Source organism: Rhodnius prolixus, unplaced genomic scaffold (genome assembly GCF_049639745.1).
Source record: "Rhodnius prolixus isolate KJV_2025 unplaced genomic scaffold, Rpr scaffold_24, whole genome shotgun sequence".
NCBI lineage: Eukaryota > Metazoa > Arthropoda > Insecta > Hemiptera > Reduviidae > Rhodnius > Rhodnius prolixus.
Genome location: NW_027411637.1, coordinates 2,600 through 74,688, shown reverse-complemented (window position 1 = coordinate 74,688; position 72,089 = coordinate 2,600). Strand labels below are relative to the sequence as shown.

General features: G+C 38.7%; 7 protein-coding genes and 1 pseudogene across 7 annotated transcripts in view; 4 read left to right on the top strand and 4 right to left on the bottom strand.

The window, feature by feature from the left end:
• Window positions 1–14,887: 14,887 nt before the first annotated feature.
• Window positions 14,888–18,189, bottom strand: LOC141462266 (uncharacterized). Its single transcript, XM_074143972.1, has one exon. The coding sequence runs from the start codon at window positions 18,187–18,189 to the stop codon at window positions 14,953–14,955; it is 3,237 nt and encodes a 1,078-aa protein (XP_074000073.1). The 3' UTR covers window positions 14,888–14,952.
• A 155-nt stretch (window positions 18,190–18,344) lies between these two features.
• Window positions 18,345–19,543, bottom strand: LOC141462265 (uncharacterized). Its single transcript, XM_074143971.1, has 2 exons — window positions 18,394–19,543; window positions 18,345–18,349 (listed from the first exon to the last, which is right to left on the bottom strand). Exons 1-2 carry the CDS (start codon window positions 19,541–19,543, stop codon window positions 18,345–18,347), a joined length of 1,155 nt encoding a protein of 384 aa, XP_074000072.1.
• A 6,136-nt stretch (window positions 19,544–25,679) lies between these two features.
• Window positions 25,680–26,302, bottom strand: LOC141462264 (uncharacterized; annotated as a pseudogene).
• LOC141462263 (uncharacterized) lies at window positions 26,088–28,728 on the top strand. Its single transcript, XM_074143970.1, has 2 exons — window positions 26,088–26,227; window positions 26,463–28,728. The coding sequence occupies exon 2, from the start codon at window positions 27,097–27,099 to the stop codon at window positions 28,726–28,728; it is 1,632 nt and encodes a 543-aa protein (XP_074000071.1). The 5' UTR covers window positions 26,088–26,227; window positions 26,463–27,096.
• Window positions 28,729–31,240: 2,512 nt separating this feature from the next.
• Window positions 31,241–32,921, top strand: LOC141462279 (uncharacterized). The gene is made up of 2 exons (XM_074143984.1): window positions 31,241–32,536; window positions 32,772–32,921. Exon 1 carries the CDS (start codon window positions 31,322–31,324, stop codon window positions 31,859–31,861), a length of 540 nt encoding a protein of 179 aa, XP_074000085.1. The 5' UTR covers window positions 31,241–31,321; the 3' UTR covers window positions 31,862–32,536; window positions 32,772–32,921.
• Window positions 32,922–45,082: 12,161 nt separating this feature from the next.
• Window positions 45,083–49,146, top strand: LOC141462262 (uncharacterized). Its single transcript, XM_074143968.1, has 2 exons — window positions 45,083–47,712; window positions 47,791–49,146. Exons 1-2 carry the CDS (start codon window positions 45,430–45,432, stop codon window positions 49,144–49,146), a joined length of 3,639 nt encoding a protein of 1,212 aa, XP_074000069.1. The 5' UTR covers window positions 45,083–45,429.
• Window positions 49,147–58,711: 9,565 nt separating this feature from the next.
• On the bottom strand, window positions 58,712–60,825 carry LOC141462261 (uncharacterized). Its single transcript, XM_074143967.1, has 2 exons — window positions 59,489–60,825; window positions 58,712–59,174 (listed from the first exon to the last, which is right to left on the bottom strand). The coding sequence occupies exons 1-2, from the start codon at window positions 60,823–60,825 to the stop codon at window positions 58,712–58,714; spliced, it is 1,800 nt and encodes a 599-aa protein (XP_074000068.1).
• Window positions 60,826–71,196: 10,371 nt separating this feature from the next.
• LOC141462260 (uncharacterized) overlaps window positions 71,197–72,089 on the top strand; it is a gene marked incomplete at its 3' end in the record, with an annotated part of 3,147 nt that continues 2,254 nt past the window's right edge. Inside the window, exon 1 of the mRNA XM_074143965.1 lies at window positions 71,197–72,089. This exon is cut by the window's right edge and continues 1,492 nt beyond it. Coding sequence (XP_074000066.1) covers window positions 71,299–72,089 — 791 coding nt within the window.

The following is a 72,089-nucleotide window of genomic DNA, read 5'->3' as shown; positions in this document are numbered from 1 at the left end:
TGTTCTGTTGTGGGAATTTTTGAACCTTGTAACGGTGAAGTGTGAGCGTGGGGCGGGAGTGAGCTAGCGCTCAGGGACCGCCTAATAATAATTAAAAAAAAAAAAAAAAATAGTATTAAAGTGAGTCAGTTGACTCCGAACAGCCAAATTGTGCGGAGGTACTTTTATTGCTCTGTACATTTTAATTTATTTTAGTGGTTTGTTATCCGTTTTTTGTCGTAAATTTTTGCTAATAGTTAGTTATTAGTGATTGCTGCTTATAGGTATTTATTTTGTTTCATTTTCTTAAATGGATTGTGTGAATTCAGGTATAAAAGAATATTATTAAATAACTATTGCAATCTTTTTTTTTTTTTTTTGGTGAGTTTCTTTTGTTTATTGTTTTTTGGATTATCAAACTATGCCAATTGATAAAGAAGCGATAGGCACTAGTAGCGTGGCTCTACAGTCACGCCCAACTAGGGGAAGTAGTGACGTAGATATTAACAGTTTGATTATTTCTAAACTAGATTTGTTGTCTAATGACATTGCTGCCTGCAGAAAGGAACAGACTTCTAAGTTAGCGGAAATGAAGGGACTGAAAACTGAATTTAACAAGCTAATTTCAAAACTCGAGAAAGAACTTAAAGTATGTAAAAAGAAAATATCAGCACTAATTACAGAAAATACCAAGTTGAGGGAACGAATTATGAGTTTGAGTAGGGAAACTGCATTTTGTACAGAGATTCCATTTCAAAGTAGCGTCAAAATTGACAATTTGCCAGTCACTGAAAATGAGGATCTTCAATATGGTTAAGGGGATTTCTGATGTGATTGGTTTAGAATTGAACGCTACCATGGTTGATTATATTTATGGTCGTCAATTTGGTCGGAATAACTCTCCTTCAATTATAATTAAATTTTTACATACGTCAGTGAAAAATAAGTTTATTATAAATTCCAAAAAAAATAAAGAAAAACTTTTTCCTGGTGATTCCAATAGGAATATTTACGTCAACGAATTATTTTCTTCATTTAATTACAAATTATTTCAATCGGCTAGAAATTTGAAGAAGCAGGGACTGTTAGATTCTGTTTGGCATAGAAATGGTTTGGTGTTGATAAAAAAGTATTATAACGAAGTTGACCTGGGCGGAGAAGAAAGGCCTAGATTATTCTAGAGGTTGAACGACCCAAGTCAGTAACAGGCCGCCACTGCATAAACAAAAGGGGCGGTATCTACTTGTGGCAGAAAAGAAAGGCCTAGATTGTTCTAGGGGTTAAGCGACTAAAGCCGGTAACAGGCCACCACTGTGTAGACAAAAGGGCCGGTCTATACCTGAACTAGAAAGGAAAGGGCTAGATTGTTCAAGGAGTTAGTGACCTGTGTAAAAGCCAGCTAAGAGAAAGGCCTCAGTTGGGGTGGTGGCATATGTGTTTCCCAGCCAGTGATTGACAGGTGAGAGTGAGACAGCCGGAGTTGGAGAGAGACAGAGAATGGGAGGAGGCGGCTCACAGCTGAGGTGGTGGCAGTATGTTTTCTCCAGCCAATGAACATCAGGAGGGCGTGGAAACTTATGCTCAGAGAGTTGGAGGAGGGCAGTCCCAGTTGGAGGGAGGCACGCAGTTAAAAGGAGGCCGACACAGCTGGAGAAGTCAGTTTTTAAGAGTTTTTAAGCAAGTTTTAAGAAGTTATTAGAGTTTATAGTTTTAATCAGTTAGTTTTGAGTGAGTCTTTGAGAGACAGTTTTGGGAGACACTTTGGAAGTGATAGTTTAGCTAGTTGGGCAGGTAGTCAGTTCGTGAGTAGAGCTTTGCTAGTGCGGTTGAGTCTAGCGCAATTCGGTGCAGTGTGGACCAGGGGTCAGTCGTGGAACAGTTTTGTGGCGTTACGTAGTGAATAAGTAACAGTAAACTGTTGTGACTATTGTAAATGGTGACTGTAATGAATAGCGTTACTTGCTAGTAAATGTTAATGTTAATGTGTTAATAAATCGGGTTATTACTTACAACTTTAGCGAGTTTTATTATTTAATCAAACCCACATATTTAATAACTAGTGGCAGTTTTACATTGCTAACTTAATCAACTGCGCATGCGTAAACCTTGGTCAATTGTACCAGCTGTTTTAAATAAGAAAATAATTTACACTGCTAACTTAATCAACTGCGCATGCGTAAACTACAGTCAATTGTACCAGCTGTTTTAAATAAGAAAATAAATTACACTGCTAACTTAATCAACTGCGCATGCGTAAACTACAGTCAATTGTACTAGATCGCAATACAGAAGGCAGTTGCAATATCGATTATCACATTGACTATATGTATTGATTAATATCGATTTATTTCTTAATTCAAGTAATATATATATAACCACTGCTGTTTAAATAGCAATATGTTTTACACTGCTAACTTAATCAACTGCGCATGCGTAAACTACAGTCAATTGTGTTAGATCGCAATACAGAAGGCAATTGCACCCAAATACATATGCGCTGCTTTTTTTTAATATTTTTGAATAAACATAGAAAAAAAATAAGAACTTATTATGACGCAACTTGTTGCAACCTTAACTAATTACCATGTCTTCCGTTTACATACAAACCTGTATGAGCATGTCCTTTTCCCCTGCTTTCTTGCCCTAATAGAATGATTCAAATTATTTCCAGTTATATTTAATAATTTATTTACCTTTACCCCATAAAACTTTCCTGTAATTTTAAGTGGAAAAAGGAAAAATACGAATGAACAAACATTAATTAAAACATTTTATTTTTATTTAAAGGAAGTATACATGTAAAATAATATTTATTTCACAGTATAAATATTATTTAAATTCTATGCCATATCTTCCATTATTAAAGCCTTTGTACATTATTAACAGTTTATTCTTTGAATGTTGGTAATCTTCCACCATTTCATCAGTTATCACTGCCGCAAATCTGCGTGGAAGGAAGATCCACGTTGGGTAGTCCATTGTCGGGCCAATATAATGTAAATGGGCAACGATGGCATCTCCAAATTTAGTGTTGATTCCTTCGAATTGCTTCACTTCGTATGAGTATCCGTTTCTTAGATCTGATAATTTGCCAATCCCCGCAGACTTTGTATTCACATCATTCAAAAAGCTTGCCAACTTAGACATCTAAAAGAAGAATATTACATGAAAGTATCACATCATGATCAAAATATTGTTTCTTTAAAAAAGTATGATTACTTACCTTTGAAGTATGAAGTTAACCTCTCGAGCTCTGGGCAACGAATGATGAATTACCTTACAAGCTTCACTGCTTTACCGTTACGGAGTCCCCCCCACTATTTGACGTCACTTATAGTTAGCCAATAGAATTGCGTGCTTGTCTTCCCTCTCTCTCTTGCAAGTGTCTCTCTCTCTAAGGTGAATCATACCTCCCACCTTTGATGCAGGACTCAACCTGTCCGTTAACTTCATATATGTTTCTTAGAAAAAAACAATATTTTTAAAACTGAACTTTGCCCTTATTAGCTTTTATTGCTTTATAAATAATAAAACTTTGAATGTTTGTAGACTTAAAAACTTATTTTTTAAGAAATGTTAACACGCTTGCACAACATGTTTGAACAGGCAAGTAAAAATAATGATGACTCACACCATTGTCATATCCTCAACGTGCACAAACTGCAGCTTAGTTTATTCTTTTTTTTAACTAAATAAATTTTGTATATGCGCCCCTCTTAGTTCGGCTTCCGCCTTAAGCATCCTCACCACGTCAAGGTGGAGGTCATCGAGGAAGATTGTTTTTTTATTTTATTTTTTTTGTTTTTTTGTTTTATTTTTTTTAATTTATTTTATTTACTTTATTTTTTTTAAATAATTTTATAATAATAAAAGGAATAATTGAAAAATAAAGCAATAATTTATCGATGGCATCTCCAAATTTAGTGTTGATTCAATAATTTAACTTAATACATTTATTGAAATAAAACTTAAAAAGATACATATCTACAGAAAAATATAAAAACTTAAAAATCATCTTCAAATACAAATAAAATATTTAATTTCTACTTAGTACATTAAAGTGAAATAAATAAGAAATGTTTTGCTATCGAATCAGTTTGTTTTAATGGTTGTTGGAATTTTAGCTGCCTTGCATCAATTGCATTCATACATTGTACAGAATTTGCAAAAATCCATTCATGGTTTACGGGGATTTTACACCCCGCCAGTGACCAACATTCAGGTTTGTGTGCAACTCAATGCATTCGCCAGTGACCACATTCGTTCTTCAAGGCAAAAATATTTCCGTCTCACTCCAACCAAACTTACTATTGAGCCAGCAATTGATGGCTTTAATTCGATATTGCGTACATTTCTCTTTACAAGTATTGTGTATAATACACTGATTTCCTGCTGTTTCTAATGAATCAAGTTTTGGACAGTCATAATCTTCTAAATTAATTACACAACAACTGTACAGATTTTGCAAAAGAAATCATTTCTTTTCATAACCCTTAACAAACACAAATTTATAATTACAATCAATAAACTTGAAAATATCTCTAATCATTTCATATTCAATATCCCCGTCATTCCATTTAATTTTATGATAATAATTTTCTAACCAATAATTGGTTCTTCTACTTTTTTCACATTGTTTATGTTGGGCAGGTGGCTTGATCCAATGTCTGACTGATTGAAAATTATAGTCTAACAGAGAAAGCTCTTTAACAATATAACCTCCTACACTGTCTACAAAGCACTGGAAGTCAGCTATCAGCACGCCTGTTTGAGCCATACTGAACACTGAACTAGCTCTTCAAGCACTCTTATACCATACGACGTACAATACCTGTTAAAGGATTATATTCTACCACTCTGTCGTGTATAATAAGACAATATGCAGTGGTGTTGGGCGGGAATATTTCTTTTGATTCAAATTCCAATCTAACATCTACCGGGCCACATTTGATAGATTCACACTGTTTAGAACAATCTATTACAATTAAGGGTTTTCTCTTTAAAATTTTGTAAAGAACTTAGAGGATACATTTGTTCTCCATAATATGACATTTGAAAGGAAGCGTACATATGATATAGAAAGGCAAAATGTTTAGAGGAAAAATCTACATTCAAATCGCCGTATGGGTAAGCTTTACAATTAAGATAAAGTTTTACATTTGAAATTGAACAGTGGTCAAAGTGACTAGCGTTGCTTTCCACATTATTAGCACGTCCTGTTTGAAAAGCTAGAATGATATATCGGGGCTTTTCCATTTGACTAGATGTCTTTACTGACCAGATTTGCCTCTAAATGGCCGGGAACAAAGGGTATCATAGAGTTCCCAACTTCTAAAACTTAGAGCAAATACCTTAGCAGATTTAAGATGACGCATAAGAGCCAATCTTTGATGTTCGTTGACTGTTACATAGGGCAGCATCCAGCAAAGCTTCACCATTTCAATTTTACACCTCTCCACCACTTGTTCTTCATTCAATCTGTTGAATTCATAGGCATTTCCATCTTGTCTGCTTCTAACAAGTATCAAGTCTTGTTTAACATTAATCACAATTTTCTGGTAATCTTCACAAAATCCCAGCAGCGATGATAGCGGAATGCATAAATTAATACATCCTTCTGCTGAATCTTTCTGGCAGCCTGCCTTAAGCGAAACCAACCCTTTAAGTGTACAAGCTATTCCTGGGTTTTTTACTCGATCTATTTCAACTCCACTTAGTTCGTATCTTATTTCATCAAATAGAAATGCAAAAGCATTATTGGACAATTTGGATGAAACACGAACTGCAGAGCCGTCTTCCTTTAAAAACTTGCCTTCCAAGTAGTGCAAACTTTGAGTGGGCAGCGTATATAGATCTTAATGTTGTACACTAATGCGTATTTCATCGCCTGCAGTAGTTTTGAAGAAGCATATGGGTGGTGGGAATGCAATTCTATGCACTCGATTGAATTGTCAAACTGACATTTCTCTTCCAAATCTAACATTCCATGATGATGATAGAACGTAGTAACCTGCAGCCTGAAGAAATCGAATACTGCTGTTGGTCAGCGATGTTCGCTCGGCAATTGTTCTCACTGGAATGATGCTCTTTTTCTCCGCAACTGTCCTTTTATCGCCTCTTCTAAAGTCTAAACCCATCTCAGTCTAGTGATCAAATGGCCAACTTCAGTTGTGAGCCTCTATTTTATAAGACATCCAGCAGGAAGAGTAGACAAAGCTGACCGCAGTTGTTAGTGCCAACTTTCTGATACTGCTTCCTGTTCCATGAAATTCGACTTCCCTTTACATATCGGACAAATTCAGAAGGGGGATTGGCACCACTGCTATCGAAGAATTGAACATATTCACCTCTCTACTTGTAACAAACCCAGTGAGTACCACTGCCATCCAAATTAAAATTGGCTCGTTCATTTTTCCATGGTTTCTTTGGAAATTCTACAATCATGAATACCCTTCTGAAATGAGGAATTTTATTTGATTTTGCCAACTTAATTGGATCGAAATTACTTAGCCGCAGGCGAGGCAGCGTATCCAGCATTCGTTTAGCTTTTCCACTCAATTTTGAAGATTTGCCACCCATCCGTTTAGGAGTGGGGATGATTCTCTTCTTTTTCTTCTAATCTTTAGCACGTCTCATGATAAACTGAATCGTTGTTAGTTGTTTCTAGCTTTATATATGAACATTTTTAACACTCTCCCAACTGTTGTGTGAATTATCTAAGCCCAACCATTTCACCAAAATTCTATCACCTTTCCGTTTAATAACCTTCTCCACTAGGTAACTGACGGAATATTTGGCTAGCTGCAGTTCCTCTTGATAGAAACCTCCAGCAATCATTTGCCCCTTATAATCTTTCAGATGATAGGTGACCGGTATGGTATTTTTCACTTCAGCAACTTTAAATATTTCTGTAGACCATGAAGGGCAGTAGCCTTTAGCAAATTGCGCTTTATATTTGGATATGCGTACATGATCTCCAGCTTTGAACTTGGGAATGCTGGCGTTTTTCAAAGTTTTCTTCGCATATACTTCACGTAACAGCTGTTCTTCAATTTCTTTTCCCCGTACTGAAGCCGGTGCCGTTTTGATAGTTCTGTGTTTAGTGTTATTATTTTTGTTCACTAGCGATTTAATACTGGTTAACCAGTCGTACGATCCTTGGAGACTAAATTTTTTCCACATTGCCGCTTTCAGAGTACGATTGAATCTCTCCACAATTGAAGCTTTTAAGTTACTATAGGTAGAATAGTGATTTATACCGTTCACGTTCATCAGCTTGCCAAATACCTTGTAAAACTCTTTTCCATTATCCGTTTGCAAATTGTTTGGCTTCCGTTCGGTCAATACTTTCTCGAATGCTTGACTCACTTCCAGGGCTGTCTTATTCTTCAGAGGGATCACCCATGCATATTTGGAGAAACAATCAATCACACTCAACAGATATTTGTGGCCTTTATTGAATCTAGCGTAGGGTATTAGTTCCACCAGCTCGGCTTGCCATAGGTCATCTAAGCCCTTCAGAAGGACTGCTCTTCTCTTGAACACTCTTCTTGCTGGTCTGTGCAACTCGTTTACAATCTGTTCCTTAACAGAGGCCATGATGAACTGAATCTTGCTCGTGTCCTAACTACGCTATTATACCTCCATCTCTCAGCTGGGCTTCAATACTTTATATTTCCGCGCTGGCATTGTTGGTGCTAAGTAAGCTTCTTAATCGATCTACAAGCATGTTAGGATCTACATATCCGGCACCTCTTTTTGTTGAAAACAATTTTGAAATCACATTCTTGTATTTCATGTTTGTGTTGAGAACTTTAATTGGTCCGGAAGGGCTGTGCCCTTCTCTATGAGCGTTCGCCTGTTGCAGTATGCTCTTATAATTGATATAATCCGTCTTCTTCACCCTAGACAAGTTTGGATTTGTTAAGAATAATAACTCGAAAAGACCTGGTCTGCCGAAATAGGTATTATCACCAACAGATAGAATATCTTTGCTGATGGAGACCACTGAGTCGCCAATACTAAATCTCCGGCCGTCATAAACTACACCATATATCATATCCAAGTCCTTGGTCTCATTTTTAATACATTTTTTGATATATTTTGAGGACATTTCTCCAACTTCCTTCAAATATTTTGCTGAAATTTCCTTCCCTTCGGGAGTTTGTGCTTGTTCTCGTATCTCTTGAAGCGGGCTGGTTGCTTCAGCAGAAGCAGAAGAAGATAACTTTAGAACTTCCAGTCGCTTTGGGGTTGAAAGTTCTTCATGCCATGTTCTTGTTAATCTTGACGGCGGTGTTGTAGCCGATTCCAGCCTCAGAAATTTTAGTCTCTTTGGAGGTGGAAGGGGTGTTTCAGAAGAAGCTATTTCCTGTTTAAGAGATTGTTTTAATTCAAGTGGTGGCTTTTCCTGCTTTTCCACCAATGCTTTCAATGGACTCAATAAAGATTGATATTTCATTTTCAAATATTCATCGGTCTCTTCTCTGTTTCTCTTCAACATATTACACTTTTCTTGAATCGCCTTTCTGGTTTCGATTATTTCACGCATAGCATGTGACGTAACGTCGAAAAATTGGCTAATCAGTCAAAAATGGTCACAATAATAATAAATTTAATAATAGTGTTAATAAGACTGTTTATAATATTAATATTAATAACAAAGAAGAGCAAGAAGAGCTTCAAACAAGTGCAGTGGTGGGAATGTGGTATGGCGAGAGGGGTAATGCAGTCGGAGAGGGGTGTGGAGCAGTCTGGAGTACGTCAGTGCTGGAGGGAGAGTGAGACAGAGAGCGTCTTAGCTGCGGAAAAGAGCAGAACGAATTGAGCTAATCGGCCGACCCGCTTCTTCTAAACGTTCCACTCTACACCGAAAGACAGAAACCGCTGGCTCGAGCCACGAATTACCAGGAACCATCGGTAGAACCAGGTGACCGTGCCGCCCCCAACAGGTACTGAGTGTGGTGTGGTTCCTCCCTCCTCGTCAAGCCACCAGGACTGGCAGGGCAAATTAATCGCCAAACCCGAACAATTATTAACCTAACCCCCCCCGTGCACTAGATTATTTTGTGTTTCGTTTATATTATATATAAAGAATAAATATTTTATTTCAGTTATTAACAAAACAGATCAATGTATATATTATAGGTAAATTAGGTGAAGGATCCTTTTATTTTTGTTTAATATTATTCTAATCTTTGTCTTGTCAAGTAAAAATAAGGTTGTACACATCCTAGACTTGTTATTTATTCCCCTCATTGTAATTGTTGTTATTGTGATTATTCGGTGTTCTCGGAAGTTCCTTGCCCTAATCTGACCACATCAGCGGAACCGCGTCTACTAGACGACCCTACCATTGGTAGTGTCACAAATTGGCGCCCAACGTGGGGCAGACACTGCTCTTCATTAAAACTTGAAACATTAATAAATAAACAAAAATCGGTTTCTTCCTCATAATGATGTCATGATGTCATGGTATTTAATGACTAATTTTAATGTAAATGAGGAATTGAAATCAGCAGAAGGTAAATGCAATGAGTTTGTAAGAGCAGTGTCGGTCCGAATAGTTAGTTACAACTTCATAGTATACGCTGGTTGATGTTGGTGGGATGTACTTTGGTCACATGAAACTCGGGCGTATTGAAACTCTAAATAAAGAAATATATAGGAACAATTATTATTGTTGTTGTCAATAACCGGACGATTGTTTATGTGGATATTTGTTTTGCTGTCCGTACTTATCCACAATACTTTATCCATTCCTTGTGAATGAAATAGATTATTTTATTCAGTGATTTACACTCAGCAATTTGTTTTTATTCATGACCTGTTGCTTAGTGCTAAGCTAGCTCTACTTGGCCTCGTAATTAAAAATAAGGAAATAAATAAGATAAAAAAATAAAATAAATAAATAAAAAAATAAAAAAAAAAATTCCCTTATACTTTAGTAAGTAAATTAGAGCAGGTATGGAGCTTGACGGTGGTGAAGCTGAGGCGGGAGACCAGGCAGGCACTAAAGGTAAGAATGTGGGATGGATCTACGAATTAAAAAAGGAATCCTTGCAAAGCGCGTGTCGTAAGTTTGGGATTAGTGCTAAAGATTAGAAGAAAAAGAAGAGAATCATCCCCACTCCTAAACGGATGGGTGGCAAATCTTCAAAATTGAGTGGAAAAGCTAAACGAATGCTGGATACGCTGCCTCGCCTGCGGCTAAGTAATTTCGATCCAATTAAGTTGGCAAAATCAAATAAAATTCCTCATTTCAGAAGGGTATTCATGATTGTAGAATTTCCAAAGAAACCATGGAAAAATGAACGAGCCAATTTTAATTTGGATGGCAGTGGTACTCACTGGGTTTGTTACAAGTAGAGAGGTGAATATGTTCAATTCTTCGATAGCAGTGGTGCCAATCCCCCTTCTGAATTTGTCCGATATGTAAAGGGAAGTCGAATTTCATGGAACAGGAAGCAGTATCAGAAAGTTGGCACTAACAACTGCGGTCAGCTTTGTCTACTCTTCCTGCTGGATGTCTTATAAAATAGAGGCTCACAACTGAAGTTGGCCATTTGATCACTAGACTGAGATGGGTTTAGACTTTAGAAGAGGCGATAAAAGGACAGTTGCGGAGAAAAAGAGCATCATTCCAGTGAGAACAATTGCCGAGCGAACATCGCTGACCAACAGCAGTATTCGATTTCTTCAGGCTGCAGGTTACTACGTTCTATCATCATCATGGAATGTTAGATTTGGAAGAGAAATGTCAGTTTGACAATTCAATCGAGTGCATAGAATTGCATTCCCACCACCCATATGCTTCTTCAAAACTACTGCAGGCGATGAAATACGCATTAGTGTACAACATTAAGATCTATATACGCTGCCCACTCAAAGTTTGCACTACTTGGAAGGCAAGTTTTTAAAGGAAGACGGCTCTGCAGTTCGTGTTTCATCCAAATTGTCCAATAATGCTTTTGCATTTCTATTTGATGAAATAAGATACGAACTAAGTGGAGTTGAAATAGATCGAGTAAAAAACCCAGGAATAGCTTGTACACTTAAAGGGTTGGTTTCGCTTAAGGCAGGCTGCCAGAAAGATTCAGCAGAAGGATGTATTAATTTATGCATTCCGCTATCATCGCTGCTGGGATTTTGTGAAGATTACCAGAAAATTGTGATTAATGTTAAACAAGACTTGATACTTGTTAGAAGCAGACAAGATGGAAATGCCTATGAATTCAACAGATTGAATGAAGAACAAGTGGTGGAGAGGTGTAAAATTGAAATGGTGAAGCTTTGCTGGATGCTGCCCTATGTAACAGTCAACGAACATCAAAGATTGGCTCTTATGCGTCATCTTAAATCTGCTAAGGTATTTGCTCTAAGTTTTAGAAGTTGGGAACTCTATGATACCCTTTGTTCCCGGCCATTTAGAGGCAAATCTGGTCAGTAAAGACATCTAGTCAAATGGAAAAGCCCCGATATATCATTCTAGCTTTTCAAACAGGACGTGCTAATAATGTGGAAAGCAACGCTAGTCACTTTGACCACTGTTCAATTTCAAATGTAAAACTTTATCTTAATTGTAAAGCTTACCCATACGGCGATTTGAATGTAGATTTTTCCTCTAAACATTTTGCCTTTCTATATCATATGTACGCTTCCTTTCAAATGTCATATTATGGAGAACAAATGTATCCTCTAAGTTCTTTACAAAATTTTAAAGAGAAAACCCTTAATTGTAATAGATTGTTCTAAACAGTGTGAATCTATCAAATGTGGCCCGGTAGATGTTAGATTGGAATTTGAATCAAAAGAAATATTCCCGCCCAACACCACTGCATATTGTCTTATTATACACGACAGAGTGGTAGAATATAATCCTTTAACAGGTATTGTACGTCGTATGGTATAAGAGTGCTTGAAGAGCTAGTTCAGTGTTCAGTATGGCTCAAACAGGCGTGCTGATAGCTGACTTCCAGTGCTTTGTAGACAGTGTAGGAGGTTATATTGTTAAAGAGCTTTCTCTGTTAGACTATAATTTTCAATCAGTCAGACATTGGATCAAGCCACCTGCCCAACATAAACAATGTGAAAAAAGTAGAAGAACCAATTATTGGTTAGAAAATTATTATCATAAAATTAAATGGAATGACGGGGATATTGAATATGAAATGATTAGAGATATTTTCAAGTTTATTGATTGTAATTATAAATTTGTGTTTGTTAAGGGTTATGAAAAGAAATGATTTCTTTTGCAAAATCTGTACAGTTGTTGTGTAATTAATTTAGAAGATTATGACTGTCCAAAACTTGATTCATTAGAAACAGCAGGAAATCAGTGTATTATACACAATACTTGTAAAGAGAAATGTACGCAATATCGAATTAAAGCCATCAATTGCTGGCTCAATAGTAAGTTTGGTTGGAGTGAGACGGAAATATTTTTGCCTTGAAGAACGAATGTGGTCACTGGCGAATGCATTGAGTTGCACACAAACCTGAATGTTGGTCACTGGCGGGGTGTAAAATCCCCGTAAACCATGAATGGATTTTTGCAAATTCTGTACAATGTATGAATGCAATTGATGCAAGGCAGCTAAAATTCCAACAACCATTAAAACAAACTGATTCGATAGCAAAACATTTCTTATTTATTTCACTTTAATGTACTAAGTAGAAATTAAATATTTTATTTGTATTTGAAGATGATTTTTAAGTTTTTATATTTTTCTGTAGATATGTATCTTTTTAAGTTTTATTTCAATAAATGTATTAAGTTAAATTATTGAATCAACACTAAATTTGGAGATGCCATCGATAAATTATTGCTTTATTTTTCAATTATTCCTTTTATTATTATAAAATTATTTAAAAAAAATAAAGTAAATAAAATAAATTAAAAAAAATAAAACAAAAAAACAAAAAAAATAAAATAAAAAAACAATCTTCCTCGATGACCTCCACCTTGACGTGGTGAGGATGCTTAAGGCGGAAGCCGAACTAAGAGGGGCGCATATACAAAATTTATTTAGTTAAAAAAAAGAATAAACTAAGCTGCAGTTTGTGCACGTTGAGGATATGACAATGGTGTGAGTCATCATTATTTTTACTTGCCTGTTCAAACATGTTGTGCAAGCGTGTTAACATTTCTTAAAAAATAAGTTTTTAAGTCTACAAACATTCAAAGTTTTATTATTTATAAAGCAATAAAAGCTAATAAGGGCAAAGTTCAGTTTTAAAAATATTGTTTTTTTCTAAGAAACATATATGAAGTTAACGGACAGGTTGAGTCCTGCATCAAAGGTGGGAGGTATGATTCACCTTAGAGAGAGAGACACTTGCAAGAGAGAGAGGGAAGACAAGCACGCAATTCTATTGGCTAACTATAAGTGACGTCAAATAGTGGGGGGGACTCCGTAACGGTAAAGCAGTGAAGCTTGTAAGGTAATTCATCATTCGTTGCCCAGAGCTCGAGAGGTTAACTTCATACTTCAAAGGTAAGTAATCATACTTTTTTAAAGAAACAATATTTTGATCATGATGTGATACTTTCATGTAATATTCTTCTTTTAGATGTCTAAGTTGGCAAGCTTTTTGAATGATGTGAATACAAAGTCTGCGGGGATTGGCAAATTATCAGATCTAAGAAACGGATACTCATACGAAGTGAAGCAATTCGAAGGAATCAACACTAAATTTGGAGATGCCATCGTTGCCCATTTACATTATATTGGCCCGACAATGGACTACCCAACGTGGATCTTCCTTCCACGCAGATTTGCGGCAGTGATAACTGATGAAATGGTGGAAGATTACCAACATTCAAAGAATAAACTGTTAATAATGTACAAAGGCTTTAATAATGGAAGATATGGCATAGAATTTAAATAATATTTATACTGTGAAATAAATATTATTTTACATGTATACTTCCTTTAAATAAAAATAAAATGTTTTAATTAATGTTTGTTCATTCGTATTTTTCCTTTTTCCACTTAAAATTACAGGAAAGTTTTATGGGGTAAAGGTAAATAAATTATTAAATATAACTGGAAATAATTTGAATCATTCTATTAGGGCAAGAAAGCAGGGGAAAAGGACATGCTCATACAGGTTTGTATGTAAACGGAAGACATGGTAATTAGTTAAGGTTGCAACAAGTTGCGTCATAATAAGTTCTTATTTTTTTTCTATGTTTATTCAAAAATATTAAAAAAAGCAGCGCATATGTATTTGGGTGCAATTGCCTTCTGTATTGCGATCTAACACAATTGACTGTAGTTTACGCATGCGCAGTTGATTAAGTTAGCAGTGTAAAACATATTGCTATTTAAACAGCAGTGGTTATATATATATTACTTGAATTAAGAAATAATTCGATATTAATCAATACATATAGTCAATGTGATAATCGATATTGCAACTGCCTTCTGTATTGCGATCTAGTACAATTGACTGTAGTTTACGCATGCGCAGTTGATTAAGTTAGCAGTGTAATTTATTTTCTTATTTAAAACAGCTGGTACAATTGACTGTAGTTTACGCATGCGCAGTTGATTAAGTTAGCAGTGTAAATTATTTTCTTATTTAAAACAGCTGGTACAATTGACCAAGGTTTACGCATGCGCAGTTGATTAAGTTAGCAATGTTAAACATATTGCTATATAAACAGCAGTGGTTATATATTATTATATTAAGACTAGCTGACCCGGCAAACGTTGTTTTGCCATGTATGTTATTTCTAGGAAACATTTTTATAGTTAAATAAAAATAATTATCTACTATAAGTGTGCGGGGAAGTATTTATAATCGAATGCATTATAAAGAATAAAAGTATGTTTTATTTAGGTTAATAAATAAATCTTTATTAGAGTAACGAATATATTTTAAACAACAGTCTTTGATAGCTATCTAAACATCAAAAATAAATATTTATATTTTTACTATCAATTATGGCAGTTGAAAAAAAAAAAATTAATCTCTTAGCGCAATAGAGTGTACAATATTTTTGGTTAGTCCGTCTTTAGCCAACACAAACAAACTGGATGGTTTTCCCACGCGAGAACATCCCACATATAGTTGTCCGTGGGAGAAGCACGGTGTTTCCAAATCTAAGCCACATACAGACAATGTTTGTCCTTGTGACTTATTGATTGTCATAGCGAATGCCAATCTAATTGGGAATTGAGTGCGTTTGAATTCAATTGGCACATCTGTAGGAATCATAGGGATTCGTGGCAGCAACACATTTTCGCCTTGAAAGTTGCCATTCAAGATGATGGCTTCAATATTCATTAATTTTTTAATGACTAATCGTGTGCCATTACATAGCCGTGGTGGGTTTAAGTTTCGAAGTAGAATAATCGGAGATCCAACCTTCAATTGTAAATGATGTGGTGGCATGCCTGGCAAATCCAATGAATTTAAGAACTCAATTGGATAATTCACAGTCTCGTTGGTATCGCAAACTGCATCGATAGATTTATATGACACCAAGTCCCCAGGCAACAGCTGTTGTATCTTTAAATTTAACCCATTGACGTCCACATTTTTAGCTGCCAAGATCGCTCTTTCTGCCAGCCACTTATGATTTGCATATTGTGTGTGTACATCGGGAAATATGTGATCGATGAGACTATTTTGCGAGTCGATGATTGTGCAGAAGTCCGTCTGTAATTTTATGCATCCAGTATTTTCATGTACAGCAACTTTCCCATCGCCAATAACTAACAGTTGTTTAGAGAAAGGTTCGGCGGATGGATCCTGAAGCATTTGAACGCGCATGTTCACCGTCAGTTGTACTTTTTCAACATTACGCCATAGTCGCGATGATTTTAAGCACGCGTTGATTTCATCAGCGTAGGTTGAACGCGGAATAACGGGAAGTGTTTGTCTGAAATCACCTGAAAGGAGTAACAAAGTGCCGCCAAATAGTTTATCGTTGTTTTTTATATCCTTTAATGTCCTATCCAATGCCTCAAGCGAATGTTTGTGTGCCATAGTGCATTCATCCCAGATAATAATTTTACATTGTTTCAGCACTGTGGCCATAGACGATTGTTTTTTTATGTTGCACACTGCATCTGGATTATTTTTAATGTTTAACGGCAGCTTAAATGCTGAATGAGCTGTTCTGCCTCCATCTAATAAAGTTGCTGCAATGCCAGAAGATGCAACGGCCAATGCGATGCCATTTTTTGATCGTATCTCGGCAAGAAGTAGCGAAATAAGAAATGTTTTGCCAGTCCCACCTGGTGCATCTAAAAAAAAGAATCCTCCTTGTCCTGCCGAAACTGCCAGCATGATACGGTCGTAGATAATTTTTTGTTCATCATTAAGTAGTGGAACATTGCGGCTAACAATGCTCGTTATTTGTACAGTATCGTACTGTAGTTCACGATTCATATCTGTGTTGAGTAAATCAGATGCACTTCGATTCGGTGAGCCCATACCGAAATGACTGATTGGTAAATTCGCAATAGCAATGCAAAGATCCTCGATAGCAATCAATGCTTCATTGTACATTGCTTCACTGAATGATATTGTTAGATCGTTGCACCTTGTACGATGTCGATACAATATATCATCAGTCATTGAATCTTTGTGATTATCCCACAACATTTGTGCTCGGGCCGGGAAACATGTAGCCAGTACTATAGCAAATAGTAGACGAATTTGTGTTCCTGTACAGTTTAATGCTGCTTCAGCAAGCATGCTGTCCCAATGATTGTCGTCTTCTAGCAAGCCTAGAGCAAGGCATGCATCTTTATACGTAGGATACTGTTGTCCATCTACCTTCCATATATCTTGAAATGACAATGGTCCGGTGACATTAACCAACAATAGTCGCAGATAAAAGCACTCAGTCTGCCTTGGATTGACGGTATATACACGACCCAAACTATTTGATTTGAATAAACCGGGGCACGCATCAACAGGTATCCCTTGCTTGCGGGGTATCCATTTTTTCGATTGAGCCCATGTAAAATACCGCGGAACTTCAGAATAGAGCAGTGTTTGTGCGAAGGCACCAAAAGCATCCGCACGATTGCACAATTCAAAAAATTCGGTGAGCGTAGTTTTCGGTGGATTTATAGCATGATCAAGCGCTGTGTCGTTCGTGAAATATACGCGCTGGCCGTTTTCAAGATGGACAGCTAAATGGATAACTGCTGGATCCCGTTCATGAATTGGGAAACCGAAAATACGCCAGACAGCTTCATTGGAACTGATATACCGGCCAATTTGGTAATTCGTGATTTCATCATTTTGATTCAACGGAGGAGAATGAACATTATTATTTTCAATCCAAAATACAGCCATATCACTTCCTTTATTCACATACTTGCAAATATATTTGATACTCTTCACCGAACTGCATGACTCAACATTTATATGAGCATTAAAGGTTTTGCTCAGCAGAGGAGAATATGGTACCACCCAACGATTGTCAATGTCGATGTCTCCGTTGTTGGTAGTTTTAATGAAAGATTGTCCGCCATTTTCGGTACTTCTTCGACGATATATTGGATATCCGTCAACATGTGTGACCGTATCGTTAGTGAAATCTTTAGGAAAACGCTTTGTACATTTTCCATCTACCATGCAAGGTGATGAACGATTCAGACGTCCGCATGGACCATGAATCATGTTTGTTGTAACAATATCAAACAGTAATTGATCAGTAGACGGATCTGGAATCTCTGCAGAAATCAAACTATCGATGTTTTCAGCACGTATTTTGTCGACGAACCAAATTAAAATGTGTGCATGAGGTAATCCACGCTTTTGCCACTCAACTGAATACATCCAACAACGTGTGGGGCCAAATACCTGCAATTTGGTAATGATGCTGATTAAAGACTTTAATTTTTGTTTAAACACACGTGCTGTAATGTCATGACGATGTATTGCGTTTTGTCCTGGCAATAGCAATGATATAATTTCCTGCCATTTTGGATTACATGTAAAAGTAATGAAAAGACACGGTCGTCCATATTCACACACGAAAGTCATAGCATCCTGAATGTATTCTTGCATGTGACGTGGACTACCTACGTACGATGATGGTAAGATAACAGAGTTACCGATTTCGGCAGTGTCAGCGTTGTTCGCAATAGCATCTCGCAAGAGAATATATTCTTCCGCACGTAGCTTCTGTTGATTATATCGCAAGTATCGTAGCCGTTCACTCTCTATCTTCGCATACATGTCGACCATAAATTGTTGGCAAAGCTCACGACATCGTAAAATGATGTTATCTCGGCCACGTCTAATCATCAAACGATATGAATAAAAATCCTTCGAGCTAACGTTCTTATTTGTTTCAGCTCCTGTAATAATATATATTTAAATTAATTGAAAATTTATTCTTTAATAATAAAATAGGTGTGTTCTTAATAATGAAAGAATTACCTGTTACGGGATCTCGTTGTTTAATGTTTACGCAATATCCATCTTGTCCCTTCCAGAAAATTAGTGGATATTGGAGAGCGTCATATGAACGATGGGTATCACTGATGAACTGAAGATCATTATTTCTTCTTCGAATCACGATTTGTCGCGTAGCTGTACGGTCGCCAACCATGATTCCAGCAACGTCGTCAACAACAGGTGCGTTGAATCTACGTACATGCTCTCCAGCTGGTGTTCTATCAGGATTGATGACAATAGCGTGATTGTCACTTTGTAGCTTGGGCATGTGTGATTTGAAGAATTTTAATAATTCATTGTGCTCATTTAACAGAGCGTCCAGCTCGCTGACGATACGCCTGGCAAAAGGTGAATTAAGATTATGGTAGTCGCAACGTGCATCCACGCGATTAGCGAGTGCACGTTCGGAATCCTCGCCACCCATAAAGTATATTTGTAAAAATTTATGAGGTTCGTTTGGCATTGGCAGCAATGAGCCCACTTTGTGATAAACTTGGCCTTTGATTTTGAACGTGGAATTAAATTGTTGACCGTTTGCAGCAGTATTGTTAACTATTTCTGTTGCTCCAAATGATGTCATTTGGAAACATGAATTGAATGTGCGAATTGACTTCAGGAACAGGCTAGAATCTGGATCTGTACCGATAAGTAAACCGTGCAATGGTTCAGGTGGTGTTTCAATTTCGGTTAGTTGTATTTTTCCTGATGAGCAACACATCCCAACTGGCTCATTTTTAAATTTAAGTGCATGGCAACGCGGGCATTCCTTTTCCAAAGTACCAATAACCACTTTAGAATGATTATAATATTCAACATCCGGCTCGTACTGGAACGCTAGTCGAAGAAATAAATTTGACGTAAATGCTCGATGAACTTGTTGGCGTTGTTGGTCAATTCCTCTACGTCCATCGACTATGAATCTGCGAGTTTCTCTTCGTTCTAGTTGTCTTTGTTGATTTCGTTCATCTCGTGCCTCTTGTGATCGTAATTCACGTAACTGCGACATTCTCCTACTCGCATCAGCATTGACTTTTTGAATTTGTTCGCTTGATCTTTGTACTCTTTCATCTAGCCGGGCTCTAGAATTGATCGTTCGACGACTCAAATTAGCCCCTTTGCGTTTTTTTGGCATTGCTGACTGTACATAGAACATATAAATAAATGAAGTTAAAATACTTAAATGGCGGGGATAACTGATCGATTGATAGGTGATCAGTAGTCGAACGGTGAGGGCGGGAGATCAAATTGAATTTAAAAAAAAATCATAATTAAAGGAACTTGAAATTATAATATCTGGATAGGAATTAACAAATAAAAAATAGGGGTTGATCGTAGAGGGGTGAAAAATTGAGAGTATTAACAGATTTTTTATTGTAAGTCATCAAAAAATAAAAAAAAAAATTTGCCAAAAAATTAAAGTTTATAATTAACAAATAAAAAATAGGGGTTGATCGTAGAGGGGTGAAAAGTTGAGAGTAATATGAGATTTTTTATTGTAAGTCATCAAAAAATAAAAAACAAATTTTACTAAAAAAAATAAAGTTTTTAATTAACAAATAAAATATAAGGGTTGATCGTAGAGGGGTAAAAATTTAGGGTTGTATGTATTTTTGTATGATGTGTCATAAAAAAATAAAAACAAAAAATTTTGCCTAAAAAATAAAAAAAAAAATTTAGGGGTGGACTACCCTTAACATTTAGGGGGATGAAAAATAGATGTTGGCCGATTCTCCACCCTGGCCGACAATCATGCTAAGGATCACAAAAATCGATCGAGCCGTTTCGGAGGAGTTCAAGTTCGAACACCGTGACACGAGAATTTTATATATTAGAAATATATCGATATTAATCAATACATATAGTCGATAGGAATAATCGATATTGCCACTGCCTGCTGTATTAAGGTATCATACAATTTACTAGTATATGCGCATGCGCAGATGATTATGTTAGCAGTTTAAATCATTTTTCTTATTTAAAAAACAGCTGTTGGTATATATATAAATTAACAGGTATGATAAAAGCTGTGGAAGGGAAAAGGAGGCTTGCTATAGAGACCTGTCCAGAGAGGTAATCATTTGGAAAAAAAGATGCAATTCTATTGGCTAGTTAGAGTGTGACGTAATTGTGGTGGGGGGTTAATGCTAGTAATAGCTAGTATCGCAGTCCAAATGTCAGTTCGGGTTTAGTTTTCAGTGAGTGTAGGTCGCGTCATCAGCAGCAGAAGCAGTCCTGGTGGAGGGGGTAAGTAAATAATTTTTCTATTACCTAATGTGAGGTTATCCATTTTTATTTAAGTTGAATATTTTTGTGATAGTGGGAGTAATTTAAATTAAAAAAAATTCTTGGTGAGGGGGGTTAGATTTTTTAAAAAATAATTCCAAGTTAAAACATAAGAGAACATTCAAAACTAGAGTAAGCGAGACTACCACTGTGGCCGACTGGTGAAGATGACGTAACATCCAACACGAAGGTTGTAGGATCGAATCCCATGTAAGAAATAAAAAAAGTACCTCTTCCCATCGACGGCGAGGGGGGTGGAGGGTAAGATAGAAGAGATCGTTTATAACTAGAGTTAGCGAGTATGCTGCTGTGGCCGACTGGGGAAGATGACGTGTCTGCCAGCACGAAGGTTGTAGGACCGAATCCCAGGTAAGTAAAAATAATAAAATAAATAAATTCACCCTCCTCTGTATCAATAGGCGAGGGGGTGGAGGTATGTTTCTTCAGCTGGTACGAAGTCCGCCATCTTGTGGTCATCAGCTGGTACGAGGTCCACCATCTTGTGTACTACAGCTGTTAGAAGAGACGCCATCTTGTAGGAGGAGCTTAGGAGGACAACGAATTCGACGACCTAGAGGTGGTGGGAGTGGAGGGGGTAAAGGTAGGTGTCATGTGATAGAAGTAGGGCTAGGGTGGGGGTAAAGGGATGACGTCTAATACGCTGATTGGTCGATTAAGAAAGGTGGGGGTAGGAGTGGGGGTAAAAGTGGTGTCATCGAATTCGCTGATTGGTCGATTATGAAGGGTGGGGTGAGGGAAGGGGTGTGGCCTATAGCCCTCGTCGAGTTCGATGATTGGTCAATAAGGTGGGGTGGGGGTAGGGTGCGTGGCTTAAACCCTCGTCGAAATCGATGATTGGTCAATATGGAGGGGTGGGAGTAGAGTTAGGTGAGTGGGTGGGAGGGGAGAGGATGGCCGCCATTTTGTATTTTAGGTGTGCCAGAACCCCCAAATCCTTTCTACTTATAGCTATTCTTCTTACAACTGCATCAAAAAGAATGTTATTTGTTCATAATAAGTTTAATGTTATTTCTAAGGATTTTTTTTTTTATTGTTAAGGATATTTTGATTGTTTCTTTTTGTTTGTGTTCTTTTTGTTTGTTTTTTTAAATACAGCTAATCATGAAGGAAGAAGCAAAAGAAGAAATAGTTGCTTTGACCTCCAGTAATAAGATACCTCCCTTTTGGAAACCAGACCCAGAACTATGGTTCTGTCAGATGGAGGCAGTGTTTTCGCGTTGTAGGATCACAAATAGTTTAACAAAATTTCAGACTGTTATTCCTCAATTTGAGTTTGACGTGCTTCTACAGATAGCAGATATAAACACCCAAGTAATGCCCCTTATGAAGATTAAAAACTCAATTAATTAGTACTTACGCCGAATCTGAACATAAAAGGATTCAACAATTATTAGAGGGCAAGCAATTAGGAGACGAACAACCGTCACAGCTTTTGCGGCAAATGAAGCAACTGGCAGGAGACACGGTAGCAACGGATGTTGTTAAAACTCTATGGCTCCGTTCTCTCCCGAATACCACACAGGCAATCCTCTTATCTACGGGACACACTGAGGTCGCCAAGTTAGCGAGTATAGCAGACAAAATCCACGAAATCGACCGCCCAGATAGCGTATGCGCCGTTTCTACAAATAGTGGACTGGAGCATAAAATCGAGAAACTCACAGAGCAAATAGCCGCAATAGTTGCAGCAAAATCAACCTGGGATCGAAGTCGAAGCCAAGCGCTCATCGTTCTCGGAGTAAATCTAGATACAAAGCAGAGCCTAATAATCCAAATTGGCTTTGTTATTACCATTACCGATTCCGAGACAAGGCAAAAAAATGTCAACAACCCTGTGCTTGGCTGAAGAACACAGAAAATGCAAGTTCTAGCTCCAACCAGGGAAACAGCTAAGCGGGCCGGAAGTGGCGGTAGCTGGCACCGCTGATTCCCATCGCCGCCTTTTTTTTGAGAAACCAACGTACTGGGAAGACATTTCTCATCGACACAGGTGCTGCTATATCCGTGTTACCCCCATCTACAAAAGGAAAATTTAAGGATACAGAATATATGTACGTTATACGCAGCAAATGGAAGTCCCATTAAAACTTTTGAAGAAAAAGAGTTAAAATTGGACTTGGGACTATGGCGAGACTTGTTACGATGTAACAGCTTTTCCAAACGAAACCAATTTTGATGGTATGATTGTAATTATTTCTAGATTTTGTCCAGGTCAGTTAGTTGAAGTTAAGTAAAATCGGGGATTAAGAAAATAAATCTAGGAAATTTAATTAAGAGAAATGGAGAAACTGGATAAAATGAAGAGCACATGGCTGTGTGAAGAGGGCAGCAGGGAAAAAAAAGACAATCGACGCGAGCAACATATGGGGGAGTGAAAAAACGGACGCCAACTCAAAAAAAATACGGGTTGAAAAATTGGTTGTTGTACGGAGCTGGTTGGAGCCAAAACAAATTGGAGTGAAAAGAAATTACCTAGGCGGGATTTGCCTCAGAGAGAGGATTCATTGAGCGGAGAACCTCTACTTCCCCAAAGGGTAGCTAGAAGGAATAGTACCTGACTGGTGGTGAGCTTCCCATAAGAAGACTAAGAAAGAAGTGTAGATTGAAGCAAAACCAGGCCTGGGATTGACTGTAAGTGTAGAAAATATAGTTAAGAGTGAGACTAGTTTTCTGGTTCTATTGAGGACAATTATTTCATTACCTATTAATCAAGTTTTGTATTTTTCAGTAGTTAGCAGGGTTTACGATACTGTATTTTTTTGTAAAAAGACTTTTTTTGTTGTGATCAATAATAATATTTTCATAACCCCGAATCTTTATTTAAACCCCTAGCAACATTTCACATGGACAATAGATTTAATTATTTAATAAGTAGCTATCTGGTTAGAGTAGCGGCCAGCAGAGGCGCACTACACAGATTTTTTTTTTTTTTTTTTTTTTTTTTTTTTTTTTTTTTTTTTTTTTTTTTTTTTGGCGCATCAACAGCTGTGAGATTTACACAGATTTGCTAACGGAGAAGCTGTTACTAGGTAACTAGTTGGTATTCTAAATTTATTTTTATTTTTTTCCCTTAATATCAAAGTATTGTTTTAATTTTAATTCTAATCACTATTATAGTTATTTGTTTATTATTATTCAGCATATTTCCTCTTCCTTGTTTTCTCATTTCTCCTTACCCTCCGTCTACACTGAGCTTGCCATCTCCAGAGGTGTTTGTATTTGTAGAGGGTGGAGTAACAATTTGGCGCCCAACGGGGGGCTCGAGTAAAACAAATTAAGGGATCATTTTAACATTTTCATCTCGGGCCGGAAGGAGAATTTTATGATGGATGTGTACAGGCTGTTGAAGGAAGAGTTGCAGTACGAATTGGAAATAAGGAAAATAAACTCCGAAGGTAATTGCTAGGAACTGCGGAGAAGGCTGCATGAAGCCTTATCCATGGATGTCCCTCCTGATTCCAGCTGTGTTGCAAACTTGGACCCCAACACGGAATTCACAATTTGTGAGAAGAAATATCTTGTGTTGAAGGGAGCGGTGGAAGAATGTGATGAAGATGCCGAATCAAGTGAACTCAGGCGCCTTAAAACGCGACTTCTGCACACTTACCAGCGATGCAACCGTATAGTACCGGAAGAGGGGCTAGAAGATCAAATTGCGGAGTTAGTGGAATCTATACAAGAGTTGAGAATTCAGCTGGAGAAGTCAACTGTAGGTACTTCATCAACGGAGCTGTTAGCAGGGTCAGCTTATCCAGGGGTAAGGCAAGCACGCTAGTATAGTAGCCGATCTGGATCAACTAGCATTAGAAAAGGATTTCCAACCGACTCGAACAGAGGTCAGATGGAGTTTACCACAGAGGGCTTTAACACCAAATACCCTCCCCGAGATGCAAGCTACCGCCTCCACCTCTACTAAGAATGACGTACTTCATGTTCCGAGACGGGACCCGAAATTGTACAAGTGGGGCCTCACTTTCTCAGGTGAAGAGACAGGATGCAATTGGCTAACTTCCTGGAAGATGTCGAAGTGCGGATGGCCTCAAGAAGTGTATCGCAGGAAGAGGTTTTTCGAGGATTCGACGATTTGTTAACTGGCACGGCGAAAATATGGTTTAGAGCCAAGAGGCAAGAATTCTCTTCGTGGCAAGAGCTGGTGCGAGGATTGAAGAAAACTTTTCAGGATCCTGACTACGACGACCGGCTCATGGAAGAAATACGCCGACGAACTCAGGGGTCTCACGAGATGCCATCATTGTTCATAGTCAAGATGACAAGTTTGATTAAACGGTTAAACACTCCTCTGACAGAAGAACAAAATCTTCAAATACTAGAGAAAAATATTAAGGGCGACCATCTACCTCACCTCGCGCAGGCTACCTATTCATCGGTGAAAGAATTGGAATCAGTTCTCTGCAACCTGGAGATATGGAATCAGAGAGCTGCAAGATATAGGGAGCCGCCAGCTAAAGGTCTACTCGAACCCGCATTAGGTCATCGAACCAAGAAACCGCTACCACAAGTGTCAACTATTCGAGAAACCGGAACTCAGGAGGTACCGGAAAGAAGAAGTCGGCGTACCAAGGTCCCGTTTGTTGGAACTGTGGGCAGACAGGACACTTGGCACGAACAAGCAGCAGTCCAAAGACACAATTTTGTGGAAGGGGTGGGCTTCAAAAGGTCAGCACACAAGGATGTACTCGCTGTGGGCCAAACCAGAAGAAAGCGGGAAACGGACCAAGGGGGTCGGCACAGACCACCGCGCCGGCTCCTCAGAACGCAGCCGCCCAAGATTAACCAGAGAAGATACAGAATGTTTAGAGTGGGTGGGGGTGGTCAGGAATATGTTCTGTTACGGGATGTCACATAGATTAAGCCAGCCAAGCCTTGAAGATCGAAGACCTTTTCTTCAAGTGAGATTGTTGGGTATCTCAGTTAGTGGATTACTTGACTCGGGCTCAACGATGTTAGGGGTTAAAAAGAAAATAATAGCTAGGTCAGTCAGTCTGGTTGGAGAGAGGGAGGCAGTGATTATTTGAACAGACAAAAAAAACCGAAATATATAAATAAATAGTAATATTTTTTTGCTGAGAGGGGGGTCAGTCATTTGTAATGCACCTCTTAATGAAGTGAATTTGATTTTGTGTAATAAAAAAAAAAAAAAAAAAAAATTAGGCTTAGTAATAGTTGGAAAAAGAAAGGATTAGAAGACCAAAAGTGAGCGGAAACAAAAGAAGAGAGAAAATCCAGGAGTACAGAAGGCAGTGGGAGCAGATGAGAAAAAAAAAGTTGCGAACCGAACCGAGTTGGTTCTGACGCTGGCGAAGTAAATTGAGCCTTTGGATAGCTGGTGAAGAAAAGTAAACGAAAACTCGCTTGCAGGAGGATTTATCGTGTACCGAGAGAACGAAAACTCTAAAGGCGTACAGGCAAGAGTAGAGAACCAGGTGTCTGCCCAATTCAAGTTGAATTTAAAAGGAGCGGTGAGTGAACCCCAGCGCTGGTGGTAGCAAAGGTAATGGAGATTGGACAATTTGACAAAGTTTGAATCTGTTATTATTCTGAACTGAAGTTTTTTTATTATTATTATTATTTAAATTTATTTATTTTTCTTATTAAATGTATACAATGTGTTGGAAATATTCTTTGGTCAGCTGGGCCCATTAATTTAATTCCAAGCTTTGTTTGTATAACTAATATAATACTCATGTTCAAGAATTGCTAACCAAGCATTATATTTTCTGTTATAGATCATAAAATAGCCTATTCTGATATTGAAGTGAGTACGACCTGCTGTAGCTGGTGCATTACACGATGACTGATTGCTCCGTAAATCTAAATTAAATTAAATTCCTGCTTCCTTATAGTTACTGTTCTCTCTTTTACTCCAGCCAACCTACTATTCCGGGTATTGGGGGTTTTCGCTGCTGTACCCCCAAGAACCTACTCTTACCAGCCCATAAACATCCTCTCTCCCTACACCTGTTGTTTAATCATTTATTATTTTATTTTCTTTTATTTATTTTCATTTATCCCCTTGAAACCGGTACTTATTTCACTCGAAACAACAGCGTGGCGCTCAAGGCAACTATAAACCGCTCTTCCCCACCCCTTCTTCACTGAGCTAGTGGCACTGCTTTGCCTTCCCCATCGGGGAGCGTAACAGTTTGGCGCCCAACGTGGGGCCCGAAGGGTGGTTTTTAGAGAGAAGTATATCTTTTTTATTGTAAATCTAGTCTGTAGTATCCATATGCAGTCTTTATTTTGTTTATCCTAAATAGGAGAGTTGAGGACTAACTCTTAGTGTTCCCTATTGATCCTTGTTTCTCTTTACCTTCTCGTTTCCTTGTTCCCTTGCCTTTCTCTTTGGTTATCCTGTGTACCATGGATGTAGGTAGGTTAAACAAAGACGAACTTCAGTACGAAGCTAGGGTCAGGCGCCTATCGGATGGGGGATCAGTAGAGGAGCTGAGGAAGAAACTGAGACCTATTCTCAAATTAGAAAGAGAAGGAAAGGCGGTATTTCCCACCGAATTTACTTCTACTCTTAGCGAGTTGGGGGTTTGTCGTGAGAAGGTACAGACACTGAAGGCAAGGGTAGCTGCCTTAGGCGACCTACCAGCCCCAGGGGATATTAAAAGAATAGATACCGGCCTCCAGCATGTGACCAGTAGGATTAATCGGATAAGACCTATGGACACTGATAAAGAGTCATGGAAGGAAAGAGACGAATTAGCTGACGAATGTGCATACCTTTGGGCCTGTTTAGAAGAGTGTCGTTGCGAACAGGAAGGTGCTCAAGGGCTAATTGGGTATCCGGTGTCGGAAGGGCTTTTAGTCCAGCCTTTCGCCCAAGAACGTGTTATATTGGCGGCCATAAACTTGCAAGTATCCCAGTTTACAGGAAGTCGCGAGGGGATTATAGGGCGACAATTAGAAGGGACTATAGCGGAGCTGCTGTCCAAATTGACACTCGCTCCTGTGGGAGACCAGCAGCATGAGAATACACGATTAGAGTATTTGAAAGAGGCTGTTAATTGTTTGCAAACATTCAACGAGCATTCTCAAATTCAGCTTCCTTCGCGTGACACGCATCAGACGGAATCTCCAGCGGCAACCGGGGTTTCCAAAAGGAAACAAATTCCAATGAAGGAATGGGGAGTAAAATTCTCAGGGGATGGTCAAGGGCTAAGTGTCCATGCTTTCCTTGAAGCTATAGAGGAAATGAAGGTAGCCCGAAATACTAATGATGACGACCTCTTTGCATCGGCTTATGACTTATTTACTGGCAGAGCACTGATCTGGTATAAGGCAATTAGGCGCGAGGCAACGACTTGGGACCAGGTAGTTCAGGAAATGAAGGCTGAATTCGAGCCTCAAGATTACACTGAACGTTTATGGGAGGAGATACGGGCCAGGACACAGGGAGATGATGAACCAATGGGAATATTTATCGCGATCATGCGGAATTATTTTCACCGTCTTCCTACCAGGCCTAGCGAGACAGAGATGCTCCGGGTCGTTATGCGTAACCTCCACCCATACTATTTAGATCGCCTCTCCTTGCACGAGGTGTCGCGGTTGGACGATCTTGTTGAGAAAGTGCGACGAATAGAAGCGACGCGTTGGCGGATTCAGACTCACCGTCCACCTCCCTCAAGAAGATCCGTTTTAGAACCTGATTTGGCTTATTCGCCTATTTCTCGAAGAGTTGCGCCAGCATTGAACCTTGCGGAAGCACCAACAGGATCACTGTGCAGTAGAGATAGTTCGTCAGATAAATGCCCCATGAAAGGGGGACCTGAAAGACCGAAAATCAGGGGTACTTGTTGGAACTGCGACCAACCAGGTCATTCGCACCGATGGTGTAAACAGACGAAAAACCCCTTTTGTGAACGCTGTGGTACAAAAGAAGTAACCACGGAGGAAAGTACGTGTCCACAAAAAAGGGAAACTCCAGTGGGGGACGAGCTTAGGACGCAGCTCGTATACGCCCCATCAGTCCGGTCGAGATAATCCCGAATGGCAGGTATGGCTGGCAACGATAAGAGGAAGCGACATTCGGCCATCCCTGCCCTTGTGCCAGTGCAGTAACGCTGACAGGCGTCCATATATTAAGATCACTATTCTGGGAATAGAATCTGTGGGGCTTCTTGATTCCGGGGCAACAAGATCGTTGTTGGATGCTAATCTGTGGGCACGGTTTGCTAAACTGAACATGCAACTGGATGTCACTAAATCGGTGACTGTTTCTTTAGCGGATGGGCACAAATTACCTGCTTTGGGATGTGTATCATTACCAGTAGAGTTGTGCGATAAAGTTAGGATGATCGATTTCCTAGTAGTACCGAACTTGAAATACCCACTAATTCTCGGAGTAGATTTTTGGGCGAACATGAGTATATTACCTGACATAGGGAATCGAACGTGGACCTTCAATGATTCAGTCATGGCGGTAGAGGTGGCCCCAGCTTTAATTGATCAGTCCTCCTTAGAGGAGTGGCAGAAGCCAATCTTAGAGGAACTGATTTCTAAATGGAAGGGGACCCGACCTCAGAAACTAGGGTGCACCGGCAGAGTCAAGCACATGATCGAGACAGACCACCGTCCGATCAAACAGCGCTACTACCCGGTTTCGCCACATGTTCAAGAATTATTGAACAAAGAGCTGGATGACATGCTTGAGCAAGGTATAGTAGTCCCATCCAAAAGCCCATGGTCATCACCGGTCGTACTGGTAAAGAAATCAGACGGAACTTATCGGTTTTGTGTGGATTACCGGCAGGTAAACGCGGTTACGAAGAGAGATGCCTATCCTCTTCCTTTTGTCTCTCAGATTCTCGATCGGTTAAGAGATGGACATTATCTCTCGTCCGTAGACATAAAGTCGGCCTATTGGCAGATCCAAATGGAGGAAAGTAGTCAAGAAAAGACAGCCTTTACGGTACCTGGTCGTGGGCTCTTTGAATTCACGAGAATGCCATTTGGGCTTCATAACGCCCCAGCCACGTGGCAAAGGCTTATTGATCATGTTCTGGGGGCTGACCTAGAACCACATGTTTTCGTATACCTCGACGACATTGTGGTGGTGACGAACGAATTCGGAAAACATGTAGAGGTACTAGAAGAGGTATTTCGGCGACTGGCTGAATCAAAATTAACTATAAATTGGGACAAATGTCGCTTTTGTAGGTCGCAATTGAGGTACCTGGGCTACGTTGTGAATAAGGATGGGTTACAAGTAGATCCTGAGAAGGTCTCATCCATTATGACTTTTCCAGCCCCAAAGTCTATCAGGCAGGTTAGAGGTTTTATAGGCCTAGCTTCGTGGTATCGTCGATTTGTCCCAGACTTTTCAACCATAATATCACCGTTAACCACCTTGCTAAAGAAAGGGAAAAGGTGGCAATGGAATGAAGAACAGGAAACAGCATTCATTGCCATAAAAGATAAACTTATTTCTTCACCGATCTTGACCTGTCCAGATTTTAGCCTACCCTTTATCCTTCAAACAGACGCGTCCTCTTCGGGCGTAGGGGCTATTTTGTGCCAAGAGTATCCGGAGGGCGAAAAGGCGATAGCCTACGCTAGCAGAGGACTGACCGCCTCTGAGAAAAAGTTCTCGACTACCGAGCAAGAGTGCCAGGCCGTTCTCTGGGCAATAGAGAAATTCAGACCCTACTTAGAGGGGATGGAATTTACGGTAGTCACTGATCACATGGCGCTTAAGTGGCTTAATAATCTAAAAGATCCACAAGGCAGGCTAGCCAGGTGGGCTGTGAAATTACAGCAATACACCTTCCAAATCCGTCACCGACCGGGGAAGTTAAACGCGGCCGCGGATGCACTTTCAAGGGTTGAGGAGGATGCCGAGGTGACGGCAATAGATTGCACTGGCCATACAGACTCCTGGTACCGAGATTTGTGCACTAAAGTCAGTACGCGACCTGATGAGTACCCACTATGGAAAGTAGAAGGGTCGAAACTGTACAAGAGAATAGTGGATCGAAGGAAAATCTTGGGGGAGGATAGTCCTTGGAAGTTAGTGGTGCCAAAAAGCGAAAGGAAGAAGCTGTTATTCGACTTCCATGATAGTTCTATGTCAGGTCATTTAGGTTCCTACAAGACTCTTCAGCGACTGAAGGAAGGTTATTATTGGCCAGGAATGGCTGCAGATACAGCGAGGTACGTTGCTAGGTGTCCGACCTGTCTCGCAATGAAACCCTCTCAACAGGGATCAGCAGGGTTGATGGGAGGGCAGAGAGTTGCGGAAAGCCCCTGGCAGGTAATTACTGCCGATCTAATGGGCCCACTTCCCTTGTCCACTAAATTAAACAGATGGCTGCTAGTGGTATGCGACTATTTTTCAAAGTATTCCATATTACATCCGTTGCGGACCGCCACATCCAATAAGATAGCAAACTTGTTGGAAGAAAAAGTTTTCCTGAAGTTTGGTGTTCCCCAGATAATCATCTGTGACAATGGCGTACAGTTCAAAGGTCGCCAGTTACAGGAAAAGATACAAGAATATGGGACAAAGACGTGGTTCACCAGTCTTTATCACCCTCAGGCGAATCCCACGGAGAGAGTTAATAGGGTAATAAAAACCATGATGTCGTCTTATATACGGGAGAACCATCGCCATTGGGATAAGGAGCTATCAAAACTGGAATTCGCGATAAAGACAGGAGTACACGATGCCACCGGGTACACTCCCGCATACCTAAACTACGGCCGAGAACTGCCCAGGACCGCGTTTGAGTATGAGAGGGACCCACCGGATGAGACCAGCGGTGAAATAGGTCTGAATCGCGAACGACATATGGAAAAGCTGAAGGCGATGCCAATCCTTTACAAGGAAGTCCAGGACCGTCTCGATCGCGCTTATGAAAAGGGGCAACGCGCTTATAATTTAAGGAGAAGGCCTGTGGAATATCTAGAGGGGCAGGTAGTAAGGTGTAGAACCCATCCACAATCCGATGCTTCATCTTACTTTTCGGGGAAGCTGGCACCGAAGTTTGTCAAACGGAAGGTGAGGAAAAAGATTTCCTCTGTAGCGTACGAACTTGAAGACCCCTCAACAGGAGTATTTGCGGGGGTATGGAACGTAAAGGACCTTAAAGAACAACCAGTGCAAGAAGAGTCCTAGTCCCATTAATTCCTTCCTTCGTTAACTTTTCTCTCCCAGGTTGTCGCTACATTCAAAGTTAATAAAAGTTATTAATCAGGCTATTTCTCGTTGTGCTATTATTTTCTTTCCTAGGAAGGAAGGGAGAATGTTAGGGGTTAAAAAGAAAATAATAGCTAGGTCAGTCAGTCTGGTTGGAGAGAGGGAGGCAGTGATTATTTGAACAGACAAAAAAACCGAAATATATAAATAAATAGTAATATTTTTTTGCTGAGAGGGGGGTCAGTCATTTGTAATGCACCTCTTAATGAAGTGAATTTGATTTTGTGTAATAAAAAAAAAAAAAAAAAAATTAGGCTTAGTAATAGTTGGAAAAAGAAAGGATTAGAAGACCAAAAGTGAGCGGAAACAAAAGAAGAGAGAAAATCCAAGAGTACAGAAGGCAGTGGGAGCAGATGAGAAAAAAAAAGTTGCGAACCGAACCGAGTTGGTTCTGACGCTGGCGAAGTAAATTGAGCCTTTGGATAGCTGGTGAAGAAAAGTAAACGAAAACTCGCTTGCAGGAGGATTTATCGTGTACCGAGAGAACGAAAACTCTAAAGGCGTACAGGCAAGAGTAGAGAACCAGGTGTCTGCCCAATTCAAGTTGAATTTAAAAGGAGCGGTGAGTGAACCCCAGCGCTGGTGGTAGCAAAGGTAATGGAGATTGGACTATTTGACAAAGTTTGAATCTGTTATTATTCTGAACTGAAGTTTTTTTATTATTATTATTATTTAAATTTATTTATTTTTCTTATTAAATGTATACAATGTGTTGGAAATATTCTTTGGTCAGCTGGGCCCATTAATTTAATTCCAAGCTTTGTTTGTATAACTAATATAATACTCATGTTCAAGAATTGCTAACCAAGCATTATATTTTCTGTTATAGATCATAAAATAGCCTATTCTGATATTGAAGTGAGTACGACCTGCTGTAGCTGGTGCATTACACGATGACTGATTGCTCCGTAAATCTAAATTAAATTAAATTCCTGCTTCCTTATAGTTACTGTTCTCTCTTTTACTCCAGCCAACCTACTATTCCGGGTATTGGGGGTTTTCGCTGCTGTACCCCCAAGAACCTACTCTTACCAGCCCATAAACATCCTCTCTCCCTACACCTGTTGTTTAATCATTTATTATTTTATTTTCTTTTATTTATTTTCATTTATCCCCTTGAAACCGGTACTTATTTCACTCGAAACAACAGCGTGGCGCTCAAGGCAACTATAAACCGCTCTTCCCCACCCCTTCTTCACTGAGCTAGTGGCACTGCTTTGCCTTCCCCATCGGGGAGCGTAACAACGAGGACAGTAATCAACGACAGGTTGTGGAAAAGGTTATCCCCCTTAGGAATCAACCTTCAGCCGTCGGATAACCAACAGATAACCCTAGCAAATGGAAGGACTAGCTCTGTAGAAGGCGTTGCAGTAGTGCCTTTTGAACTGAATGAGAAGTGAAGATTTTGAGTGTTTGGTTGTACCATCTCTGAATGTAGAATTGATACTTGGAATTGACTTCTGGCGTGAAATGTCACTTGTGGTGGACATAGCTAAGGCTTCCTACAAGTCAGGGGATCCGGCCCTAGCCTGTGTATCTGCAGATGCTGGAGTCATCAGCCATGAGAGATTAACGAACAAGCAAAAGGAAGATCTGCGAGCAGTCACCAAGAAGTTCCGAGAAGCGTCACCACCTCATCTGGGCTGTACAGATCGGGTGGAGCATATCATCGACACGGGGGATCAGCCCCCACTGAAACAGCCTTTATTACCCAATATTACTCCTTTATACAAGAGGCCATAAATAAGGAACTTGATGCGATGCTGGAGGATGGGATAGTGAAACCATCAAGTAGTGCGTGGTCATCACCAGTGGTCATGGTAAAGAAGAAGGATGGGAAGTATCGCTTTTGTGTGGATTATCGGGCAGTGAACAAAGTCACCAAACGAGACGCGTACCCTTTACCGTACGTGTCGGCCATATTGGATCGTTTACGAAACGGTAGGTATCTCTCCTCCTTGGACATCAAGAGCGTATATTGGCAGATTCCTGTGGAGAAGAACAGCAGAGAGCGCACGGCCTTCACCATACCGCATAGAGGGTTGTTCCAATTTCGCCGCATGCCGTTTGGTCTGCATAATGCCCCTGCCACATGGCAAAGACTTATAGATAATATATTGGGACCCACGCTAGAACCACACGTCTTCGCATACTTGGATGACATCATTATCGTCACACCTACTTTCCAGAAGCATCGAGAAGTATTAGAAGAAGTTCTCGAGCGTTTATGAGCGGCTGGCCTGACATTATCATGGGAAAAGTGTCAGTTTTGTAGGAGCGAACTTCGCTACTTAGGATATATAGTAAACGAGGATGGCCTCGGGGTAGACCCAGAAAAGGTATCCGCTATTTTGAACTTCCCTAGACCTACGACTGCAAAACAGGTAAGGCGGTTTATAGGGTTAGCAAGTTGGTACAGAAGATTCGTGCCCAACTTTTCAATTTTAGTCTCTCCGTTGACGGATTTGCTAAAGAAAAACAAGCAGTTTGTTTGGGAAGACCGGCAGGAAAGAGCACTACAGGCATTACGAGTGATGTGGCACGGTACGTTAGGCGTTGTTCTACCTGCATGGCGAATAAGCCAGAGCAGCAGAAACCTGCTGGGTATTATGGGGAACAACGCAAAGTATCGCAGCCATGGGAAGTCGTTACCATGGATATTATGGGTCCACTGCCCAGGAGTTCTCAGCAACATAGATATATTCTAGTGGTCTGTGACTATTTTACAAAATATAGGCTACTGCACTCACTTAGACAGGCCACCTCTAAATCTATAGCTAAATTTGTGGAGGACCAAGTATTTTTAGTGTTTGGAGCGCCTAAGGTCGCTAAAACCGATAATGGCTCTCAGTTCGTAAGTAAAGAATTTACATCTCTATTGGGAAACTATGGAGTCAAGTTAATTCGGACACCTTACTATCATCCGCAAAGCAATCCCACGGAGAGAGTGAACCGCGTCGTTAAAACGGCTATCAGGGCATACATAAATGATAATCAGAAACACTGGGATAAAAAGGACTGCGAAACATGAAAGTACGGGGTATACACCCGTGTATTTGAATTTTGGGCGAGAGCTACAGGCATGCAGCGACAACGCCCAGCAGAACATTACCAACCCAGATGAACTGGACGTCGCGGCAAGAGAGGCATTCGCCCAAAAATTTAGCAAGGTAAAATATTTGAGGAGTGAAGTAGTGAAGAATCTGACCAACGCCTATGAGAAGGCCAAGCGAACCTACAACCTGAGGAGAAGAGAAGTGAGTTATGCCCCAGGACAGGTTGTATGGAAGAGGGAGTTTCTCTTGTCTAATGGCTCTAAAGACTTACGAATTAGGAGATGAAGACGGCCGGAATTTGGGAATCTGGCACCCAAAAGATATGAAGCCGCAACCAGAGCCTGAATAACTTGCTAATCACCGCACCCAGCAACCTGCTCAGCCCTTCAGCCCCTGAACATACCCTTCATATTGCCTTTTCTTTTTCCTTTATTATATTTATATTGTCTTTATTATATTCCTTTTTGTTATATTCCTTAATTATTATATTCCTTTAACATTATATTCCTTTATTATTAGATTCCTTTATTATTATATTCCTTTATTATTATAGTCCTTTATTATTATATCCCTTTATTATTGTGTTCCTTTATTATTATATCCCTTTATTATTATATCCCTTTATTTGTTTAGTATTAACCTATTTTTGCCTGTCTTTTCTTTCTTCAGGAAGGAGAGGGAATGTTACGATGTAACAGCTTTTCCAAACGAAACCAATTTTGATGGTATGATTGTAATTATTTCTAGATTTTGTCCAGGTCAGTTAGTTGAAGTTAGGTAAATTCGGGGATTAAGAAAATAAATCTAGGAAATTTAATTTAAAGAAATGAAGAAAGTGGATAAAATGAAGAGCACATGGCTGTGTGAAGAGGGCAGCAGGGAAAAAAAAGACAATCGACGCAAGCAACATATGGGGGAGTGAAAAAACGGACGCCAACTCAAAAAAAATACGGGTTGAAAAATTGGTTGTTGTACGGAGCTGGTTGGAGCCAAAACAAATTGGAGTGAAAAGAAATTACCTAGGCGGGATTTGCCTCAGGGAGAGGATTCATTGAGCGGCGAACCTCTACTTCCCCAAAGGGTAGCTAGAAGGAATAGTACCTGACTGGTGATGAGCTTCCCATAAGAAGACTAAGAAAGAAGTGTAGATTGAAGCAAAACCAGGCCTGGGATTGACTGTAAGTGTAGAAAATATAGTTATGAGTGAGACTAGTTTTCTGGTTCTATTGAGGACAATTATTTCATTACCTATTAATCAAGTTTTGTATTTTTCAGTAGTTAGCAGGGTTTACGATACTGTATTTTTTTGTAAAAAGACTTTTTTTGTTGTGATCAATAATAATATTTTCATAACCCCGAATCTTTATTTAAACCCCTAGCAACATTTCACAAGGACAATAGATTTAATTATTTAATGAAGTAGCTATCTGGTTAGAGTAGCGGCCAGCAGGGGCGCACTACACAGATTTGCTAACGGAGAAGCTGTTACTAGGGAACTAGTTGGTATTCTAAATTTACTTTCATTTTTTTCCCTTATTATCAAAGTATTGTTTTAATTTTAATTCTAATCATTATTATCGTTATTTGTTTATTATTATTCTGCATTTTTCCTCTTTCTTGTTTTCTCATTTCTCCTTACCCTCCGTCTCCACTGAGCTTGCCTTCTCCAGAGGTGTTTGTATTTGTAGAGGGTGGCGTAACAGACTTCAAGTGGAATTTTGTGATTGCAGACATACCCAAACCTATTATTGGTGCCGACCTGCTGCATCACTTCAATCTATTGGTGGACCTAAAAGGTTAGCAACTTACAGATCAAGTTACAAAGTTATCAACAAAAGGGAAAGTTTCAAACGAGCCTCCCACTACAATATCTGCAGTACGAGAAGGTCATCCTTTTGCAGACCTCTTACTAAAATATCCAGATATAACTGGGCCTAATACTATTAAGGAAAATTTCCGACATGATACAGTACACTACATAGAAACGACAGGACCACCTGTTAATGCAAACGTCCTGAACGATACAGAGTAGTTAAAGATGAGTTTCGTAGAATGGTGGAGCAAGGTATTTGTAGGCCATCTAAAAGTCAATGGGCTAGTCCCTTACATGTAGTGGATAAAAAGGACGGAGGCGTGAGACCTTGTGGCGATTACCGCCAATTAAACGCTCGTACGGTACCAGACCGTTACGGAGTTCCAAACATAATGGACTTTAGAAATAATTTATACAGTAAAACTATTTTTTCGAGATTAGATTTGGTAAGAGCATATTATCACATTCCTATTAGGGAAGACGATATTCATAAAACGGCTATCATAACGCCATTTGGCCTTTATGAATTCACTAGGATATGTTTTGGGCTGAGAAATGCCGCCCAAACCTTCCAAAGGTTTATGGACAATATATTCTGAGATTTGAATTTTTGTTTTGTACTACTAGATGACATTCTAGTAGCATCGACAAGCGAAGATGAACACAGATAGCACTTGGAAGAAGTATTTAGGCGTCTCGACAGTAATGGATTGACATTAAACCTTCCAAATGTGAATTCGGTAAAGAGGAAATAGATTATTTAGGATACCACATCACCCCAAAAGGCATCAAACCTCACGAAGATAAGGTTCAGGCAATTATGGATTACCCCTTGCCAAAAGATGTAAGGGCACTTCGTCGTTTCGTGGGGATGTTAAATTTTTATAGGCCATGTATCCCTCAGGCTGCATTGCTTCAAAAACCTCTTAATGTTTATCTCCTAGAGAGCAAGAAAAATGACAAGACACCTGTCTCATGGAACGAAGAGAGCATAGCAGCATTTGAACGATGTAAAGGTGGCCTACAAGATGCTGCCTTGTTAGCGCATCCGAAACCGGAAGCCGAGCTTTCATTGGCCTGTGATGCTTCTAATCACGGTATGGGAGCTGTGCTACAACAAAAAGATTCCGGAAGCTGGATACCATTAGGATTTTTTTCTAAAATGTTTAGTGAAACGCAGCAGAAATACTCAGCATACGATAGAGAGCTACTGGCCATCTACACTGCAGTACGACACTTCCGACCAGTTATCGAAGGTCGGCCGCTAATTATTTGTACTGACCACAAGCCATTAGTTTATGCAATGTATCAGAAACCCTCCTCAGCTTCTCCAATAAGGATTAGATGGCTAACATTTGTAAGTCAGTTCACTACTGATATAAAGCTTGTTCCAGGTGAAGCTAATCAGGTGGCAGACGCCTTATCACGGGTAGAAGAAATACACCTTACAGGCGATTTGGATAAGTTAGCCGATTTGTAAAGAACAGATGTTACAATAAAGGACTTTGAAAAGCAGACTAATCTTAGTTACCAATGGGTAAACTTGCCAGGCTCAACTAAAACAGTACTTTGTGAAACATCGAATGGTAAATATAGAATAGATCTACCAGAAAGCTTAAGGAGAGATATTTTGGACGCTCTTCACGGATGTAGTCACCCTGAAGTGCGTGCTACACGGAAGTTAATTGGAATAAAATATTTTTGGCCGAATATAAACGCAGATGTTTCGAATTGGGCAAGATGTTGCATCGCTTGTCAAAGATCTAAAGTTACACAGCATACCATTACAAAACCGGCAGAATTTGTTCAAACAGGGCGTTTTGAGCAAATCCATATTGACATTATTGGACCCTTTCCACCATCAGCTGGTAAAGTTTATTGCGTAACCGTAATTGATCGTTTTACCCGCTGGCCCGAAGTGGTACCAGTGGAAAATATAACCGCGGAAGTGGTTGCTTTAGCATTTTATCGAGGATGGATTAGTAGATTCGGTGTACCCAAAATACTGACTACAGACCAAGGAAGACAATTTGAGGGTGAATTGTTTCAACACCTCACCAGCTTTCTAGGTACAAAAAAAATAAGAACAACACCTTATCATCCGCAGTCAAACGGATGTGTAGAAAGGTGGCATCGGGCGCTGAAATCTGCTCTAGTGGCTCATTTAGATACCAGCAATTGTACAGAACTACTACCTACCGTATTATTGGGCTTACGTATCACAATTAGGGAAGATACAGATTTTAGCGTAGCAGAAGCCGTATATGGACAAACTCTACGTTTGCCAGGAGAATTTTTATCACCAAGTTCCAGTACTAATGATTTAATTGGGACAGTACTAAAATTAAAAGAGGTGATGTCCGACCTTCGCCCTGCATCATTTAGAAAAAGTCGCAGTCACATATTTGTCCATAAGACTCTCGACAAGTGCACTCACATGTTCTTGAGAGAGGACAAGGTTAGAAAACCACTGACACCTCTTTACTCTGGACCATTCCCCGTGCTCAGCAGGACAGACAAGATTTGCACACTACAGCTGCCACAGCGACAGATCACTGTGTCGCTAGACCGCGTCAAGCCTGCCTTTTTGTTGGTGGATGAGCCGAATTCACCAGCACTACTTCCGACCCACGAACCATCTGTTAGTAGGTATGGGCGCCGGATAAAGCCGAATGTAAGATTTATGGACGTAGTTGTTGGGGGGAGTACTGTAACGGAGAGGCTCCTCCAATAACAACTGCATATCAATGGTAAAAACTATTACATGGGAAGGTTACAAGAAACATGTATAGAGAGTCCCGAGTAGAGAGGATTTGGGGGTTCTGGCACACCTAAAATACAAAATGGCGGCCATCCCCTCCCCTCCCACCACCCTCCCATAACCCTACCCCACCCCCTCCTAATTGACCAATCATCGATTTCGACGAGGGTTTAAGCCACGCCCCCTACCCCCACCACACCTTATTGACCAATCATCGAACTCGACGAGGGCTTTAGGCCACGCCCCTTCCCCCACCCCACCCTTTTTAATCGACCAATCAGCGAATTCGATGACACCACCTTTACCCCCACTCCTACGCCCACCCTTCTTAATCAACCAATCAGCGTACTCGACGACATCCCTTTACCCCCACCCTAGCCCTACTTTTATCACATGACACCTACCTTTACCGGTTCCACTCCCACCACCTCTAGGTCGTCGTATTCGTTGGCCTCCTAAGCTCCTCCTACAAGATGGCGTCTCTTCCAACAGCTGTAGTACAGAAGATGGCGGATCTCGTACCAGCTGATGACCACAAGATGGCGGACCTCGTACCAGCTGTTGACCACAAGATGGCGGACCTCGTACCAGCCGATGAAACATACCTCCACCCCCCCCCTCGCTAATTGATAGACAGGAGGGTGAATTTTTTTTATTTTAATTATTTTTACTTACCTGGGATTCGATCCTACAACCTTCGTGCTGGTAGACACGTCATCTGCACCAGTCGGCCACAGTGGTAGTCTCGTTTACTCTAGTTTTGAATGTTCTCTTATGTTTTAACTTGGAATTATTTTTTAAAAAATCTAATCCCCCTCACCAAGAATTTTTTTTTTATTTAAATTACCCCCACTATCACAAAAATATTGAACTTAAATAAAAATGGATAACCTCACTTTAGGTAATAGAAAAATTATTTACTTACCCCCCTCCACCTGGACTGCTTCTGCTGCTGATGACGCGACCTACACTCACTGAAAACTAAACCCGAACTGGCATTTGGACTGCGATACTAGCATTAACCCCCCACCACAATTACGTCACACTCTAACTAGCCAATAGAATTGCATCTTTTTTTCCAAATGATTACCTCACTGGACAGGTCTCTGTAGCAAGCCCCCTTTCCCTTCCACAGCTTTTATCGTACCTGTTAGTTTATATATATATGCCAACAGCTGTTTTTTAACTAAGAAAAATAATTTACACTGCTAACATAATCATCTGCGCATGCATATAACCACTGCTGTTTAAATAGCAATATGTTTTACACTGCTAACCTAATCAACTGCGCATGCGTAAACCTTGGCCAATTGTACCAGCTGTTTTAAATAAGAAAATAATTTACACTGCTAACTTAATCAACTGCGCATGCGTAAACTACAGTCAATTGTGTGATACCTTAATACAGCAGGCAGTTGCAATATCGATTATTCCTATCGATTATCACATTGACTATATGTATTGATTAATATCGATTTATTTCTTAATTCAAGTAATATATATAACCACTGCTATTTAAATAAGAATATGTTTTACACTGCTAACTTAATCATCTGCGCATGCGCAAACTCCAGTAAATTGTGTGAGATCTTAATACAGAAGGCAATTGCACCCAAATACATATGCGCTGCATTTATTAATTTTTTTTTTGAAAAATTAAATAAAATTTGAACTTATTATGACGCAACTTGTTGCAACCTTAACTAATTACCATATCTTCCGTTTACATACAAACCTCTATGATCATATCGTTGTAGTCTCAATATGATAACTCATATATTATTTCCGTTTTATTTATATTTTTGAATAAATATAGAAAAAATTAAAACATTATGACACAACTTGTTACAACCGTAACTAATTAGCATATATCTTATTATTTCCGTTTACCAACTATACAAACCTGTATGAACATATCGTTATAGTCTCAATAGGATGACACGTATGATTACCTGAACATGCTCCTACAAGTCTGGACATGTAGCTAGCTGCCTCTTTCGCTTTAATCATTTTTTTTTTTTTTTTTTTTTGTAATAGAATGATTGATATTATTTCCGGTTATATTTAATAATTTATTTACCTTAACCCTATAAAACTTTCCTGTAATTTTAAGTGTAAAAAGGAAAAATACGAATGAACAAACATTAATTAAAACATTTTATTTTTATTTAAAGGAAGTATACAAGTAAAATAATAACATTTATTTCACAGTATAAATTTTATTTAAATTCTATGTCATATCTTCCATTATTAAAGCCTTTGTACATTATTAACAGTTTTTTCTTTGATTGTTGGTAATCTTCCACCATTTCATCAGTTATCACTGCCGCAAATCTGCGTGGAAGGAAGATCCTCGTTGGGTAGTCCATTGTCGGGCCAATATAATGTAAATGGGCAACGATGGCATCTCCAAATTTAGTGTTGATTCTTTCGAATTGCTTCACTTCGTATGAGTATCCGGTTCTTAGATCTGATAATTTGCCAATGCCCGCAGACCTTGTATTCACATCATTCAAAAAGCTTGCCAACTTAGACATCTAAAAGAAGAATATTATATGAAAGTATCACATCATGATCAAAATATTGTTTCAATAAAAAAAGTATTATTACTTACCTTTGAAGTATGAAGTTAACCTCTCGAGCTGTGGGCAACGAATGACGAATTACCTTACAAGCTTCACTACTTTACCGTTACGGAGTCCCCCCCCCACTCTATGACGTCACTTATAGTTAGCCAATAGAATTGCGTGCTTGTCTTCCCCCTCTCTCTTTGTTGTGTCTCTCTCTCTCTAAGGTGAATCATACCTCCCACCTTTGATGCAGGACTCAACCTGTCCGTTAACTTCATATATGTTTCTTAGAAAAAAAAACAATATTTTTAAAACTGAACTTTGCCCTTATTAGCTTTTATTGTTTTATAAATAATAAAACTTTGAATGTTTGTAGACTTAAAAACTTACTTATTAAAAAATGTTAACACGCTTGCACAACATGTTTGAACAGGCAAGAGTAGTATAGTTTTGGGCATACGAGGACGTTTTTTTGCGTCGGGATCGACGACCTAGCAACGCGTCATCATGACGTCACACCCCCAACCCCTCATCCTAATTTTGTGGTCCAGATGGACGAGGGATTAGGGGTGTGACGTCATAATGACGTCACAATACGTCAAAATGACGCAAATTAAAAGAGGTATTTTCCTCGTACGTCACAAGGAACGCAAGTCCTACGTCACAAGGTATACCCCTCCCCCTTTATGAGTGCTAGAGAGAGAGTGAGAGAGAGAGTGAGAGAGAGAGAGACATATGTAATAAAAAAAAAAAATTCCATTCACGAGGAGCGCGCATGCGTCCTTATCCCAAAATTTTTTTTTTTTTTAAACAAGGGATCATAATACACAAAACCGCGAGCTTTTTGTATACATTTATATTCACCTTGACCTTGAGTCTGCTAAATCAAGGACATATCCTGTGTGTGTACATCCACCAATCTCTCATTAAAGGTGAGCACATCCTATGTAGTGTTGTAAAATATGTAATTATGATTAAATAATAATAATAATGTGTTATCTGTAGTAAAGGTTTGATGAATAGAGAGATAATATGTAATAAGAAATGCATGCACGAGGGGCGCGCATCTATCCTTATCCCAAAGTTTTAAAACAAGGATCATACCACACAAACCGCGATCTTTTTGTGTACATTTATATATTAATACACCTTGACCTTGACCCTGCTAAATCAAAGACATATCCTGTGTACATCCACCTATCTCTCTCTCTCATTAAAGGCTAGCACATCCTATGTGAGGAAAAAACAACACAATTGTTATTGATATTGTAAAAAAAAAAAAAAAAAATATGTAGAACTAGATATCTTACACCTGTCAATCATACATAGAAAAAATAAAAAGAGTGCAGAAGAATTATTATGTTTAATGGATGATAAATATTAACAATGATATTAAAAGGTGCAATGTGTTATCCCCTGCGACATATTGAAGGTTAACTATATTACACTGCAACATATTGAGGGTTAACTCTTTTGCATTATGTTCTATTATATCTGCCCCAGGTTTGGTGGGGGGCATGATGTTGTTATACATTGATAAGGCGTATATAAAAGCATGCAAAATTGATAGTAAATAAAAGAAAATGGACGGAACTAGAATGATTTCTGTAAGTACCTTTGTAATTATTATTATGAACTTCAAACAAAAGAAGTACTTATATTAACAGACATATGTGTGCATAGTATATGTGCACCCGGTGTGGTGCACTTATATTCCTTCCTAGTAATTGGACCCCGCCGAGGAGGTGTGCGGGGTGTTTAGGTCCGTTAATACCATTCATGTGAGTGTTTCGAACTAAGGTAAAAGTTGAAATATGTGTTTGTTTATAGTGTTCCTAATTACGTTGTTTGTTATTTATCCACAGCGTGGACTCCCGCCACCACCAGCATCAAATTCATCATTATCACCACTAGCAACCGCTTATGGTGAGAGAGAATAATCTAGTAAAATATAATTTAAGTATGCTTGTCTCTATTATAATAATTGGGAAATTATTTTGTTTCCACAGGTGATACAATAAATATAAATATTCAAAATAGCATTGTTTTATTTATCGTACAAAATCCTGATCATATAATTTTATCAAAAGTAATATCTAATTAAGGAAAAAGGGGCACAAGATCACGTTATGTACTGACCTTGAGGTGATGAGCTGAGTGACACACAAACGACGCGTGTATGTTGGGTGATTCACACAAACTTTACACACTAATTGACAGCGGTATCAAGTGTATTGAATATTAAAAATTATTTTCACATAAGGAAAAAACAACACACTCGTTATTTATATTTATAATGTCAAAAAATATTTAGAAATAGATATCTTACAACTGTCAATTATACATAGAAAACTGACAGACTAATTGTGGGTGTTATCACGTGTATTGGACATTATTAGAAATAAATGATGATAACTATTACCATGGTCAGTTAGAAGGTGCAATGAGTCACCCTGCGACATACTGAAGGCTATCTCTATTGCAATAAGATCTATGACGCCGTAGGAAATGATATCTTTCTCGCGCGCTTTTTTTTTTTTTTAATTTTCCTTAAGTTTGTAATTGGTTGTGTTACCTTCATGCCTCCCATATCTCTCCCCCTCTCTCTCGAGCGCAGTATATAAAATCGGGGAATAATTGTGAGGGTTTATCCAGTAGCTCTTATGTATTACTACATGCAGTACATCATTTGATTTTTTCATCATTTAAGAACCAGGTAATTAAGTTTGACATTTTTTTTATTTTTGCTTTTTAACTTTTTTTTTAAAAAACATTTTTTCTAGAATGAGCGATGAACTGTTAAAAAAATTGCAACATCCTTCAACAAGCCACAACCGAACGTATAAAAAATTATCAGAATTAGAGGTGGATAGACCTTATTTGATCTCCTCTTTTGCTAGAGTGGAGAAAACCAAATTCGGTCCAGCGATCGTGGTCCAGATATGGGATATTGATGATACAACGTCTTGGATTTTTTTACCGAGGCGTTATACATCCTCTATCACAGATCATGATATACAACATTATATGGGTATTTAAAATGTTTTTTTATTTATTTTTACTTTTTTCTTACCTATGTAGTTGAAATAATTATTCGTTTAAGATGGTGATTTGTCCCTTATCTATAAGGGGATAAGCAAGACAAGCAAGTGTTACATGATAGCATTCGAAGCATCCAAACAACAACAACAACAACAACAACAACAACAGGAGGAGGAGGAACCGGCGAAGAAGAAGCAGAAGAAGAAGAAGGCGACCAAAGATTAGTTTGATTTTGTAAGTTCATTATGCCTAATCCGGCCTGTGTTAAATGTGGGAAAAGTTTCTCCAGACCGTACGATTTAAAGAGACATGTTGCGACATGTTCGCCAAAGAAATGCCCCAAATGTGGTAGTATATTCCACACTTTGCTCACCTTAAAGACACATGTTTTGACATGTTCACCCAGGAAATGTCCAAACTGTGCTAGTATATTACCCAATTTGGTGTCATTATTAAATCATGTCTCTTCAGATTGTACTGCTTGTGACGATGATACAACAACAACACCCCCAGTTAGGACTAGAGGAGGGAATGTACAAAATCCAAAGAAATATCGTCTACTATCCGTTCCTTTACAGGATGGTGTGGTGATTACCGCTTTAAATAGATCTGCTCAGAATATATGCATTAAAAATACTAATAATATAAAAGACCCTGTGCTATTTTTACAAGATAAACACGGGGTACTATTAAAGTATTTACTTAAAGCCAGAGAAGATCTATTGACCTTTAAATCATCCATCTTCCTAGAATGTGTTTATAGTCGATATAGGACTTCTGATCTTGAACAATATACGGATGGAAATTTTAAAACCTCGATAGAGATTATCGACGCTAGCACCAACCTAATTCACTACCTTCAAAGACGTTTTGCAAAACTTTTGCGCGAGCTACAGGAATTTGAAACTAGTGGATCAGGTTGGAAACTACATTCCGTAGATTCCCTTGTCCTCCGATTGACTAAATATCGCCCTTTAGGTGGAAGAGCGTACATTCCTTTACCAAAGAAAATAGCCAATAAAGAAGCAATTGTCAATATATGCAATACTGACGATTACTGCTTTAAATACGCCATTCTATCTCGTCAACTGGAGAAACCCCACCGTATAACCATGTATAGAAAACTTAACCACTATTACAATTTCGACAATATTTCCTTTCCCACACCTTTAAAGGATATACTTAGGTTTGAGAAAGATAATAATGTATCGGTAAATGTTTATTCTCTAACCGAGAAGGAGAAGCAGGTTTTTCCTCTGATGGTTAGTTCGAATTTAGCGGCTGTAGAACACTTTGACCTTTTATTTCTTCGTGATTTAAATACCTCTCATTATTGTCTAATACAAAATCTCTCACGGCTTATATCTTCCCAACTTAGTGACCATCATGGTGGTGTTGTTATGTGTAAACGATGCTTCAAATCATTCACTCGTGATTATAGAACAGTTGATGGGAAAACAGCCGAGGAACGATTAGCAGCCCATCAACTTTTCTGTAATCAACACAAACCATGTCACATTCGCATGCCCACGGAAAATGCACAATTACAGTTTACAAACTATCACCATAAACAACACATACCCATAGTTATCTATGCAGACTTTGAGTGTCTACTTTTACCCGTACACAGCGTACCCGGATGTTCATCCACATCATGGTCCAGAAAAACACATAAACACCAGGTTTGCAGTGTGGGGGCTAAGGTGGTCACTACGCTAGCCAGCTATCAAAAGGACATTTTCCTATATACGGGCGATGATGCGGTCCAACAATTTATGGAATATTTACATTCCGTTGTTAAAGATGTGGAAGCCCTATATAAGGTGATCATTCCAATGAACGCACTATCCCACCAACAACAGGAGGATATTGCTAATGCCACACATTGTGGCATTTGTGAACAGGCGTTCAACGGGTTAGAGAAGAGAGTTCACCATCATGATCACCTTACGGGTGACTTCATCTGCGTGGCCCATAATAGCTGCAACCTCAAAGTACAATTGCCGAATTTCATTCCAGTCTACATGCATAACCTTAGCGGATATGATGCGCATCTGATTATATTGTCTTTAGGCGTTGATCCTGGAGATGTGTGGGTAATACCAAATTCCGAAGAGAAGTATATAAGTTTTTCGAAAAAGTTTTCCGATTGCCCATCCATATGGCTTCGCTTTTTGGATACATACCGGTTTCTACCGGATACTTTAGAACATCTTATAAATAACTTGGCGGAATACCCACAAATGGAGAAACAATTTCCCGACAATGACCAGAGACAGTTACTACTTAGAAAGGGCGTTTTTCCATACGCCTATATGACGGGTATGGAGAGAATGGATGAACGAGCCTTACCAGCTAAACGCTATTTCTTTAACGATTTAACCGATGAGCCCATATCCGATAGTGATTACCAGCACGCACAAAAGGTTTGGTCCTCATTTCACATGAACACACTTCAGGAGTACACAGAATTGTATCTGACAACGGACATAATTCTCTTAAGCGACATATTTGAACAATTTCGACAGGTTTGTGAGTCTATCTACTACATTGATCCTAGTTGGTATTTTACAACACCTGGCCTGGCATTTGATGCATGTTTCTAGTGTACAAAAGTTAAATTGGATCTTCTAACGGATTATGACAAACTGCTCATGATCGAATCGGGTATTAGAGGCGGCATCACTTCCAGTGTTACAAGACATGCTAAAGCCAATAATCCCTACATACCCGGCTATGATCCTACACAACCAACCAACTATATTCTCTACATAGATGTTAACAATCTCTACGGTTTCGCAATGATGGAACATCTCCCGATTGGTGGGTTTGACTGGGTCGAAGGAGAACAGACCATCGACATAACCACCATTCCAGATGATGGCGACATTGGGTTTATCCTAGAGGTTGATCTACACATACCTACACACTTACACGACTATTTCGCTCAGTTTCCACCACTACCACATCATCACAATAAAAAACTCTATACCACGCTGGACGACAAACACCATTATGTGATACACTATAGAAATTTAAAACAGGCTCTATCCATGGGGGTTGTACTTAAACAAGTGCATAGAATATTAAAATTTAATCAATCCCCCTGGCTTAAACCCTACATTGAACTCAACACCAGCCTTAGAAAGGCGGCTAGAAATGATTTTGAAAAGGATTTCTATAAGTTGATGAACAACTCTGTTTTTGGTAAATGTATTGAAAACAAGAGGAAGCGTTTATCTATTAAGATTGTCACGTCTGAACAAGCGTTGCTCAAGCTGTCAAAAAGAGTAAACTTTAAGGATCGAACAATTTTTAATGAAAACGTTATTGCTGTTCATCTGCATAAAGAGTCCATTTACTTTGATCGGCCCATTTACGTTGGATTTTCCATTTTAGAACTTTCCAAACATTACATGTATCATTTCCATTACCAGGTCATGTTAAAATACTATACTCCTAAAGCATTAACCCTCCTCTATTCCGACACAGACTCATATCTTTATAAAATTGAAACCGACGATGTCTATGAGGATCTAATAGTATTAAAAGCACACTTTGACACTTCCAACTACCCGCCTACACACAAATGTTTCTCAAATCACAATAAGAAGGTGTTGGGCAAATTTTCCGATGAGACTGGTGGTGATCCCATTGAAGAGGTGGTTGCATTAAGGCCAAAAATGTATAGCCTTAGAATATTTAAACGAGGAATTATAAAGAAGGTGAAAGGTATCAAACGGAGTGCCGTTAATAAGATCACATTTGCTGACTATTTAAATATCTTACATAATAGAGATTGTGTTCTATATTCCTCGTTTAAAACTATACTATCTAAAAAACATCAACTATTCACCTTTGATTGCAATAAAATGAGTTTATCCTCGCTTGATGATAAACGTTTTATTTTAGGCGATGGCATAAACACGCTTCCGTTTGGCCACTATCGGCTAGACACATAACAACAACAACATGCACACTTTAGCCAATCTATATTTACGCTTTACATGTGATGATGAGAGGTATTTCCAACCAATTTCACTGTTAGATATAAGTATGATTGAAATATGTAAGTATGTAAATAGAAGAAGTGATATTTCCCTATTGGAAATACCCAAAACTATTAAATGTAAATTAATCGATGAATACTCCTATTATTGTATAGATACTTATAAACAATGTTTTATCGATTTGTATTGTTTTGAAAATATCAAATTCAATGCTGGTAAACGCATGTCTGTGTCAGATTATATTGCTATATCGCATTGTTTTCCAGATAATAGTTCTTTATTTTTACAACAATTTAAATCGATTAGAATAACTATTAAAATGTGTTATTATAAAAAAGTTAACATTCTTTCCCATAATATTACTAATAATGACATATTATTGACCGATAGCAATTCCAAGTATAATTTTTGTGTTCAATGTTGTAACTTGCTCACACCACCTCCTAGCGGCATTTTCTGGCATTCTTACAGCACAACCATGTGCACAAACAATGGTAATCTTCTTCTATCCAGTATTATTTGTGACAAACTATTTTGGTGCTTCAATTGCATTACAACCCCACTATTTAGTGTGGACCATCTCCCCCCCCCCCATAGTTAGCTCACCTACACCACAAGTGTGTTCAGTTGTATTACGATCGTTATTTAAACAGGTAACAAAATGGAAGAATGGAAGCTTGTCATGTCACACCCTTTCTATCACCAGTTTCAACAGGATTTCTCCAGCTTAACAAATAGTAAGAAAAATGCCCTTGATTTTATGCTATTATACGTTAAACTACAGGAATTGGAAACATTATCGCGGAAATTTGTGCAAAAAAGCGATTATAAAGACTTCCACTATCTGAATTGTGTTTGGTCCACTCCGAAATGTGTGGAGGGCCCGGATACGTGTAAATGTTGTCATATCTCTAGTTTATGTTTTGATATTATTAGCAAATTAGATACACTTTACCATTGTAATTACATAGAAATGTATTTGTCAAAAAAGGTAAATAATTTTAGTTTTACATAAATATCGTTGTATATATGTAAATATATTGGCTTGTAACCTAGATGAAATAAAACATATGTATATATTTAAAACAATTTTGTTTTTATTATAATCACCCCAACGCCACAAATTAGTGTGCCTGTTTTGTTTGAATCACCCAACATGAGATGTCACAATGCTGTACAAGATAATAGATGTACACAGGATATGTCCTTGGTTTAGCAGGCACAAGTTCAAGGTGTATTGTTAATAATAAAAAAACTTAATAATAATAATTGGGATAAGGATCGATGCGCGCCCCTCGTGCATGCATTTCTTATTACATATTATCTCTCTATTCATCAAACCTTTACTACAGATAACACATTATTATTATTATTTAATCATAATTACATATTTTACAACACTACATAGGATGTGCTCACCTTTAATGAGAGATTGGTGGATGTACACACACAGGATATGTCCTTGATTTAGCAGACTCAAGGTCAAGGTGAATATAAATGTATACAAAAAGCTCGCGGTTTTGTGTATTATGATCCCTTGTTTAAAAAAAAAAAAAACATTTTGGGATAAGGACGCATGCGCGCTCCTCGTGAATGGAATTTTTTTTTTTTACATACGTCTCTCTCTCTCTCACTCTCTCTCTCACTCTCTCTCTCTCTCTCTCTCTCTCTCTAGCACTCATAAAGGGGGAGGGGGTATACCTTGTGACGTAGGACTTGCGTTCCTTGTGACGTACGAGGAAAATACCTCTATTAATTTGCGTCATTTTGACGTATTGTGACGTCATTATGACGTCACACCCCTAACCTCTCGTCCATCTGGACCACAAAATTAGGATGAGGGGTTGGGGGTGTGACGTCATGATGACGCGTTGCTAGGTCGTCGATCCCGACGCAAAAAAACGTCCTCGTATGCCCAAATTCATACTACTGGCAAGTAAAAAATAATGATGACTCATACTATTGTCATATCCTCAACGTGCACAAACTGCAGCTTAGTTTTTTTCTTTTTTTTAACTAAATAAATTTTGTATATGCGCCCCTCCTAGTTCGGCTTCCGCCTTAAGCTTCCTCACCACGTCAAGGTGGAGGTCGGTCATCGAGGAAGATTGTTTTTTTTTATTTTTATTTTTTTTATTTTTTTTTTTTAAATAATTTTATAATAATAAAAGGAATAATTGAAAAATAAAGCAATAATTTAACTTCAATACATTTATTGAAATAAAACTTAAAAAGATACATATCTACAGAAAAATATAAAAACTTAAAAATCAACTTCAAATACAAATAAAATATTTAATTTCTAATTAGTACATTAAAGTGAAATAAATAAGAAATGTTTTGCTATCGAATCAGTTTATTTTAATGGTTGTTGGAATTTTAGCTGCCTTGCATCAATCGCATTCATACATTGTACAGAATCTGCACAAATCCATTCATGGTTTACAGGGATTTTACACCCCGCCAGTGACCAACATTCAGGTTTGTGTGCAACTCAATGCATTCGCCAGTGACCACATTCGTTCTTTAAGGTAAAAATATTTCCGACTCATTCCAACCAAACTTACCGTTGAGCCAGCAATTGATGGCTTTAATTCGATATTGCGTACATTTCTCTTTACAAGTATTGTGTATAATACACTGATTTCCTGCTGTTTCTAGTGAATCAAGTTTTGGACAGTCATAATCTTCTAAATTAATTACACAACAACTGTACAGATTTTGCAAAAGAAATCTTTTCTTTTCATAACCCTTAACAAACACAAATTTATAATTACAATCAATAAACTTGAAGATATCTCTAATCATTTCATATTCAATATCCCCATCATTCCACTTAATTTTATGATAATAATTTTCTAACCAATAATTGGTTCTTCTACTTTTTTCACATTGTTTATGTTGGACAGGTGGCTTGAATATCCAGTGTCTGACTGATTGAAAATTATAGTCTAATAGAGAAAGCTCTTTAATAATATAACCTCCTACACTGTCTACAAAACACTGGAAGTCAGCTATCAGCACGCCTGTTTGAGCCATACTGAACACTGAACTAGCTCTTCAAGCCTTCTTATACCATACGACGTACAATACCTGTCAAAGGATTATATTCTACCACCCTGTCGTGTATAATAAGACAATATGCAGTGGTGTTGGGCGGGAACATTCCTTTTGATTCAAAATCCAATCTAACATCTACCGGGCCACATTTAATAGATTCACACTGTTTAGAACAATCTATTACAATTAAGGGTGTTTTCTCTTTGAAATTTTGTAAAGAACTTAGAGGATACATTTGTTCTCCATAATATGACATTTGAAAGGAAGCATACATATGATATAGAATGGCAAAACGGTTAGAGGAAAAATCTACATTCAAATCACCGTATGGGAAAGCTTTACAATTAAGATAAAGTTTTACATTTGAAATTGAACAGTGGTCAAAGTGACTAGCGTTGCTTTCCACATTATTAGCACGTCCTGTTTGAAAAGCTAGAATGATATATCGGGGCTTTTCCATTTGACTAGATGTCTTTACTGACCAGATTTGCCTCTAAATGGCCGGGAACAAAGGGTATCATAGAGTTCCCAACTTCTAAAACTTAGAGCAAATACCTTAGCGGATTTAAGATGACGCATAAGAGCCAATCTCTGATGTTCGTTGACTGTTACATACGGCAGCATCCAGCAAAGCTTCACCATTTCAATTTTACACCTCTCCACCGCTTGTTCTTCATTCAATCTGTTGAATGTGTAGCATTTCCATCTTGTCTGCTTCTAACAAGTATCAATTCTTGTTTAACATTAATCACAATTTTCTGGTAATCTTCACAAAATCCCAGCAGCGATGATAGCGGAATGCATAAATTAAAACATCCTTCTGCTGAAGTGATGTTGAGAGCATCGCTTTGGGGATAGCACCAGCCCCAGTTTGTAATATACTGGCAGCCTGCCTTAAGCGAAACCATTCCTTTAAGTGTACAAGCTATTCCTGGGTTTTTTACTCGATCTATTTCAACTCCACTTAGTTCGTATCTTATTTCATCAAATAGAAATGCAAAAGCATTATTGGTCAATTTAGATGAAACAGGAACTGCAGAGCCGTCTTCCTTTAAAAACTTGCCTTCCATGTAGAGCAAACTTTGACTGGGTAGCGTATATAGATCTTGATATTGTACACTAATGCGTATTTCATCGCCTGGCAGTAGTTTTGAAGAAGCATATGGGTGATGGGAATGCAATTCTACGCACTCGATTGAATTGTCAAACTGACATTTCTCTTCCAAATCTAACACTTCCATGATGATGATAGAACGTAGTAACCTGCAGACTGAAGAAATCGAATACTGCTTTTGGTCAGCGATGTTCGCTCGGCAACTGTTCTCACTGGAATGATGCTCTTTTTCTCCGCAACTGTCCTTTTATCCCCTCTTCTAAAGTCTAAACCCATCTCAGTCTAGTGATCAAATGGCCAACTTCAGTTGTGAGCCTCTCTTTTATAAGATATCCAGCAGGAAGAGTAGACAAAACTGACCGCAGTTGTTAGTGCCAACTTTCTGATACAGCTTCCTGTTCCATGAAATTCGGCTTCCCTTTACATATCGGACAAATTCAGAAGGGGGATTGGCACCACTGCTATCGAAGAATTGAACATATTCTCCTCTCTTCTTGTAACAAACCCAGTGAGTACCACTGCCAACACTGCTATCCAAATTAAAAATGGCTCGTTCATTTTTCCATGGTTTCTTTGGAATTTCATCAATCATGAAACTCCTCTGAAATGAGGAATTTTATTTGATTTCGCCAACTTAATTAGATCAAAATTACTTAGCCGCAGGAGAGGTAGCGTATCCAGCATTCGTTTAGCTTTTCCACTCAATTTTGAAGATTTGCCACCCATCCGTCTAGGAGTGGGGATGATTCTCTTCTTTTTCTTCTTATCTTTAGCACGTCTCATGATAAACTGAATCGTTGTTACTTTTTTCTGGCTTTATATATGAACATTTTTAACATTCTCCCAACTGTTGTGTGAATTATCTAAGCCCAACCATTTCACCAAAATTCTATCACCTTTTCGTTTAATAACCTTCTCCACTAGGTAACTGTCGGGATGTTTGGCCAGCTGCAGTTCCTCTTGATAGAAACCTCCAGCAATCATTTGCCCCTTATAATCTTTCAGATGATAGGTGACCGGTATGGTATTTTTCACTTCAGCAACTTTAAATATTTCTGTAGACCATGAAGGGCAGTAGCCTTTAGCAAATTGCGCTTTATATTTGGATATGCGTACATGATCACCAGCTTTGAACTTGGGAATGCTGGCGTTTTTCAAAGTTTTCTTCGCATATACTTCACGTAACAGCTGCTCTTCTATTTCTTTTCCCCGTACTGAAGCCGGTGTCATTTTGATAGTTCTGTGTTTAGTGTTATTATATTTGTTCACTAGCGATTTAATACTGGTTAACCAGTCGTACGATCCTTGGAGACTAAATTTTTTCCACATTGCCGCTTTCAGAGTACGATTGAATCTCTCCACTATTGAAGCTTTTTAGTTACTATAGGAGGAATAGTGATTTATACCGTTCACGTTCATCAGCTTGCCAAATATCTTGTTGTAAAACTCTTTTCCATTATCCGTTTGCAAATTGTTTGGCTTCCGATCGGCTAATACTTTCTCGAATGCTTGACTCACTTCCAGGGCTGTCTTATTCTTCAGAGGGATCGCCCATGCATATTTGGAGAAACAATCAATCACGGTCAACAGATATTTGTGGCCTTTATTGAATCTAGCGTAGGGTATTAGTTCCACCAGGTCAGCTTGCCATAGGTCATCTAAGCCCTTCAGAAGGACTGCTCTTCTCTTGAAAACTCTTCTTGCTGGTCTGTGCAACTCGTTTACAATCTGTTCTTTAACAGAGGCCATGATGAAATAAAGCTTGCTCATGTCCACACTACGCTATTATACCTCCATCTCTCAGCTGGGCTTCAATACTTTTTATTTCCGCGCTGGCATTGTTGGTGCCAAGTAAGCTTCTTAATCGATCTACGAGCATGTTAGGATCTACATATCCGGCACCTCTTTTTGTTGAAAACAATTTTGAAATCACATTCTTGTATTTCATGTTTGTGTTGAGAACTTTAATTGGTCCGGAAGGGCTGTGCCCTTCTCTATGAGCGTTCGTTTGTTGCAGTATACTCTTGTAATTGGTATAATCCGTCTTTTTCACCATAGACAAGTTTGGATTTGTCATGAATAATAACTCGAAAAGACCTGGTGTGCCGAAATAGGTATTATCACCAACAGATAGAATATCTTTGCTGATGGAGACCACTGAGTCACCAATACTAAATCTCCGACCGTCATAAACTACACCATATATCATATCCAAGTCCTTGGTCTCATTTTTGACAAATTTTTTGATATATTTTGAAGACATTTCCCCAACTTCCTTCAAATAATTTGCTGAAATTTCCTTCCCTTCGGGCGTTTCTGCTTGTTCTCGTACCTCTTGAAGCGGGCTGTTTGCTTCAGCAGAAGCAGTAGAAGATAACTTTAGAACTTCCGGTTGCTTTGGGGTTGAAAGTTCTTCATGCCATGTTTTTGTTAATCTTGACGGTGGTGTTGTAGCCGATTCCAGCCTCAGAAATTTTAGTCTCTTTGGAGGTGGAAGGGGTGTTTCACAAGTAGCTACTTCCGGTTTAGGAGATTGTTTTAATTCAAGTAGTGGCTTTTCCTGCTTTTCCACCAATGCTTTCATTGGACTCAATAAAGGTTGATATTTCATTTTCAAATATTCATCGGTCTCTTCTCTGTTTCTTTTCAATAAATTACACTTTTCTTGATTCGCCTTTCTGGTTTCGATTATTTCACGCATTACAACGTCACTAGTTGACCCCTCCATGGCTCAATGAACAATGATCTTCAAGTACGTAGTTAAGGTATTATATAGGCTTCGAAACCTTTTCGATACCTTCCCTCATTAATCTGTCTATCTTTGTCCAACACTAGAAAACCATATCTATTTTCTTTCCAGCACCAGTGGCAAATTTTTCTAAAAGTTTTGAATTCCATGTCGGAATTGATATGGTCATCGTAAATTCTTCTCAAATTTAATTCATCTTGCCGAAAGAGTATTAGGAAATTTGCATTTTCTCTTACTAAGTGCTTAGGAACTCTAGTATAACTTTGACTTAGATAAAATATATCAACTCCACTGTGGCGCCCCATACAAAAATAGGCTCTTACATTATCTTGCTTGTCACATGCTATATCATCAAAAATAATTATTGAATTTGGCAGGGCCTCTTTAGGTGGGGGAACTTGAGAATTGTCTTCAAATTCAAAGTACCCAATATCTTTTAAAGGTTCTAAAATTTGAGCTAGCTTCCGGTACTTGGGCTGTTGTAATGACTTTGCAAACAAATATATATTTTCATATCTCAACCCCTTTGGATCGTATATTAAGCTCAACATCAGGTTAGTTTTCCCACAATTAGACGGTCCACATATTAAACATCTAATGGAATCTGGGAAAAGCGGACCGTGTTTGGAGCATTTCTTGGAAGAGGCCCTGTCGTCAAGGTTTTGCACGGAGAGGGTGTGATGTTGCTTTATCAAGCGCATGATGGGAACTAATAAGGAACGCTCTCTCGCTTCTGTATATATATATATAACTAAGCTATGTAATGGCACAGGAAATCTATCTACACTGCATTCACACACCCGCCACCAACATTCACACATCCTATTCACATAAAATAAAATAACAAACTAATGCCCACCACCTTTTTTTTTTATTTATTAATTTTTTTATTTTTTTTTTATTTTAATAAACTATTAATTAGAAAAAACTTAATACTATATACTAATAATAAATAGAAAAAATATTTACAAAAATACGTTTAAAAAATTAATAAATAAAGATTGCCTAGAACAATTAAAAAAAAAAAAAAAAAAGACCTACTCTAAACAAGGTAACCATGTACATAGTATATGAAATATACGAGGGTCGTTTGAAAAGTCCGTGCAAAGTCAGAGAGATAGCACTACTGGCACCTATCGAGGTTATGTTTAGTTAGTAGCATCTCTTGGAAGAACACACGCCAAGTTTCAGCCAGATCGGTCTATTTCTTTGTGTTTGGCATTCGTTTGAATCGAGGAAGTCGAGTGATTTTCAAAAATGGACGAAAAAGAGTTTCGTGTGTTGATTAAACACTACTTTATGAAAGGCAAAACGCCTGAGGAGACTAAAGAGAAGCTTGATAAACATTATGGTGACTCTGCACCTTCGATTAGAACAGTTTATAAGTGGTTTCAAAATTTCCGGAGTGGCCATATGGGCACAAGTGACGCTGAACGTTCTGGACGCCCCTGTTGAGGTTACTACTCCAGAAATCATTGATAAAATCCAAGATATGGTGATGGATGACAGAAGAGTGAAGGTGCGTGAGATTGCTAGTGCTGTGGGCATCTGGAATGAACGGGTACATAATATTTTGCATCAACATTTGGACATGACAAAGCTATCCGCAAGATGGGTGCCGCGATTGCTCACGCTTGACCAAAAACGAAATCGTGTGAAATGTTGCAAGGACGGTTTGCAGCTGTTCCAGAAGAATCCGCAGGACTTTAAGCGTCGTTTCGTCACTGTGGATGAAACATGGATACATCACTACACTCCTGAGACCAAAGAACAATCTAAACAATGGGTTACCAAGGGGAAATCTGCGCCAAAAAAGGCGAAGACCGTTCCTTCGGCCGGAAAGATTATGGCGACTGTCTTTTGGGATTCGCAAGGAATAATCCTCATCGACTATCTGGAAAAGGGTAAAACTATTACAGGTGCATATTATTCATCGTTATTGGACCGTTTGAAAAGCGAGCTGCAAGAAAAACGCCCACGATTGGCCCACAAAAAAGTCCTTTTCCATCACGACAACGCACCAGCTCACACATCAGCAGTTGTGGTCGCAAAATTAATGGAAATAGGGTTCCAACTCGTTTCGCATCCCCCATATTCTCCAGACTTAGCTCCCTCGGACTACTATTTGTTCCCCAATATGAAGAAATGGCTGGCGGGAAAAAGATTTTATTCAAACGAGGAGGTGATTGCAGAAACGAATGGCTATTTTTCAGACTTGGACAAATCCTATTATTCGGAAGAGATCAACAAACTAGAGCAGCGTTGGACGAAGTGTATAAGCCTAAAAGGAGACTATGTTGAAAAATAAAAAAGGTTTACCCCAAAAAATTAAGTAGTTTTTATTTTTGCACGGACTTTTCAAACGACCCTCGTATATATTTACAAAAAATCCACAACGTTGCGCAGGCTAGTCCGCTATGGTAAAGTGGCCATGGGCGAGAGTGTGAATGCGATCGACTAGATGGCGTTTGTCGTCGTGGGGCGAAAGGGATACTTTTCTCTGTTCGACGGAAAAGGGTTTATGTTCTTTAGAAATTATTGTTCTAAACGTTGTTGTAAACTCTTTTCCCTCGAACAGTGCAGCCATATAATCATCAAAGGTGATTTTTTTTATCTACGGCTGCCTTCTTTATCCCTTTCGCCCGCTTCTTCTCTAGGCCGCGGATGCGTACTGCGTACATCTTTGCGCGGAGGCCCACGAATTCAGATACAGGCTCTCCACTGGCTTCATCCTTGAACTTCCCCAACACCTTCTTATTTCTGTTGTTTTTACATGGATGTCCGTCAGGGTAGTCACTGGTGTCAAATTCGTCCATCATTGTAGTTATGTCCTCGTAAAAGTCTCTCGTCTTTACTAAGTACATGAGGCTGTCAGTGTCTGTGTATAAAAGTTTTAGTTTGTCAGGTCCGTATTTTGTCAGCATTGTAGCGTAGTGAAAGTCATACATCCGGACTTTGGACAGATCAAGAATGGCCATCCCAACATAGATTGGTTTGTTCATCGTGATCTGTTCAAAGTCCAGATGTACAGCAGTCAGCGTCTCAGAGTAGATCGTCCTGTCTTTAAAAGTCGCTATTAGTTTCCGTATTCTACGTTCGTCAGTTACCAGTTCTATTTTTGTTCGTTTTCGTACGTCCTCCATGAATTTGCCAAATACTGCGTTGTTCATTAGTTTGTAGAAGTCTTTGTCAAAGTCGTTGGTCGCCTGTTGTCTCATTTGGGTGTTGAGGTCGATGTAGGGGCGAAGCCAACGGGACTGCCTGAATCGTAGCGCTCTATGTACGCGTACCAACCGCAGACCTAAACCCATAGCCTGCCTCAAGTTGACGAAGTGAACAACGTATTTCTCCCTGTTGGTCATGGAGCCAACAATTTCTTATTAACCTGTCCCGGAGGCACCCTATTCTCCGGGAGAAGGGGGAAATCGTTGTGCAGTTCGTGCAACTCGGCCGGATACTCAATATCGGCTTCGACAATATACCCGAAGGGACCATCTTCCTGCATATTGCCCCAGTCTAGAGTATCCGGATCAGATACCCATTCGAAATCCCCGTAAGGAAGCGGATTTGACATTGCCCACCCGTACAAATTATTTGCATCTAGGTAGGCAATGTAGCTAGATTCCTTATGGGGATCTCGATCTGGGTACAGATAAGCATTATCAGCTTTACCATAGCGAAGACTGCACTGGCAAATGCCACCCCTAATGCCCCGCTCAACCATCAGGAGCTGGTCATAATCAGTGAGTAGATCTAACTGTACCCCTGTACACTTCAGCATGGCATCCCAAGCCAGTCCTGGGGCCGTGAAATACCAGGCAGGGTCCAGCGAATATGCTCTTATGCAAACATCTCTGAAATTTTCAAAGATGTCGCATAAGAGCATTACGTCCACTTTAAGGTAGAGTTCGCTGTACCCCCCTAGGGTTCTAATTTCAAAGGCCTCCCAAACTGACTGGGCATGCTGATAGTCTTCGTCCGAGATGTGGCATTCATTAAGGGTGCTATAGAATGCCTCCTTAGGGGGTAGAACCGTCTCCCTAAGTTTCTCGAACGAATCTGTGTAGTCGTAGGGGTACACTCCTTTTCTTACGACCAGATCCATCTTGTCGGCGGGGAAGAATTTGCCCGTGTCTATAAATTTAGTGTTGGGCAAATTCTTGGACAACCTATCTAAGCTAGAAGACATGAAACGGAAGGTGTCCACAAATCTGACGGTTAGAGCGCCCACTTGCTTGCTAAATGAAATGTATTTCTCTTCGCTGTTGGGGATGACGTCAATGCGACTTGAGTCATACCCCAACTGGCGAACAATAAAGTGGGCGTCATAGCCGCTCAGATTGTGGAGGAAAACGGGAAGGAAACGAGGAGTGCGGTAGAGGATATTGCAGGAATTGTGAGCAGGACCACGATACACACCAGTGATGTGATCGTGATCCGCCACTTTAGGGTCGGTTCTATTGAAGGGAAGATTACAGAGGTGACATTTTGGGGACCGTTTAAAGTCTTCCAGCTGAGATGGTGTCAGGGGTAGCATTGGCCGCTTAATGGAGTATACCAGAGCCACCTTCTCGGCCACCGCCTTTATGTAAGCCATAAATTTCTGTGCGGAAACTTCACCCGTATAGATGTAAGGTTCCGCAGGAAAATTGGCAGGAAGGCATTGGCGTATGTCTTCTGCAACTTTTACATAAGTGCAGAAACTCATAGGAAGGTGGCTCTGGTAGGGAGTTGTGTATGACCGGCCCAGATTGTTTCCGTTTGTATCAATTTTTTGTAAAATTGCCTCAAAATCAGCATAAACGACGAAGGGAACCCTCATTTGGTTTTGAATTTTTGTAAAAGATATTTTTGGAGGGGTCCCATCGTCGTTACAGGCTGGCAATACAATCCGGGTCGGTCTATTTACTCCACAATACTCCATATGTTCCCTCACCCGCTCAGCGATGCTTTCACCATCCAAGTTGAAATGGGTAAAGCACCGCTTACAAACGTGTACCCTATCTTTATGTTTTGTTATTTGACTGACGACTAATCTATCAAAATCTTTAATATAAGTGTAATGACTTCGGCCATTCTCTAAAGTCAGGAGAAGGAGATCGCGATGGTCTTCCTTCTCCTGCTTTACCACTTTTAGAGGGTACACGTTTCCTTTCTCTCCAAGGGTGAAAACATTTATCGTGATGTTGTTGTACTTTTCAAATTTTTTCACCTCATGGAGAGGAGTGGGGAAGGAAATGCAGTCAAAATTGTACCTGTGCTCTATATTAGCATACTTACTAACGCGTTGTGGATTCTTTGTGATGAAGCAAGAGAGTATCGCGTACTGAAAACACCGGTCATCTGTATTTTGGACATTGATGACGGCTTTTTTATTGGCAATGTGAGGAGGAAGAGGAATAAAGCTGGAGCCGCCGAGAGGGGTAAATTTATTAACTTATAAGAGGACTCCGTCGAACTCTTTTAGGCACCAGCCACTCCCCTTTAGTGTTGACTCCTCCATCTCTACTATAATCTTCTTGAAGCTCTCATTAAGAGAGTCGTCGTTGGAGGAGTCTTCATAAATGACTTTGTTCTTAGTCTTGAAGGCGCGATCACAAGTTTCACCTTTGATGTTTTCAAAGGTCGCCTCCAAGACCAAGTTATATTTCAGGGGAGAATCGCTGTCTGCCATTACTTCCTGAAGCAGACGACGCAATGTTTCTATCTGACCTGTTAGAAATTCCATTGCGTCGACTGCCCCGGAACTTGGAAGGAAAAAAGTTCGAAGAGTCCTCCCAAAGGCTGACTCCACTTCATACAAATGGCCTTGAGCTGCCTCAATACGGGCTCGTTTTGCCATGACTGGTGTTTCAGTACCGCAGCGTCGCAAATGAGCAAGCATCGTTTTTCGAGAAGAATACCTTTCTCTACAATTTGGACATTGGCGAGATTGCTCATTTGCGGCGCAAGCACGTTCATGACGTTCCTTATAGTCCCCCCGTAAAAATATTTTTGCACAATACTGACACTCCATTATTATTATTAAATTATTAAAACACAAAATAAATACAAATATATATATATATTTATAAAACACGAATGTAAAAATTAAGAATAAAAATGAATAAAGAATATAAACTAGACTAAGATTAAATTACTAAAGAAATATACACAAGAAGTAAAATTAACTATTTAAAATGAAATTAAAAATTGAAAACTTAGAAAAAATGAAATACTAAAAAAAGTGAAATAATACGAATATATATTTATATATTTGTAAAAAATTAATAAAAATAAGTACTTACAGTTTAAAGGAGGCAGGATGCTGGAAAAACTGTTGACGCTAAGAACACTAAACACTTTATGACCGCAGCAGAATTCGGAGCGACTTTTATAGCATCAGAAGAATCGATTATGATAATCGATTATTAGTAAAAACATCAAAAGCTATTGACTAACTATAAATGACGTCATACCCAAGGGTGGGAGATATCAGTTAGTTACTGACCAATACAAACAAGGCATGCTCAGACAAGCAAGTTGAGCAATATTAAGCCATATACAAATAATGAGATAAATAAAGAAAAGTTAATTAAAACTTATTTATATTTTATTAATAAGTTCAAAGTTCAACTTACTTTTAACTTCATAATAACAAAAAAAACGGTTAAAGCGAAAGAGGCAGCTGGCTACATGTCCAGACTTGTTGGAGCATGTTCAGGTAATCATACGTGTCATCCTATTGAGACTATAACGATATGTTCATACAGGTTTGTATAGTTGGTAAACGGAAATAATAAGATATATGCTAATTAGTTACGGTTGTAACAAGTTGTGTCATAATGTTTTAATTTTTTCTATATTTATTCAAAAATATAAATAAAACGGAAATAATATATGAGTCATCATATTGAGACTGCAACGATATGATCATACAGGTTTGTATGTAAACGGAAGATATGGTAATTAGTTAAGGTTGCAACAAGTTGCGTCATAATAAGTTCAAATTTTATTTAATTTTTCAAAAAAAAAATTAATAAATGCAGCGCATATGTATTTGGGTGCAATTGCCTTCTGTATTAAGATCTCACACAATTTACTGGAGTTTGCGCATGCGCAGATGATTAAGTTAGCAGTGTAAAACATATTCTTATTTAAATAGCAGTGGTTATATATATTACTTGAATTAAGAAATAAATCGATATTAATCAATACATATAGTCAATGTGATAATCGATAGGAATAATCGATATTGCAACTGCCTGCTGTATTAAGGTATCACACAATTGACTGTAGTTTACGCATGCGCAGTTGATTAAGTTAGCAGTGTAAATTATTTTCTTATTTAAAACAGCTGGTACAATTGACTGTAGTTTACGCATGCGCAGTTGATTAAGTTAGCAGTGTAAATTATTTTCTTATTTAAAACAGCTGGTACAATTGGCCAAGGTTTACGCATGCGCAGTTGATTAGGTTAGCAGTGTAAAACATATTGCTATTTAAACAGCAGTGGTTATATGCATGCGCAGATGATTATGTTAGCAGTGTAAATTATTTTTCTTAGTTAAAAAACAGCTGTTGGCATATATATATAAACTAACAGGTACGATAAAAGCTGTGGAAGGGAAAGTGGGGCTTGCTACAGAGACCTGTCCAGTGAGGTAATCATTTGGAAAAAAAGATGCAATTCTATTGACTAGTTAGAGTGTGACATAATTGTGGTGGGGGGTTAATGCTAATATCGCAGTCCAAATGCCAGTTCGGGTTTAGTTTTTAGTGAGTGTAGGTCGCGTCATCAGCAGCAGAAGCAGTCCAGGTGGAGGGGGTAAGTAAATAATTTTTCTATTACCTAAACTGAGGTTATCCATTTTTATTTAAGTTCAATATTTTTGTGATAGTGGGGGTAATTTAATTTTAAAAAAAAATTCTTGGTGAGGGGGGGTTAGATTTTTTAAAAAATAATTCCAAGTTAAAACATAAGAGAACATTCAAAACTAGAGTAAGCGAGACTACCACTGTGGCCGACTGGTGCAGATGACGTGTCTACCAGCACGAAGGTTGTAGGATCGAATCCCAGGTAAGTAAAAATAATTAAAATAAAAAAAATTCACCCTCCTGTCTATCAATTGGTGAGGGGGGGGGGGTGGAGGTATGTTTCATCGGCTGGTACGAGGTCCGCCATCTTGTGGTCAACAGCTGGTACGAGGTCCGCCATCTTGTGGTCATCAGCTAGTACGAGATCCGCCATCTTCTGTACTACAGCTGTTGGAAGAGACGCCATCTTGTAGGAGGAGCTTAGGAGGCCAACGAATACGACGACCTAGAGGTGGTGGGAGTGGTGGGGGTAAAGGTAGGTGTCATGTGATAAAAGTAGGGCTAGGGTGGGGGTAAAGGGATGTCGTCGAATTCGCTGATTGGTCGATTAAAAAGGGTGGGGTGGGGGAAGGAGCGTGGCCTAAAGCCCTCGTCGAGTTCGATGATTGGTCAATAAGGTGGGGTGGGGGTAGGGGGCGTGGCTTAAACCCTCGTCGAAATCGATGATTGGTCAATAAGGAGGGGTGGGGTAGGGTTATGGGAGGGGGGTGGGAGGGGAGGGGATGGCCGCCATTTTGTATTTTAGGTGTGCCAGAACCCCCAAATCCTCTCTACTGGATTTGAAAATACTGACTACAGACCAAGGAAGACAATTTGAGGGTGAATTGTTTCAACACCTCACCAGCTTTCTAGGTACAAAAAAAATAAGAACAACACCTTATCATCCGCAGTCAAACGGATGTGTAGAAAGGTGGCATCGGGCGCTGAAATCTGCTCTAGTGGCTCATTTAGATACCAGCAATTGTACAGAACTACTACCTACCGTATTATTGGGCTTACGTATCACAATTAGGGAAGATACAGATTTTAGCGTAGCAGAAGCCGTATATGGACAAACTCTACGTTTGCCAGGTGAATTTTTATCACCAAGTTCCAGTACTAATGATTTAATTGGGACAGTACTAAAATTAAAAGAGGTGATGTCCGACCTTCGCCCTGCATCATTTAGAAAAAGTCGCAGTCACATATTTGTCCATAAGACTCTCGACAAGTGCACTCACATGTTCTTGAGAGAGGACAAGGTTAGAAAACCACTGACACCTCATTACTCTGGACCATTCCCCGTGCTCAGCAGGACAGACAAGATTTGAACACTACAGCTGCCACAGCGACAGATCACTGTGTCGCTAGACCGCGTCAAGCCTGCCTTTTTGTTGGTGGATGAGCCGAATTCACCAGCACTACTTCCGACCCACGAACCATCTGTTAGTAGGTATGGGCGCCGGATAAAGCCGAATGTAAGATTTATGGACGTAGTTGTTGGGGGGAGTACTGTAACGGAGAGGCTCCTCCAATAACAACTGCATATCAATGGTAAAAACTATTACATGGGAAGTTTACAAGAAACATGTATAGAGAGAGTCCCGAGTAGAGAGGATTTGGGGGTTCTGGCACACCTAAAATACAAAATGGCGGCCATCCCCTCCCCTCCCACCACCCTCCCATAACCCTACCCCACCCCCTCCTTATTGACCAATCATCGATTTCGACGAGGGTTTAAGCCACGCCCCCTACCCCCACCACACCTTATTGACCAATCATCGAACTCGATGACACCACCTTTACCCCCACTCCTACGCCCACCCTTCTTAATCAACCAATCAGCGTACTCGACGACATCCCTTTACCCCCACCCTAGCCCTACTTTTATCACATGACACCTACCTTTACCGGTTCCACTCCCACCACCTCTAGGTCGTCGTATTCGTTGGCCTCCTAAGCTTCTCCTACAAGATGGCGTCTCTTCCAACAGCTGTAGTACAGAAGATGGCGGATCTCGTACCAGCTGATGACCACAAGATGGCGGACCTCGTACCAGCTGTTGACCACAAGATGGCGGACCTCGTACCAGCCGATGAAACATACCTCCACCCCCCCCTCGCTAATTGATAGACAGGAGGGTGAATTTTTTTTATTTTAATTATTTTTACTTACCTGGGATTCGATCCTACAACCTTCGTGCTGGTAGACACGTCATCTGCACCAGTCGGCCACAGTGGTAGTCTCGTTTACTCTAGTTTTGAATGTTCTCTTATGTTTTAACTTGGAATTATTTTTTAAAAAATCTAATCCCCCTCACCAAGAATTTTTTTTTTATTTAAATTACCCCCACTATCACAAAAATATTGAACTTAAATAAAAATGGATAACCTCACTTTAGGTAATAGAAAAATTATTTACTTACCCCCCTCCACCTGGACTGCTTCTGCTGCTGATGACGCGACCTACACTCACTGAAAACTAAACCCGAACTGGCATTTGGACTGCGATACTAGCATTAACCCCCCACCACAATTACGTCACACTCTAACTAGCCAATAGAATTGCATCTTTTTTTCCAAATGATTACCTCACTGGACAGGTCTCTGTAGCAAGCCCCCTTTCCCTTCCACAGCTTTTATCGTACCTGTTAGTTTATATATATATGCCAACAGCTGTTTTTTAACTAAGAAAAATAATTTACACTGCTAACATAATCATCTGCGCATGCATATAACCACTGCTGTTTAAATAGCAATATGTTTTACACTGCTAACCTAATCAACTGCGCATGCGTAAACCTTGGCCAATTGTACCAGCTGTTTTAAATAAGAAAATAATTTACACTGCTAACTTAATCAACTGCGCATGCGTAAACTACAGTCAATTGTGTGATACCTTAATACAGCAGGCAGTTGCAATATCGATTATTCCTATCGATTATCACATTGACTATATGTATTGATTAATATCGATTTATTTCTTAATTCAAGTAATATATATAACCACTGCTATTTAAATAAGAATATGTTTTACACTGCTAACTTAATCATCTGCGCATGCGCAAACTCCAGTAAATTGTGTGAGATCTTAATACAGAAGGCAATTGCACCCAAATACATATGCGCTGCATTTATTAATTTTTTTTTTGAAAAATTAAATAAAATTTGAACTTATTATGACGCAACTTGTTGCAACCTTAACTAATTACCATATCTTCCGTTTACATACAAACCTCTATGATCATATCGTTGTAGTCTCAATATGATGACTCATATATTATTTCCGTTTTATTTATATTTTTGAATAAATATAGAAAAAATTAAAACATTATGACACAACTTGTTACAACCGTAACTAATTAGCATATATCTTATTATTTCCGTTTACCAACTATACAAACCTGTATGAACATATCGTTATAGTCTCAATAGGATGACACGTATGATTACCTGAACATGCTCCAACAAGTCTGGACATGTAGCTAGCTGCCTCTTTCGCTTTAATCATTTTTTTTTTTTTTTTTTTTTTGTAATAGAATGATTGATATTATTTCCGGTTATATTTAATAATTTATTTACCTTAACCCTATAAAACTTTCCTGTAATTTTAAGTGTAAAAAGGAAAAATACGAATGAACAAACATTAATTAAAACATTTTATTTTTATTTAAAGGAAGTATACAAGTAAAATAATAACATTTATTTCACAGTATAAATTTTATTTAAATTCTATGTCATATCTTCCATTATTAAAGCCTTTGTACATTATTAACAGTTTTTTCTTTGATTGTTGGTAATCTTCCACCATTTCATCAGTTATCACTGCCGCAAATCTGCGTGGAAGGAAGATCCTCGTTGGGTAGTCCATTGTCGGGCCAATATAATGTAAATGGGCAACGATGGCATCTCCAAATTTAGTGTTGATTCTTTCGAATTGCTTCACTTCGTATGAGTATCCGGTTCTTAGATCTGATAATTTGCCAATGCCCGCAGACCTTGTATTCACATCATTCAAAAAGCTTGCCAACTTAGACATCTAAAAGAAGAATATTATATGAAAGTATCACATCATGATCAAAATATTGTTTCAATAAAAAAAGTATTATTACTTACCTTTGAAGTATGAAGTTAACCTCTCGAGCTGTGGGCAACGAATGACGAATTACCTTACAAGCTTCACTACTTTACCGTTACGGAGTCCCCCCCCCACTCTATGACGTCACTTATAGTTAGCCAATAGAATTGCGTGCTTGTCTTCCCCCTCTCTCTTTGTTGTGTCTCTCTCTCTCTAAGGTGAATCATACCTCCCACCTTTGATGCAGGACTCAACCTGTCCGTTAACTTCATATATGTTTCTTAGAAAAAAAAACAATATTTTTAAAACTGAACTTTGCCCTTATTAGCTTTTATTGTTTTATAAATAATAAAACTTTGAATGTTTGTAGACTTAAAAACTTACTTATTAAAAAATGTTAACACGCTTGCACAACATGTTTGAACAGGCAAGAGTAGTATAGTTTTGGGCATACGAGGACGTTTTTTTGCGTCGGGATCGACGACCTAGCAACGCGTCATCATGACGTCACACCCCTAACCCCTCATCCTAATTTTGTGGTCCAGATGGACGAGGGATTAGGGGTGTGACGTCATAATGACGTCACAATACGTCAAAATGACGCAAATTAAAAGAGGTATTTTCCTCGTACGTCACAAGGAACGCAAGTCCTACGTCACAAGGTATACCCCTCCCCCTTTATGAGTGCTAGTGAGAGAGTGAGAGAGAGAGACATATGTAATAAAAAAAAAAAATTCCATTCACGAGGAGCGCGCATGCGTCCTTATCCCAAAATTTTTTTTTTTTTTTAAACAAGGGATCATAATACACAAAACCGCGAGCTTTTTGTATACATTTATATTCACCTTGACCTTGAGTCTGCTAAATCAAGGACATATCCTGTGTGTGTACATCCACCAATCTCTCATTAAAGGTGAGCACATCCTATGTAGTGTTGTAAAATATGTAATTATGATTAAATAATAATAATAATGTGTTATCTGTAGTAAAGGTTTGATGAATAGAGAGATAATATGTAATAAGAAATGCATGCACGAGGGGCGCGCATCTATCCTTATCCCAAAGTTTTAAAACAAGGATCATACCACACAAACCGCGATCTTTTTGTGTACATTTATATATTAATACACCTTGACCTTGACCCTGCTAAATCAAAGACATATCCTGTGTACATCCACCTATCTCTCTCTCTCATTAAAGGCTAGCACATCCTATGTGAGGAAAAAACAACACAATTGTTATTGATATTGTAAAAAAAAAAAAAAAAAATATGTAGAACTAGATATCTTACACCTGTCAATCATACATAGAAAAAATAAAAAGAGTGCAGAAGAATTATTATGTTTAATGGATGATAAATATTAACAATGATATTAAAAGGTGCAATGTGTTATCCCCTGCGACATATTGAAGGTTAACTATATTACACTGCAACATATTGAGGGTTAACTCTTTTGCATTATGTTCTATTATATCTGCCCCAGGTTTGGTGGGGGGCATGATGTTGTTATACATTGATAAGGCGTATATAAAAGCATGCAAAATTGATAGTAAATAAAAGAAAATGGACGGAACTAGAATGATTTCTGTAAGTACCTTTGTAATTATTATTATGAACTTCAAACAAAAGAAGTACTTATATTAACAGACATATGTGTGCATAGTATATGTGCACCCGGTGTGGTGCACTTATATTCCTTCCTAGTAATTGGACCCCGCCGAGGAGGTGTGCGGGGTGTTTAGGTCCGTTAATACCATTCATGTGAGTGTTTCGAACTAAGGTAAAAGTTGAAATATGTGTTTGTTTATAGTGTTCCTAATTACGTTGTTTGTTATTTATCCACAGCGTGGACTCCCGCCACCACCAGCATCAAATTCATCATTATCACCACTAGCAACCGCTTATGGTGAGAGAGAATAATCTAGTAAAATATAATTTAAGTATGCTTGTCTCTATTATAATAATTGGGAAATTATTTTGTTTCCACAGGTGATACAATAAATATAAATATTCAAAATAGCATTGTTTTATTTATCGTACAAAATCCTGATCATATAATTTTATCAAAAGTAATATCTAATTAAGGAAAAAGGGGCACAAGATCACGTTATGTACTGACCTTGAGGTGATGAGCTGAGTGACACACAAACGACGCGTGTATGTTGGGTGATTCACACAAACTTTACACACTAATTGACAGCGGTATCAAGTGTATTGAATATTAAAAATTATTTTCACATAAGGAAAAAACAACACACTCGTTATTTATATTTATAATGTCAAAAAATATTTAGAAATAGATATCTTACAACTGTCAATTATACATAGAAAACTGACAGACTAATTGTGGGTGTTATCACGTGTATTGGACATTATTAGAAATAAATGATGATAACTATTACCATGGTCAGTTAGAAGGTGCAATGAGTCACCCTGCGACATACTGAAGGCTATCTCTATTGCAATAAGATCTATGACGCCGTAGGAAATGATATCTTTCTCGCGCGCTTTTTTTTTTTTTTAATTTTCCTTAAGTTTGTAATTGGTTGTGTTACCTTCATGCCTCCCATATCTCTCCCCCTCTCTCTCGAGCGCAGTATATAAAATCGGGGAATAATTGTGAGGGTTTATCCAGTAGCTCTTATGTATTACTACATGCAGTACATCATTTGATTTTTTCATCATTTAAGAACCAGGTAATTAAGTTTGACATTTTTTTTATTTTTGCTTTTTAACTTTTTTTTTAAAAAACATTTTTTCTAGAATGAGCGATGAACTGTTAAAAAAATTGCAACATCCTTCAACAAGCCACAACCGAACGTATAAAAAATTATCAGAATTAGAGGTGGATAGACCTTATTTGATCTCCTCTTTTGCTAGAGTGGAGAAAACCAAATTCGGTCCAGCGATCGTGGTCCAGATATGGGATATTGATGATACAACGTCTTGGATTTTTTTACCGAGGCGTTATACATCCTCTATCACAGATCATGATATACAACATTATATGGGTATTTAAAATGTTTTTTTATTTATTTTTACTTTTTTCTTACCTATGTAGTTGAAATAATTATTCGTTTAAGATGGTGATTTGTCCCTTATCTATAAGGGGATAAGCAAGACAAGCAAGTGTTACATGATAGCATTCGAAGCATCCAAACAACAACAACAACAACAACAACAACAGGAGGAGGAGGAGGAACCGGCGAAGAAGAAGCAGAAGAAGAAGAAGGCGACCAAAGATTAGTTTGATTTTGTAAGTTCATTATGCCTAATCCGGCCTGTGTTAAATGTGGGAAAAGTTTCTCCAGACCGTACGATTTAAAGAGACATGTTGCGACATGTTCGCCAAAGAAATGCCCCAAATGTGGTAGTATATTCCACACTTTGCTCACCTTAAAGACACATGTTTTGACATGTTCACCCAGGAAATGTCCAAACTGTGCTAGAATATTACCCAATTTGGTGTCATTATTAAATCATGTCTCTTCAGATTGTACTGCTTGTGACGATGATACAACAACAACACCCCCAGTTAGGACTAGAGGAGGGAATGTACAAAATCCAAAGAAATATCGTCTACTATCCGTTCCTTTACAGGATGGTGTGGTGATTACCGCTTTAAATAGATCTGCTCAGAATATATGCATTAAAAATACTAATAATATAAAAGACCCTGTGCTATTTTTACAAGATAAACACGGGGTACTATTAAAGTATTTACTTAAAGCCAGAGAAGATCTATTGACCTTTAAATCATCCATCTTCCTAGAATGTGTTTATAGTCGATATAGGACTTCTGATCTTGAACAATATACGGATGGAAATTTTAAAACCTCGATAGAGATTATCGACGCTAGCACCAACCTAATTCACTACCTTCAAAGACGTTTTGCAAAACTTTTGCGCGAGCTACAGGAATTTGAAACTAGTGGATCAGGTTGGAAACTACATTCCGTAGATTCCCTTGTCCTCCGATTGACTAAATATCGCCCTTTAGGTGGAAGAGCGTACATTCCTTTACCAAAGAAAATAGCCAATAAAGAAGCAATTGTCAA

Bases quoted from the DNA above. Each gene is read 5' to 3' on its own strand.
- LOC141462266 (XM_074143972.1), bottom strand. From the start codon at position 18,189: ATGTATGCGAAGATAGAGAGTGAACGGCTACGATACTTGCGATATAAT.
- LOC141462265 (XM_074143971.1), bottom strand. From the start codon at position 19,543: ATGCCAAAAAAACGCAAAGGGGCTAATTTGAGTCGTCGAACGATCAAT.
- LOC141462263 (XM_074143970.1), top strand. From the start codon at position 27,097: ATGGATGTAGGTAGGTTAAACAAAGACGAACTTCAGTACGAAGCTAGG.
- LOC141462279 (XM_074143984.1), top strand. From the start codon at position 31,322: ATGATGTCGTCTTATATACGGGAGAACCATCGCCATTGGGATAAGGAG.
- LOC141462262 (XM_074143968.1), top strand. From the start codon at position 45,430: ATGCCTAATCCGGCCTGTGTTAAATGTGGGAAAAGTTTCTCCAGACCG. The intron at 47,713-47,790 runs GTTTGTGAGTCT...GCATGTTTCTAG, and splicing joins TATTTGAACAATTTCGACAG to TGTACAAAAGTTAAATTGGA.
- LOC141462261 (XM_074143967.1), bottom strand. From the start codon at position 60,825: ATGAGTTTCTGCACTTATGTAAAAGTTGCAGAAGACATACGCCAATGC. The intron at 59,175-59,488 runs GTTGGCTCCATG...TTTTAAAGACAG, and splicing joins GGACAGGTTAATAAGAAATT to GACGATCTACTCTGAGACGC.